The sequence below is a fragment of the Misgurnus anguillicaudatus genome, chromosome 3 (genome assembly GCF_027580225.2).
Source record: "Misgurnus anguillicaudatus chromosome 3, ASM2758022v2, whole genome shotgun sequence".
Lineage (NCBI taxonomy): Eukaryota > Metazoa > Chordata > Actinopteri > Cypriniformes > Cobitidae > Misgurnus > Misgurnus anguillicaudatus.
The window spans coordinates 17,870,845-17,942,933 of NC_073339.2; the positions used below are offsets into that span (position 1 = coordinate 17,870,845).

General features: G+C 40.9%; 1 protein-coding gene across 2 annotated transcripts; it reads right to left on the reverse strand.

The window, feature by feature from the left end:
* Positions 1-1,281: 1,281 nt before the first annotated feature.
* Positions 1,282-30,108, reverse strand: LOC129444360 (von Willebrand factor A domain-containing protein 7-like). 2 transcript variants are annotated; one of them, XM_055204985.2, is made up of 16 exons: positions 29,833-30,108; positions 23,408-23,623; positions 16,475-16,756; positions 14,016-14,109; positions 13,586-13,714; positions 13,256-13,442; positions 12,773-12,942; positions 10,778-10,890; positions 10,396-10,512; positions 10,098-10,304; positions 4,062-4,194; positions 3,499-3,651; positions 3,194-3,283; positions 2,677-2,948; positions 2,259-2,552; positions 1,282-2,077 (listed from the first exon to the last, which is right to left on the reverse strand). In XM_055204985.2, the coding sequence occupies exons 2-16, from the start codon at positions 23,600-23,602 to the stop codon at positions 1,649-1,651; spliced, it is 2,865 nt and encodes a 954-aa protein (XP_055060960.2). In that variant the 5' UTR covers positions 23,603-23,623; positions 29,833-30,108; the 3' UTR covers positions 1,282-1,648. The 2 variants fall into 2 exon arrangements, with proteins under 2 accessions (XP_055060960.2, XP_055060961.2); XM_055204986.2 differs by lacking the exon at positions 16,475-16,756.
* Positions 30,109-72,089: the final 41,981 nt, after the last annotated feature.

The following is a 72,089-nucleotide window of genomic DNA, read 5'->3' on the forward strand; positions in this document are numbered from 1 at the left end:
CAAACTTATAAAAGGATTTATTATTTTTTTCAAGGTCGTCTGTTGACTGCTGAATATAAAACCCCTTCAATATAGGAGTCGAGTCAGCAAAAAAAATAAATAAAAAAATAAAAAATAAATAAAAAATAGAGTACCGGCACCTCTTTTGGGCCACTTAAAGCACTGAACATAACACAGGTAAATCTTATAGGCATATGGAGAAATAGGCCCACATGTTAACAACGAATGCTAAAACACCTGTTGGAAAGCATCTTTTGCAGCGATTTTTGTGTGAGCATACCAGTGAACACCCCTGACCAATCGGTGAGTTTCACGTCTTTGTAAACGAAAGTTTAATGCATTTTAGGAAGGATTGTTACAGTACACCTATAAACCCATTGTAGAGGTGGGAGGTGAAACACAAACACCCGAAAATTCTCGGGGCAGCCGAATATGTCAAAATTTCAGTCAAAACCGTTCTATTTCATCATAAACAATCTGAAAACAGGGCTTTAAGTGTAAAATACCAAACTTGTCCTTTAAAGGATTTAGAACCTCTTAATTTTTATCTTGACAGAAATCTTGACAGAAATGCAAAATAATATACAAAAACTATATTATATGGGGTGTATAAAGACCTTTCATAATGAACCGTTATGTGTTTATTACCTTAGAATGAGACATTTTATCTACATACACAGAGGGTCCCCTTACATGGAAGTCGCCATTTTGTGCAGCCATGTTTCTACAGAAGCCAACGATCACATGTTTGTTCGGTGGTCGCTACCATAGTTTCTCTATGTTTTTCAAAAGCAAGAGGTGAGCATTGGACTGAGCTGTTGGTCGCAATTCGCAACCTTACCACTAGATGCCGCTAAACACACTGCACCTTTAAGCAAGAATAATTATTGGGCGTGAATGCATGAGAGAAAATACGTTTCCTAAATAACCATCATGCCAATGTTTCTTATGTTAACATAGTCCATGTGTGCTTTAAAAATGAAATATATTACATGGGAAACACTCTAAAATCCTTTAAATGTGATGAATTATTTTCCTCTGTAAATTGGTTGTGACTGTGCATGGTAAAATGACTTGTAGAGTCTTTTGAAACTGAAAAGTGCTTTAAAAAACTTTACTATAGTTACTGAGTTTTTTGCAACTACTACAAATGTTTTGAAAACGATATATATATATATAAGCAAGTAACATTGTTGAGCTAAAGGATAGTGTATATATAATAAAAATATCTAGGACAGTGTAGTTGGGTTTATATGGCAACATTTTCACAAATGTACAAGCTAGCGTTTAAGTACCTGAACATTATATTTATTAATCATTGTTATCAAAATTTTTTTTCTACTCATTCTACTTTACATAGCCTACTGTACATCATTTTTATTTCATATACAAATATTCATTAGAAAAAAACAGAGAAGATCATCTTTTGAATAACCCCCCCCCCCAAAAAAAAGAGTGATTATTGTACATATTAGATGCATGGGTAAAATTTCAAACACAGAATTAAAGTCATAACAGCCGGTGCTCTTACATTTAAGCGTGACAGACAGTTTGGCAGTTTGTAAGAAAAAAACATATACAGTATGTTTAATCAGCATGCTAAACTTGATATCGTATCTTAATGTCCAGTATGGCCCTAAGTTTCCCTTTACCACATAAAGAAAACAACTAAGATGAAAAGAAAAATATACTTAGAGAATGACACAAAACCTCCGCTCGATGTGGCGGCCACTGAGGGCTTTACTGTAGTGTTTGTGGTGATGGTATTTACAGATATCTTCTTAATAGAAGTGAAACATTTACCCACATTTCCCACCCCATCAACAGCCACTACCTGCACCTCTGGAGAACAGCAGGAAGCATTGTAGAAAGCTACGGTCACATTAGTGCCATCCTCACTCATTAGTTGACTTGTACTGAGAGAGCCGTTGCCGATGTTTATGAACACTTTGGCTATGCCTGTACCATTACCATCATTCAGGTTTGCAGAAAGTTCCCATGATGCATTGCTGCACACCACAGGGCAGTCAGCTTTAATGCTCACTTTTTCACACACAGGTTTAGAGACATCAGTTATCTGTCGCAAAACAAGAATAATTGAAGTGAATAAGTGTGTAGCAGTTGTGTTTGTTATGGTTTTAAAAAAATGACATGGTTAATATTGTTTACAAACAAACAAGGAAAAATAGTGTCAGAAGATACAGTAAAAAATTACTGTAGATATACAGTAGCAGTGGTAAATGTTTTTTAGGTTTTACCTCAGCCATGACGGTGAGTTGCAGTTTCACGTAATTCAGGTCAGTGGACCCTGGATCTTCTGCCTCAATGGTGAGAGTGACATCAGTCCCGGACTCTGTGTTGGAGGGAGGGGTCAGCGTTGCGGTTCCCTGAGTGCTTCCTCCTGCCTTTACACTCAGGGAACTGGGGACAGAGACGTTGAAACCACGGTCATTCCTGGCTCGGATGATATAGCTGCCTTTTGTTTGCTTACTGGTCACTGTAAAGTTGACATTCAGAGGGATTCCAGGCTTTAAAGTGCTCTGTGAATCGGCCTGATAAAGGAAAGAATGGATTCTGTAAGCTTCATACTGGTAAATGGCCCCTTAATTTCTTATTTGTTGTAAATTGGCTGTAAAGTCAAACAGCACAGTCGACAAACATTGTCTTTAAGCTCACCGTGATTTTAATGCTAGAGGCTCTTTGTTGAGTGGATGACTGTCTCTGGAATTGGCCAAGAGATGATCGAGTTAGGCCATTCAACAGGCCTTTCAGTTGGACTACAAATGGCCATTCTGGGATTCTTTGTAAGTGTATCAGGTAGTCTGACCCACCCAATGATTGTATGGTTCCATTAACAGTATTCGACCCTGAAGCTTCAACTAGAAGTACGTCAGTGACTGTGATAAATTCACCTCCAGTCACAGAGAGAAACAAGGTGCCATTTCCACCTGTGATGACAGAAACAAAACATTTTCAAATACATTTTTACATCAATCATTGTTTATTTTTATGACTGATGATGTTACATTTTTTAAATGCTTTTCAGGTTTCATGAATTGATAAACTTACAGTATGCACAACATAAAACTGTATAATAGTCACAGATAAACTCAGTACTCTGTATTTTAAATTAAATTTGACTTTTAGTAATAAGAAATGTTATATTTGGCAAAGATGTTAGCGAGATCATTACCACTGATAGGGCGATTGTCTTTTGGCACAAAGTCCCCATGAAGTCCTTCAGACTCCACAAAGTTAAAGATAAAGTCGAAAGAACTCTGACCTGTGTTGAAGTGTATAATGCAGATAAATAATGTGTCACATACTGATGAACAGGCAATAATTCATTTTTATTGGGAAAACAGACATTTTATGGCACTTAAAAAGCAGTATTATTGCTAAAACTAATTGTCCTGAACCAAATTTAGGCACAGAAAAAAATTCAAGATTTATTTTTTTTCAAATGACATCTAAAAACAAAACATAAATCTCTCTTACCCCTGATTTTAATGGTGTAGGGACTTGCAGAGTTAATACTGATGCTCCATACCCCATTCTGATTCTTTAAGTTGAGTTGAATTCTCCATAGATTCCCCACAGTCTGAATGCTACCTAGAGGACCATCTTTCACTGATCCTGACTGAGACACACCTGAAAGAGACAACAGGTACAAATCAGCTCTTTGATACATGCCACATGGTTTACACTTGTGCCATATTTACTAAATTAGCGTGAGAGCGCAATTCAAAAATGCACTGACATAACAACCACAGCAATTTAAGACATGCTTTCTTGGAAATTAAATAATGGCACAAATACCACTAATTTGAAAAACGCAAACCTTAGTTAACCACAGTGCAAGAATCAATTACTCTCCTCCCATAAAGTTTGCATCTCCTACAATATATGCAAGAAGGTCACGAGCAAAAATAACTATGTCCACACATTTTTAGCCCCAATTCTTTAGTGCTTCATTTTCAAGGAAAGATTTTCTTTAGAATTGCACCCAATAATGTGCAGTTAGTGTCATATTGTCAGTATATACAGTATGTCTAGCTCACCTGTTGGGTTGTAGAGGGTAAAGACTGGAGAGACACCTGTGATATACATAGTCACACTGGACAGAGATGAATCCAACACAAAAGAAAATTTTTCTGCCTTGGCTGGATTTCTCACTACCTGAAGGACAGTCACCTTCAAAAAATATATGTAGGTATAAATCAAATTAATGGGTACTACATGTTTACATAATGTAAAATGCAATATTTAAAGTTAATTTATTTACATTTACATTTAGTCATTTAGGAGACGCTTTTGTCCAAAGCGACTTACACATGAGGTAAACAATAGAAGCAATTATAGCAACACAAGAACAGCAATACAAAAGTGCACTGGAAGTCTCATCAAGTCTAACACAGTAAACATAGTCAAGGGTTAGGGTTATTTAAAAAAAAAAAATGTATAGACAGAGATAAAGAACAAAAAAAAATAGAGAAAGATACTAAGTAATATATTAGGAAGTGAGGTAATGGCGGAAGAGATGGGTTTTTAGCCGATTCCTAAAGACAGCTACAGAGTCAGCAGATCGTGTTGCAATCGGCAGATCATTTCACAGTTGTGGAACAGCTCCAGAGAAGGTACGCGATAATGTGTTTTTTTCCTTTTTGAGATGGCATCTGTCACAGGTTAACTGGACTTAAAAACATACCACCATATCACTTGTACTGTGCATTGCCGGCAACTTAACATCTGTGTACACATCAGGAAGGTGTTATGGAGTTTTTGTTTTGATAAGACTAAGTTTGTTACTGCTGTGTTTTGTTCTAGTTTTTAAGTCTTCTAGTTTATTTGCTTAAAGTTTGACATATTTTTTTCTAAAAGAACAAAATGACACAATGTCACACCCCGGGGCTGGCTACTGTTAGGCTAAAGCCACGCCCCTTTTTAACTTCCACCTCGAGGAGGTCAACAAAGCCAACCCAATGACCAGACAACACGAGTGCACGTAAGTGTAAAACAATAACTTTATTTATTTAAATATTTAAAATGAATTTGGGAAATGGGAAAGGGGGCTATTAAAACTAATACTCTCGGCTCTGCCCTCCAGGTAGGCCACGGCCAGGAAGAGTAACAAGAAGAAGGGGGGGGGGGGGCAGCAGGAGTCCAGAGCACTGCAGACCGGGGGGTGTGGGACTCGGCTCCCGCCTAGTCTTTACTACCCGTGGTGCCCTCCTCTTCCTCCTGGAGGCAGAAATAAAACAAGATGAGTTTTGGGCCTGATGTATTCCTATTGTGTACCTGTCTCTCCTTGCTGGGTTTCTTCCGTACGTGATCTGGGGGATGGTTGTAACAACGTTCTTTTGTCTCACGTGTATCTCTTTCCTCTCCTTTTCCTACAGGCTGCTGCAGGACACAGGGGATCGGTTACTACCAGCTGCGAGGGACCTCCCCTCGCCTTCGCTTGGAACGAGGCCGGGTAAGTATAGGGTTCTTTCCTTTTTTCTCTCTCCTTCTTTCCACAGGCGGCGATTTCCTCTTCCTCACTCTGCCGACTACAGGCTGGGGCACAAAGACACAGTTATTCGGAAATGGTATATTCTCACCTCTCCGCTGGATACAACATGCAGTAAGTACGGGGTGAACACGGTTTCTTCTCGTGTCGCTCACTCTCTCTCTCTTTCTCCACAGGCAGCAGTTGGGACAAAGTGACACAGTTATTCGGGGCTGATGTGCTCTCACCTCTCCGCTGGATATAACGTACAGTAAGTACGGAATGCACACAGTTTCTTCTCGTGTCGCTCACTCTCTCTCTCTTTCTCCACAGGCAGCAGCTAGGACACACAGACACAGTTATTCGGGGCAGATGTGCTCTCACTTCTCGCTGGATATAACGTACAGTAAGTACGGGATGCACACAGTTTCTTCTCGTGTCGCTCACTCTCTCTCTCTTTCTCCACAGGCAGCAGCTGGGACAAAGAGACACAGTTATTCGGGGCAGATGTGCTCTCACCTCTCCGCTGGATATAACGTACAGTAAGTACGGGATACACACAGTTTCTTCTCGTGCTGCTCACTCTCTCTCTCTTTCTCCACAGGCAGCAGCTGGGACACAGAGACACAGTTATTCGGGGCGGATGTGCTCTCACCTCTCCGCTGGATATAAAGTACAGTAAGTACGGAATGCACACCGTTTCTTCTCGTGTCGCTCACTCTCTCTCTCTCTCTTTCTCTACAGGTGGTGGCTGGGACACAGAGACACAATTACTTGGGACTGATTTACTCTCACCTCTCCGCTGGATGCAACGTACAGTAAGTACGGGATGAACACAGTTTCCTCTCGTGGCGCTCCACTCGTTCCAATTCTACACAGCACGTTCTTTGTTCCTGACAATCACATTCCTCGGATATATTAATTCGGTTAAACAGGGTGGCGGACTTACGACAACTGATTTTGCTCGATGTGTCAGATGGAGTAAACGATTCCAATGTGGTGTCGGGGGCGGACCCTCTCCACGAGCTCGGCGGTTGCAGAGGGGGGAAAACGTTGCACTGTCTCACTGGGCCGAGCGCTGCCCTCTCCTCGCTACTCGTTAGGCGATCGAACACCGGACAGGGGCGCCGCTTTGAAGAGACCTCGGGACAGACGGGGTTTACTACACCTCCCTCTCTGCAACGGTAAGTATTACACAGGTGAAGGTATCAACAACAGTGACCCCTGGTCGTACTCACACAACCGCTAATACTCCAGCTCTTCACCGCCACTCCACCCGGATGTCAAGAAGGGAATCGTTCTGGGCACCACACCGTTACTATATGCCTGAGGCGTGCTCACAACATATACTTGACTGATTACACTGGGACCGGCAGCCTCTTTGTCCTCCCTCGACGAGGTGTGTGAAGGCGGGGGTTTTGTCTGACGAGACACACAGCAATGCACAGCAATACACAGCAATACACAGCACCACGTCAAAGTGAAAGTTCCACAGCACAAAGACTCACCCACCGCACTCAAGTGTACACTTAGGACGCCCGCCTTCCTCCACTTCGCCGGGGTCTGGTTGGCGATGGATAATACGGCCCAGTCGGTAGTTGCGTCGCTGTGACTAGCCCCAGCCAATATTCCTTCGGCTCACCCACCACGCTAGCTTAGGGGTAGGGCCGTCCTCCTTCTCTTGGAGGTATTCGCTATCAAGACAGGTTAGTATGCAGTGCGTCTTCAAACTCAGTATTATACTCATGGGTGTTGTAAGCTTTGTCCCACTATCCTCTGTTTTGGTTCACACTGCAATCGACTCCAGCCACACAAACGGGGCGTCTCTTCCCCCAACAGGGTTACACAGCAACTTTGTGTATCTCAATAACTTCCATGCATGTATACACTCACGCTAACTCCGTTTCCTCTCCTTTGTTTTGTTTCAGTTTCCAGCGTTTCCGTTCGTTCTTCAACCCTTAAGGTTCGCAATGTCCACACAGCCCCGCAAGCTTCAGCCTGAGAGAGAGATAAACAACCCACAACAAGCGCACCAGACGAGTACAACACAGCACCTCAACACTGCACACAACAACCACCAAACTGTGATTTTAGCTGTTCTTAAATACTGCCCTACTCAGCGTGTCCTCCAATCATCAGCAGCTCCGGTTAACTACACACACCTGCATTCAATTCGCTGATTTTCCTCCGTCGCGGCGCTACCGGAAGTTCCGGTGTCCATCTTCTCGGGTCCGGGCGGAAACCTTCCACGCGGAACTAAACTTCCCTAATTTTGGTTCCGCCCCTCAAAAGATCGTCACCGTGTGACAATAACACCATACTCAAACTTACTGTTACCTTCATATTATTTAGTTGAAGTGCTTTTTGGCTATTTGATCTACCATCTCATTGTCCTGAATCCCAACATGGGCTGGCACCCAAACAAACCTCACCAACATTCCAACAATCTTTAGTCTATATAAACTAATCAGAATTTCGGTCAATATATAATTTCTGCATGATTGAAAAGTTTGAAGACTTAAGAGAGACGCCATTGAGTCTGAACATATTAACCCCTCCATTCAGGGGTGGAGTGGGAAATTTCGTAAACCACCTGCCCTTTATAGCCATATATCGCCATATGGAGATAAACCTTTGCAAATCTGCAGATTTGATCCATCCATGTCCTGACCACCATGCTAGAGATTTGACACATCCTTAATCCACACAAGTCTATCAATAGACGGATCCGATCGCAAACGTTCTGCAATAAATAGGCGTTCAGGCGGCTTTTTACATCAAAGGCCGACAGGCTATGCCATTTGGGGAGGGGCCGCTCACTTATCACCCTATATTTAAAAAAAACCTTGACATGGTTGGACCAGCTAAACAGGTTGAGCATTTTAATATACTGTGTTGAGCAAAGAGGCTGCACAGTTTGACCAGCGAGAGGTAGGAAGCGTTGTATTGCCACAACGCTACTGCCTCCATTACTGATATTGTATTCCTCAATCCATTGAAGAGATATTTGTATAGCCGCTAGCTCTGCAGTGTACACTAACGTTCCATTAGTTAATCTCTCTTTGTTTCCATACTCAAACTCTGGGACATAAAAGGCCAAACCCATAGTCTTCTTTTTCTTCTTGTATTTATGGCAGTTGGCAAACAACGTCTGGTTGCATCACTGCCACCTTCTGAAATGTGTGGATCTGAGTACTAATGTTCCCTGTACTTTTTTCAAAAAAAAAAAAAAAACAATTTTCCAAAGTTACTTTCCTATCAAAATGTATCGGAGATTCTTTCTGTTTTTGTGACTGTGGAATTTCTTTGAATTGCCATGAATTTAATTCCACTTCCTGTCATTCCAATTCCATTTCAACTTCCTGTAGGGTGTCAATTCAATTCAAATTCCAATTCATGAATTGAATGGAGGCCAATTCTGAAATTCTGAATTGTGCACAAGCCTGGTGAGTTAGAGTGAATGTGTTAAAGGTAGGGTAACACATTTTGAGAAATGCTAACGGTAGCCGCCTAGCAATGAAATAACGATCCCACCCTCAAGTCAAATCGCCATCCAAAGTCACGCCTCTTTCAAAACACACGAACACGCACAGATCAGACGATCACATCTCATGTCTCATTCACCAGTGAGAAACTTTGTCGTACAAAGTGAATAACATTTACAAAATAACCAACATAAGCAACGTGTTTACATCAGAATTAGTTTAAGCACACTTTCAGTTGTGTAGACGTAGTAACTATATTGTTACGCTAATCCGTAAACGAACACAAATTTCATAAGCAACACAATGTTTCATCAAAGTAGAATATCTGAATCCACCTCAATACAAACATATTGCGCAACTACCTTACCAAAATAAACAGTGCAACGACCCTTTCAGACCCTTTGACTCCTGCAGCTGTTTCATCTCGTGGTAAAGCAGTAAAGTTACCGATGTTCATTTGGGTTTTTGCTCTTGCTGATTCAGGCAGTTTTTGCTGTTGTTGTTATAAAAGATGTCTTTCGTTTTGTTGCTCCTGTACAGGTTGTCAATTCAGCAGAAAAGTTTGCCATTCTCGCTGTTTACAGACAGGAGGTGAGGGCACGTGAACGTGCCGATGATGTATGGTGTCTGCGTGGACTTGCTGTGCGGTGGGCATTCAAATTACGCTTACGGATGAGGGACAAACAAGGCAACGTCCGTTCGGACCGAAATCTATGATTGGTTGAATATTTTTTGGTCCTACGCCTTTCACAGATGACATAAATTTCTACAAATACATTTAAACATCTTAACACAGTGATCAGGATGTGAGGAGACTTTTAACCAGCATAACTAATGTTTCAGGATCAAATGTGTTACCCTGCCTTTAATTTACCACACTTATTTTTACTGGTTCTAACTGTTTTTTTGGACATTTTCTTGTATTTACTGTTTTTTTACTTTTTTATTCTTAACTGTTAAAAGCCCTTCTAGGGACAGGTGTTGGGAATTAGACATGGCTATAAACACTGTGCTACAGACATCGGATTGTTCTTTGTGTAATAATCTGTGTTTTTCTTTGTATCTGTCCCTATTCAAATAAAGAATAAATAAAAATAAATAAATAAATTATTTTAACATACCAGAGCAGATGCAGATGAATCAGTAATAACTGTCGTGGCCTGAGACAGTGTACTCTTAGTGACCTCTATTGCCTGTCCACCAGAAACATCTGCCAAGTCTCTGTACAGCTGCATTCCTGACCGAGACATTCTTGTTGAGGAACGCTGAGAACGTGAAACGTACCTTCTTTTGCGGAATGAAAAGGCTTTTGTCAACATGAAATTAACCTGGGTTTTGGGAGCACACAAAGCAAAGAGTGAGACAGAGATGCAAACAAATAGGGCAGTGGTAACGGGTGAAGAAACTGCAGGCACTTACTCTTGACTTGGTGTTTTCTATCCTGGCTCGAATTGTGCTTTCTAATTCTAAGTCTTTGGCTCCAGCATCAGTAAACACATAAATGTCTGAATATGGAGGAGCTCCGCCCAGTGCCAGCTGAAGAACAAACAACAAAAACAGAAAGTACGGGAATTTGGGCATTTCTAACTTTAAGACTTCAAAACACATTCTTGTAAAGTTAATTATTAGGCAGTTAAAATGCAGTCTTATAGTGCTTTCACATTGAGCACCATAAAGCAATGTGAAATGCAATGATGTGCTGGAATACCTGCTGGGTTATTGTTACTCAACCATGAGTTAAAACAACCCAGCACTTTTTAGAGTTTATATACAGTACATACATATACATGGAAATGCCCACCTGAAGTCCTGATAAGCACATTTCTGGTTCATCGTCTCCACCATTAGCTTTGAGCAAATTGATTTTTTCTTTGAAATGCTCTGCATTCCGAGTTTTTATTAATGGTCCAAAATCTGTATTTAATAAACATATACAATATCTCACAAAAGTGAATACATCCCTCACATCTTCTCAAGGTATACTATGGCAATTAAATTATTTTAGTCATTGTGTGTAGTTGTATTGCAATATTGATTTACTGTCCTCTGAAAATATCTTAACATACAGCCATTATTGTCAAAATAGCTGGCAACAAAAGTTAGTACACCCTTGATTAAAGTTATTAACAGATGTACAGTATAAAGTTCAACCATGCAAAATCACATAAACGGGTGTTTCTTCTATAAGAGCTGTTCAAATTTAGTGCTTTCAGTACAATTATTTTATACTGACCACTGGATGTTGAACATGGGACCTAAAGGGAGATTTATAGTCGTGCGTAGGTTCTACGCCGTAGCTACGGCGTAGGCTATCCGTAGCCTGTGCGTAGCTCTGCGTAGCCTGATGCGCACCTCGCAAAATTTTTAACAGGGCGTCAGTTCTACGCTGACCGCAAGCGCTGTGATTGGTCCACCAGAGCCCCTCCCGTCAGGTAAAAAAAACTGCGTCATAGGTATTTCCGTTTGTGATGGTGAAAACAAAGATGAGCCAAGTTGAGGAGTGATTTAACTTAAACTGCATCAAAAGTCGCTGTTTATTTACTTCCATCATTGCTGGTCTTCTCAAAACATACACAACAAGTTGCTGTTTCTTCTTCATTTGTGGGTTAATTTGCCCGGTTTCTTCTTCTCTGACGGTCGCGCTGCTACTGTGGTTACACGTGTGGATACTGCCCACCAGCGGTCGCGCGTGTGTTTGCACGTCGACGCGGACGACGACGCAAAAGTATAAATGAAAACCAACGCGGAACCTACGCCGTCGCTGCTACGCCGTAGGACCTACGCACGACTATAACGAGCCCTTTAGGTCAAAGAACTCTCATGGCCTAGGCTGTGAGAAGGTCAGTAACATCCTGAAACTGAGTTACAGTACAGTGGCCAAGGTCATATAAATGGTTTTCCTGAACGGTTTCCACTCGGAACAGGACTTGCAAGGGTCGATTAAAGAAGTTGAGTACTCGTGCTATATGCTTCAGGTGCAGAAGCTGGCTTCAAAAAACAGACGCATGAGTCTGGCAGCACATTGCTTTACAGGTTGCAGAACCTGTAATTCGTTTACCCAACTTGCCAAATTGAGTAATCTGAACAAGCAATTTAAAAAAACAATGGTCTGAATGGTTCCCAGCATGCATTGCGACATGTTCACTTCTTTGGTTAATATTTACTAAAAAAGATTACTGTTTTAATGTTTTCTGGCTTTATTTATGTTGATATGTTGTTAATGTTAGTTATATGTTGTATTAAGAGTTATTTTGAAAGAATGAAGTTTGTTTATTGTTACCATGATTGAGAGGTGTGTGCGCAGTGTAGAGGGCAACAGTGGGTTAGCGCGCATTATTGTTACCTCACAGCAAAAATGCTGGATTTACTTAAAATATATATGCACCATTTTTGCATCACACCCTTCAAGCAATCCCAACCTGGAATAATTTTAATTAAAATTAACAAGAAAATATGTGTTATATGAACTTAAATATATGATGTAACATTCTTTACTTATAAATTTAAGTACATAAAACACAGGTCCTCCTGCTAATTCCGAGTAAAATTATCCAAGTTGGGATTACTCAAAAAGTGTAATGCAAAAATGGCGCATATAAACCCCAACTAAATCCAACACATCTTTTTTAGAGTGTAGGAGTAAAACAGTATTATTATATAACTGTGATAACTTCAACACAGTGTGAACTTTATATGTACATTTACACAACACATGACTAGACACCACCAAAGCACCACCGCCACCACACATTTTTGAAGTAGCCAGGTCATATATAAAGTAGTTTAACAGGTCTACCTGGGTCATTAAATGGAACTAGAATATATTCTGAAGGTTTCTCTGCTGATTCTATCCTGCTGTCAATAATGTTAAAGGACACTCTCTTTGCCTCTTCGATGTCATCAGACATACTGCCTGTGGTGTCAATAACAAAAGCCAGAACTGACGTCTTGTTCATCCCCACCAACCTGAGAGAAATAAAGTAGAAAGTCAATTTGATTTTCTGAGAAAAGGTTTTGTCCTTTACAGTTGATATACTTCTATTTTGAATATTTTTGTTATAGGCTCTTAATTCTAAATTCTGTTTATTTAAATTGAGAATTTCAGAATCACTGTCAATCTGTCTTGCGCATTTATTTGTGTATTTGCTGTATGCTAACCACATAATTCCACCACTACTGAAAAGATTAAAAGTTCAGAAATCAGCCGATTTCATTAATTTCATTAAAAAAATCATTATGGTTTATTAAAAATGAACATCTCTGAATAAGGGTCCCATACTGAAGAAATGCCTGGTTGCCTTTGGCCAGTCGAATGTCTTCCAGCAATTCCATGGTAGCACTGATGGCCAGATCTGCAGCACGCTTGTGATAGATGCCATGACTTGAGGTGATCTCATCTTTATTGATACCTCCAGTAGGTTCTTCAAAACTGGTCACGTCATTTTTGCCACCATGGCTACACTTACCTGAAAAGAAATAGAAGGTTAAGTTAAGTCTGTTCATCCTGAAATGTATTGGTGTCATGAATGTATTAAAGAATTTTATTGGCTGATGATATCCAAAGCAGCTCTAAACCCATACTACTGTGTTGGAGGGAAAGCTTCCTTACCGTTAGGTTTGGATGAGGGAAACACACCGAAATATCCTGAGGTTAGGAGGTTCTTCTCTTTTAATTCTGGAAGAATATTATCATTGCAATTATCTCCGTTGCAGTTTCTGCATGTTTTTGTGTTGGCATCTAGAAATGAACACACAGTGAAAAATCATTGAGATGTCACCTTTGTTGATTTTAAAAGATGTACAATAATATTTGTTAACAACTTTTGTGGTACATTTTGTGGTCAATTATTTTAAAGTCCCACTGTGGTCCGAGCTGTGCGATTGAGTAGAGGCGGGGAATAATTTGCATATTTATAGATCCACATATATTTAACGAGGAAAGGCTGTAGAGTTACATCAGGAAAAGGGTGAAATCTGGAGCTTCAAAATGTGGAAAATATGAAAAAAAAAGGTTCATGTGATTAAAATTGCCAGTGTACCTGCTATGTTGTCAATTATTTCGTCCCTGTTGATGAGTTTGCTAAAAGGAACACGTTTATCCAGTTCCACCCAGTTACTGTGGCTGTAGAAATCCTGTACATAAAAACACATCCATTTGCATTTCCTGTCGCATTTTCAGAAACAACAAACAGACATTATGTATTCATTTATAGGGACTGGTCTGACATACATAGTTAAAGGTATTTAAGTAATGCACTTAGTGTTTTTAAAACAAATTTGCAAATTGTGTAAATGCAATTGCTGGAGTTGCACTTAGACAAAAAACAATTAAAAAAACGGATTATAATATTTCCACAATTTCTATTGCTTACATATTTTTGTGGTCTGTACTGTGCGTTGAAAATAACCCAGAATTTTTAGGGTTTTGTACCAAATATATTTTACTGAATTTATTAGGACATTGACCAAATTGTTGAGCATTTTTACTTTATTCAGAAAAGAAAGTGAAGAGTGACTAGAGACTTTTTTAGAAGTGAAGATTTTTGCATGCACTTAGTAGGTATTGAACAAAGTACAATTTGTTCAATACCAATGAAATGACTAAAGTAAATTTTTTGAAAATAAGGTATTTCAATTACTAATAACTAATTCCTAATAACCTTTCCATTGTCATTAAAGTGAACTTGCTGAACCTACACTCAACTAAAGGATTATTAGGAACACCATACTAATACTGTGTTTGACTCCCTTTGGCCTTCAGAACTGCCTTTAATTTAAAGGCGGAGTGCACAATGTTTGAAAAACGCTTTGGAAAAGTAGACGGGCCGACCACCAAAACACACTTATAGACAATCATGCACATCTAGGGCACAAAGCTCCCGTTCCACCACATCCCAAACATGCTCTATTGGGTTGAGATCTGGTGACTGTGGGGGCCATTTTAGTACAGTGAAGTCATTGTCATGTTTAAAGGGGGGGTTCAATGGTATTTCAAGCATTCTGACTTATTAACACGGTTATAGAGTTGTTTCCTCATGCTAAACGTAGGCAAAGTGTCAAAAAAGCAGTTGGGCATGTTACAGAGTATTTCTGTGCCGAATGCACTTCGCCAGGGTTCGTACAAGTTTCGGAACGGTTTTTTTTCGATTACAGGTCCAACTGACATTTCAGGGGTTTTCTATACGTATCACTTCTTTATATGGGCACTTCCCCCGGAAATCCCCCGCCCACCCGTCAATCAGCGGGAGACGCTACAACTTCACGACAAAGCTTAATTTCAAAACTCAACAATGGCACGAAATAAGAAGTGTGTTTTTGGATGTAAGGAGAAGAAAGCCAACCTTATGAAAACAATGGATATAGTTTATCATCCGGGGTAGCAGCGGAGTTTTGCGTGTGTGTTTGATGCGCTGGATTTTTCAAACCGGCTCACGAGTTGCATGCGGTAAGACTTTTGTCTTGTGTTGGAAATAGGCGCGTGCATATTATATAAATGACATGAACATGTAGTGAATCATAAGTTAAAAAGTGTTGCTTGATTCGTACTCGCTCCACCCGCGGTAGTAACTCCTCCTTCTTCATTTTTTCGTACGTTATCGGAAAGATTCGGTAAAGCTAATCTTTCTTTTATAAATCTGATTAAACTAAAGACTCTTCGGAGACATAAAGGGTGTCATACTACTCTATAGGTACTCCAGATTAACATCAGACGTGAGCTTTAAGAAAACAATTTGAAATGATTCAAGCTTTGTGACATGGTGCATTATCCTGCTGGAAGTAGCCATCATAGGATGGGTACATGGTGGTCATAAAGGGATGGACATGGTCAGAAAAAAGCTCAGGTAGGACATGGCATTTAAACGATGCCTAATTGGCACTAAGGGGCCTAAAGTATGCCAAGAAAACATTCCCCACACCATTACACCACCACCACCACCAGCCTGCACAGTTGTAACAAGGCATGATGGATCCATGTTCTCATTCTGTTTACGCCAAATTCTGACTCTACCATCTGAATGTCTCAACAGAAATCGAGACTCATCAGACCAGGCAACATTTTTCCAGTCTTTAACTGTCCAATTTTGGTGAGCTCGCATACTGGATGTTTTTACCTTTTCACACCATTCTTTGTAAACCCTAGAAATGGTTGTGCGTGGAAATCCCAGTAACTGAGCAGATTGTAAAATACTCAGACTGGCCCGTCTGGCAACCATGTCATGCTCAAAATAGCTTAAATCACCTTTCCTTTCAATTCTGACATTTAGTTTGGAGTTCAGGAGATTGTCTTGACCAGGACCACACCCCTAAATGCATTAAAGCAACTACCATGTGATTGGTTGATTAGATAATTACATTAACGAGAAATTAAACAGGTGTTCCTTATAATCCTTTAGGTGAGTGAACATAAGAGCTTGATTAAAAAATGCTAATTTACGAGAAAACATTCACACAGGGTTTTGCATCTGAGGTTTTCATATATTCTGACACACTACCATACCTGTAAAGTATGACATATTTTCCCCAAACTGTTGCGGGCGAAAACATAGCTTTCCTTATCTATGTTGGTTTTCACTGATTTCAAGCCATCAGTAATAAGCTGCTGCGCTTCCCTGATTTTTTCAGCATCACAGTGCCGTTCAGGACGGATATGATCTACGTCCACAGCAGCATTAGAATAATAAACACTGGCAATAGCTGATTGAAAGCCATGTGTGGATTGGAGAAAATGTAATTTTGAGCAGGCTTTTTGGACAGCAAATACAGTCAGTGTGTTGTCGATCTGAAAATGAAGAGTGAAAACAACTGTAAAAATGTAAAATAGTGTAATAAATGTTTTCGAATTTAGTAGTTCCCTAAACATCTCACTTATGCTTATAATCACTTATAACTATAATATTTAAATGAATATTTATTACAAGATCATTGCATTAGGACATTGTTAATTAGAGAAAATAAACAGATACAATGTTTCCCACACATTCACATTAAATTACATTTACAAAAATTTAGGAGACACTTATATTCAAAGTGACTTACAATGCATTGAAAGGTATACATTTTATCAGTAGATGTGTTCCCTGGGCTCAAACTCAGTGCTTTTAGTGGGCCGGAATGCGCCGGTACTCAGTACGGCCACTTCTAAATATAGCTCTTGAGCGTACCACCACCTCTCCCTGAGCCCAGAACGTGCTTTTAGTGTACCGGAACGCTCATTTGCACATCTGTTTAAATCAGAGGTTTAATTTAATCCTTTGGCTGCACTGCCGCGTTTCAAATCACCCTTTACAATGTACACTTCCTAATTCGTCCCACCGAGAGCAGAGACTACATTACCCATACACCCTTGAGTTTACAAGTTAAAAGCGCATGCATCGCCTTTGCTGTCAGTCAGCCTCAACGTGGTGTGGAGAGGTGTGTGTTTGTGTGTGAAACGCGCAACCATAGCTGCTCGGTTAAAATGAAAATACAATGAACACTTAATATGCCCTCCTTGTTTTAGACTCTGAGTAGTAAAAGAACAAGGTCAGAATCAGAGGACTCGCTGGCTCACATCCCACCAAGCCAGAATGATATCGCTGCAGGTCAGACGCAAGCTTTTTCCAATACTCTTTTGTATGTACGTGATAATCTCCGCTGTCGCGGCTGTCAGTTTGGTTCCCCTCGACGCAACTTCTGATTTCCTCGGGTGATGTGCAGAGTAAAAACATTCTTGAAGTTGTAATAGACATTTAGTTTAATTGCTAAACTACAAGTGAACGAAATTTTAATGAATTTGAACGGCGCGCACAGTAGTTTTACCACCCGCAAAATGGAAAACAATGGGAAAAAATAAAGTGATGACTTTCTAGTTTCAAATGGCCAGTATTTTGTTATTCTTGAACCCATAGGCATGGTCTTGGTGTCATTTTAAAGTTTTTGTTTTTAAGCTCTTTCTATCTGAATAACTAGTTTTAGCATTTGACCATGCTGAAAATTGTACTTACATATCTACCTTTTGCACATTTTATGTATGTTCAATAGCTATTTCTAGCTCAAGCAAATCCACAAACTTATATAAGGATTTGTTATTTTTTACAATGTCGTCTGTTGACTGCTGAATATAAAACCCCTTCAATATAGAAGTCCAGTCAGCAAAAAAAACCAAAACTGATTTGATAAAAAGCCATTGACGCTGACACTATGTGATGCTCCTTTTTTCTCAGAAATCCTAAAATCTAATGGAATAACTCCAGTTAATATAAACTGGCCGCCGGTAACACAGGATAACAAGGATTTATATATCCAACAAATGCTCTGAAGCACCCCACCAACTACATTGTGCAGAGGCTTTTCCTGAAATTCCAAGCGCCTGAAATTAGACATTTTTTGTAAAGTAAATGAGATTTTTGAATGTTGGGGTTTGATGGTGTAACCTGTGTCTAAGATTAGTGTAACTTAGAACTTATTTAAGGAGTAGGAAATGAAAGATGGGGTAGTATCAGAAGTTGAGAAGCTTTAATATACATAACTGGACTAGTTTAGCCTTAGTTGCATTTCAGTTTTATCACAACCAACTCGATTCACAACTACATAAAAATACTTCCTTGGCGTAATGCGTTACAAAACTAGTGTGTAACGGATCGCATTTCTAGTTTATGTTAATTAGCTTATATGGGCTTCGTTAATTAAAACAGCTTATAAGGGCATAACATAAAACAGGGAACGTAAATCCCCTTGTGTTTTTTTAACCTGGGGTGAACAGAGCGAAGACTTTACAGTGGAAAGAAAAACTGCATTGTATTGCTCCAGCGTCACATTGTGTAAACTGCATTTATAGTAAGGAATGCACATATGCAGATATCATAGCAAATAGCAGTAAATACACACACCTTGCTCTCTTCTGAAGTTCACGGGCACTGTGAGACCTTGGATTGAAGACAGCGCTAAAATGCAGAGTAAAGACGGGGCGGAACTAAGAGGGCTCAGCTTAAGGGGGTTGCGTGTGCGGCACAGTCCTTGGCTGGGGCCCTCAAAAGTTCATGGGCCCTTAGAATCGTCCTAACTTCCCCCCCTTATGGCGCCCCTGGGCGTCAGGTGAGCTGTGACATGCAGCGTGAGCGTATGCCACCCTGATGATTTATATACGCCACTACCGCAGTGTTGTCTAACCAGACCTGCACATGTTCGTCCTGCAAGATGGGAAGAAAACATCTCATCGCTAGCAGGACAGCCAACAGCTCTAGGCAATTGATGTGCCAATGCAGGTAAGGGCCCGTCCACCGCCCTGACACTCCATGCCCATTGCATACCGCACCTCAGCCCAGTTTCGAGGCATCTGTGGTGACTACCATATGCCTTGAAACCCATCCTATAGGCACACCGGCTGTGAGGAATAAAAGATTTTGCCAAGGGCTGAGAGTGCGTCAGCCCTGTGGTGTTAAAAGAACATGACGGGTGCCAGTGTGTCATGCCCACCTGGGGACTCGGGCATATAGCCAATGTTGAAGCGGTCTCTTGTGCATCAACTCAAGGCAGACAATCGCCGCCGAAGATGCCATGTGACCTAGGAGCCTCTGAAATTTTCAGTGGCACCGCTGTGCTGCATCTGAGAGATCTCAGACACATCAATCTTGACTGAGCACACTTGTTGGTGAGACGTGCTTTCATCGACACCGTGTCCAATTCGACTTGGTTTGCAATAGGTGAAAGCTTGCTCTTTTCCCAGTTGACCCAAAGACCCAGACGGTTTAGATGGTGTAACAGTAGGTCTCTGTGGACATAAATCAGTTCTCACAAGTGAGCAGGGTGAGCTAACCTGACTGCTTCAGACTTTGCACTTCCGTTAAATTTCATTACGCTTCTGTACAAAATCTGAGATATCTCCAATTATAACCATTTTCCTCCAGCCTCAAAACAGCCGGCCCAATCAGCAAACAGAGGGTGTTCTGAGAGACGTGACGTAGACATTAAGTGCAGAATGTAAGATTGTAGTTTACAGTGGACATGGAGGCACAGAATGCTATTCGCTCTGTTGTGAAGAATAATCCCGGCATTTGACAACTGAAGCCCGAACAAAAAGAGTGTTTGTTAACAGATGTTGTTGCCCTACTCCCGACAGGTTTTGGGAGATGTTTGCTTAATCAACTATTACCAATCATCAGCCAGAAACTGGCAAGGCAATAGTTGTGATTGTGTCCCCCTTGGTTGCTCTCATGGAGGATCAGGTTAAAGAGGCAGCAAAACTCAGTCTGTGGTCTGTACAGCTTGTCGTGCGCAATGATCGAGAAATCATGAAGGGGAATTTCATATTTCATTGTTCACAGTTAATGGTGGAGGACACATGCGCAATCATTCTTTGCTGATGTTCCTGATTAACCAGAAAATAAGGTAGGAAGAATTCATTTAACTTACATTGTGGTTAGGGCTGTCTGGTGGAGTCTGCAAGGAGTGACAGGGTTCCTCCACTTAGACGTGAGTGGAATTACACTGTAAGGGTAGTGTTCAACTAGCTCTAGCCCGATTCACTGCACATAATCTGAAAAAGTCAGTCACAGCCATGTTCACTCCGGTATTTTGCTCGGTGGATTTGTTACAAAGTTCGATGCAGCTGAGCCAGCGCATAACACACGTTATAACCAAATGTTATGTGATTGGCTTACATTTACACCAATGATTTTAAACTTCAGACAAGCCCCCCATGAGAAGGGTAAATGCTTATTAATTATGCCCAGCCAGAGGATGGTATTACCAGGCTAAGGATAAGTCGTTGAGGTAATTGAGAATGCAAATCCCCTGCTGCCTGAGAGGCACTAGGGCTCCCATTGCGACCTTTGTATACACACAGGGGGACATGAACCGAACAAAAGGGAGGACCCTGTACTGATATGCCTTCCCCTTGAAAGCAAACTGTATAAACGGTCTGTGTCGAGGAAGAATAGAGACATGGAGTTTCCTCCTTGGGCTTGGACCATCAGGGCCCCTTGGAAGGTGGGGCCAGCACATCAGGAGGTTTTGTCTGCTTGGGAGCATACACCAGAAAAGGCGTCTGGGTCACGCTGGGGGAAGATGTGCTTAATGGCCTTTGTCTGCATCTTCAACAAGGAGAACTGAAGAGCAAAAGCCTCCATAGTATCCTCAAACAGCCCTGCTTGCGAGATGGGAGCATCAAGAAAGCGAACCTTCTTGACAGCCTTCATATATACAAGATTGAGCCAGAGATGTTTTTCTTAGACATCAAATGACCCAGAGCTTGTGGCATCACCTTTGTTGCCCAAAAAGCGAGGTCAGTGCGGAGTTCCTGCATCGTCTCTAGGTCCGACCTACCCTCATGCAGTACTTTCAGTGCCTTGGCCTGGTGGACCTGCAGGATGCCCATAGCATGCAGGGCAGAGGCAGCTTGACCCACCGCCGTGTTATCTCTTGACACGAGTGTCAAAGAAAACTTAGAAGCTTTAGAAGGGAGCCTTTATCTGTCCCGCCAAGTGGCAGTCTGCCAGCATGAATGCATTGTGATGTCACGCTCTACCTGGGGTACCTCGACATAGCCCTTAGCTGCCCCACCAACGAGGTAGGTGTTGACGACTGAGCCCCCAGCGAGAATGATGCTTTCAAATGCGTGTACCACAGAAAAGAATGGCACTGAGGCGGAGTGTTACTAAGGTTCACGGCCGGAGCCTAGAAACCATTCATCCAACCTTGAGCGCTTAGGCAAAGGGGGTGCACTGAGCGAGCACGGCTGCCATCTGAGCTCCATGGGCTTGTCCTCCACATCAGAAAACAGAAGATCGCCCTCTGATGCTGCAACAGACAACTCATTTTCTGCTCTGCCCGGAATAGTGACAGTGAGACTGTCTGAAGGCTGCAACACTGCCTCTTGTTCCCGAGCTGACGGCGAAGACGGGCGTAGTGGGGGCGAGTGGGTTGCAGGTATCTATCTGGCAACAAATCGCTCGCACTGGTCCCCATATCACCTGCACCGCTCGCCAAACTGACAGACCCTGATTTAACAGCTGATCTGCCAGCATGGGAGGCAAACACGATTACTGTCGACTTCACATAGAAAGATGACAGCCATGACGGCAACGTCTTCATAGACATGTCCTTGCAATGAGAACATGTCCCCTCAACGAACGCCGCCTCAGCACTCAAAGATAGCCAAGACAGTGCCCATCAGCAGGAGAGAGAAACCTGCCACATCCAAGAACACAGAGACAAAAAGCCATCCTTGAAAGGATGCTCACTCTGTATGGAAAATCACTTTTTTAGACAAACTCTGACTATAATGCTGAAGCAGCCAGGGGATGGTGTTACAAGACGAATCCCCTGCCACGCCGTCAATACAACAGTGAAACAGAAACTTCGATTTCAGCTGGAGAAAAGAGAGATCCGACCAGCGAGCTCTGAAGAACAAGAGCATCTGAATGGTGCACACATCTCCTTTTATACACGTAAGTGTGGTATGCAAATACCATTCGCACAATTTCATTGCAATTTCATTGATGTTTTACACACAAGTCAAACCAGACTGGCTCTTAAGAGCACACCCCATACTGTCTTCATCGACAGAACGTCGAGTGGACGAAAGAAAGGGAACCTGTCGATTGATCACATGGAACGAGAAATACAACTTTTTGACTTTAAGTGCAAATGTGATGTAATGGCGTCATAAATATGCTAATTAGTATGTAGAGAATAAATTTGGAATTGAATGGTTACCCTTAGAATCAAATCTGAAATAAAAAAGGAGGGTCCAAACGATTCCAACCTCTAGCAGTGACGTGATGTCTTGTGCAAGCAAGCTATAGAATTCAGGCTTGACTTTGGTTGCACATTTATACATAAGAACTGTGAAAATCATCTGCTGTGTGAAAATGTCCATGGGCATGTTACAGTATTGAGGCAAGAGCGAAGAAGAAGCAAACTATGTACATTATTTGAAAATCATCAGCAGTGATCAAGGTAAATATAATTTTTTGTTGCAACCTAAGTTGTTAAATATCGCTCCTTGGCATTTTTTTAATCGCTGACGAGAAAGAGTTAAAGAGCTCTCTAATTATTTTTTTACTTGCAACAGTTACCATTTGAGAGCTCTTTAATCTAAGTCTTATTAGTAAAAATAAAATTACAACGAATAAGGTTGAAAACATTTCTGACATACACAAACTTGCAAGGCAACAGTATTGTGCTGTTTTGTCAACCAGGACAAATGTGTTAGCTTACTGTGCAGGAGAAGCTTGTGCAGTGCGCACCCCACACATTGAAAACCACAATCCAGCAGACTGTTTTTCTGAGAGTGTGCACTGTATAAACTATTGAATTTTTATTTTCATACAATTATTTCACAAAATTAGTTATTAACACACATGGCTTGCTGTCAAGCTCAATCCCTGAGTTTTAAAATATCCAAAACCCCTTACACCTCAAAGATCACTCTCCTAAGTTCTGCTCTCACAGTTAGATTGAAGTCTTGCCCCTCAGCAATAGCTACGTCACGGCACACTTCTGCAGTCTTGCGGAGAATGGCCATCTCAGTGATTTGTCGATGGGTGAGGGAGCCTTGGGAAAATAAGGGTTTGAAAGCTGTTGCCCAGGGGGGCTGAAAGGCCCCCTTGATGAGAAATACAGCCACTACTATCAGCAACATCATGACTGTCCACAAGCACAGGTCCTATGGGAAAATTCACAATTAAAAATTGTAGCATTTTTTGCATTCAGTTTCTATAAATCTACCAAGGAAGCAGCTTTAAATATATATCCACAGTGGTTTTGCTGCAATATTATTAGAGGATTAATTAAACAACAGCAAGTTTACAAACAGCATTAGGTTACTTACATAATTTACCATCCTTGGTAAATTAAGTAGTGTAAACAAGACATAACCTGATGATAGAACATATCAAAAATGGGGCCAAAGGTCTAATACATGGCAAACGAATCCCTTTCATTTCTTTACACATTCAAATAAACATTCATTCACAGTCAAATAAACAGCTCATCACTGCTTGAGTTGTAAGTAAACATGCTGCACAGTGTTTTTTATATGTGTATGAGCTCTCTATGATATTTCAGTGCAGTTGATGAAATAATCTCGCGCAACTTCCACATGCTCGCAAAATGAAACTAATGAAAGTGGCAGAGATCAGCTGCTTTAGTTTTATTTAGTTTTAGTTTTAAAAGCCAAAAGATGTTGTACAACTTGGTGGCGCCAGTGCAACCTCTCTCAAATGTTAGTCTGGAGCCCTTCCTTATGTTATGTTGGGGATGTTTTGTCCACTTTGGGGTGCTGTTGAGTCTTAATTTGGCCACAACTTTCTTTGTGTTTCAGCAAATGAATTGATTTTTGGTGAAAAGATCTTATTTTGACACATATTTTTTGGAAAATGCTTTGAACATTTTTCAAAAACTCAACAATACACTGTGGGCAAATTCACAATCCTTTTGTTATGTCCGTGAAGAAAACATCCAAAAAAAGATATTTTCAATATAAAAAGTGATTGTAAACTGGATTTTTTACCTTTTATCACAGTCTTGGGCATGTGAAGATTACTAACAACATTGGCTTTGATGTATTGCTAGTTTTTGTGCAGAATTAAAAAAAATCTCTCTCATTTACTGTTTGTGGCTGTTTTTGCCCCATTGACTTATTCTCTATTGGTTTTTGATCAGTGTATACCACTAGTCAACTAAATGAATATAACGTCTCGGTTACACATGTAACCCTCGTTCCCTGAAGGATGGGAACGGAGACGTCAAGTCGTGACCGACGAATTGTGAACTCGCGTTAGAGACCAATCTAGTTCGAGAACTACTAAAAAGCCAATGAACTTGGCATGCAGGTATTTGCATAATGCCGGCGCCGCCCCGCCAGGTGCATATATAAGCAGCAGGCGCAGAATACCAAAATTAGATATTTCCACTGAGAAAGCCGAGCAACAGTGCCCGGCCGGTAATCAGCAGTGGAACAGCGAACCGTGGCAACGGGACGTGACGTCTCCATTCCCTTTCTTCAGGGAACGAGGGTTATATACGTAACCGAGATGTTCCCTTTCAGTTGAATTGGGAATCCCTACCAAAGCACAACTGAAGCTGACCCTTCCAGTGTCTGTGTAAAACCCTCGGAATCCACTAAGGAGATGGAGAATTAGCTACTGGGAAGCGACCTGACTGAGCAGAGTAGGAACACTGCAGAAGCCACCCCCCGGTGAGGTAATGGATGGTACATGATATGAGTAACCAGTGGTTGACATAATAGACAGTAATAAGACATACTGGGGAGATGCAGAGCAGGCTCTGCTAGAGGGAAAACGTGGGTTGGTAGGATTAACCCCACGGAAAATACTCACAAGGGACCCGGCGTAGGGGACACGATGTGAAGGCCTGAGCCCAGCATATAGGATCACAGAGATGCAGCTAGTGAGAGGCTGACAGCCGATTCTCCGCAACATCAGCTGCCAGGGCAGTGGAGGATGGTCAAAGAAAACATTTGAGCTTTTTAAACATATGACCTTCCATACTGGCGCTACAGTGGCGCTGCAAGATGACATGATGAGGAGAGAACACGAGAGGAGACCGGCTTGACACGAACACTATAAAACCTAGTGAACATGTTAGGTGCCGCCCAACCAGCATCTCTGCAGATGTCTGTCAGTGAGGAGCCATGAGCCATGAGTGGAGTGAGCTCTCAAATTGAAGAGGCATGGGGTGCCCTGCAGTTTATAAGCAAGGGCAATAGTGTCTACAATCCAATGAGACATCCTCTGCTTAGTGACAACTTTTCCTCTCTGCTGACCATCATAACAGACAAAGGGCTGATCTGAGGTCCTAAACTTTGAGTTCTGTCGACATAAAACCGCAATGCATATACGCGACATAACAAAGTTATGGTTGGGTCTGCCGCCTCCGGGGGCAGTGTTTGCAAGCTCACCACCTGATCTCTCAAAGGAGTGGTGGGAACTTTGGGCACATAGCCTGGCCTGGGTCTCCAAACTGAAGGCACGACTCGTTGACTGAAAATGCATGAAGGCCCCCTACCCTCTTAACGGAGGCCAATGCAAGCAGGGTCAGAGTTTTCATAGTGTGAAACTTCAGACTCACAGACTGCAGTGGCTTGAAAGGGGCAGCCTACTAGGCCTTCAGCACCATGGAAAGGTCCCAAGGAGGAATAGAGGAAGGGCACAAAAATTCAGCCTTCCGGCACCTCTTAAAAACCTAATAACCAGGTCGTGCTGACCCACTGATCTACCGTTTATCGTGTATAATGAGCGGATATGGCAATATCAACTTTAATGGTGGAGGGTGACAGCCTACCGTCCAACCGATACTGAAGGTATGAAAGCACAACACTGATGGGGCATTCTCGGGGGTTCTCTCATTTAGAGGAACACCAGTTGACGAATAGGTTCCATTTTTGCGTGTAAGCGTGTCTCGTAGACGGCGCTCTCGCTGCAGCAATACTGTTAGATACCGCCTGTGGCATGTTGAGGGACCATACGTGGAGATTCCACAGGTCGTTATGGCACCCGCGCCCCCTTCTAGAGAAAGAAGGTCCTTCCTCTCTCTCAGGGGTTTTAACGCCGCCTCCACTACTTTCGGGGAAAGAGAGACAGCCTGAATAGTAAAACTTTGTACTGATATGCGCTCTCCTCGAACGCAAAGCGGAGAAATGGCCTGTTGCAAGGGAGGGTCTTCGCCGTTATCATCCTGAAGTGCACGATTCAGTACACGCAAATCCAAGATCGGACATAACCCACCGCTCTTTTTGGGTACTATGAAGTATGGGCTGTAAAACCCTGACATCATCTCGATTGGAGGAACCGGCTCTATTGCGTCCTTCGCCAGTAGGACCACGATCTCCGCACGCAGTACATGTGCGTTGGCATTTTTCACAGTGGTGAAACGGATGCCCGACAATTTGGGGGTATGCCGGTGGAATTGAATTGTGTAAACAAAATGGATCGTGCGTAATAGCCAATGAGATGACCTGGGAAGCTGTTGCCAGGCACCCAGAGAATGCACGAGGGGAATTAAAGGCACTACCGATATACCCATGGTGGGGCAGCCGAGCGTAACGAAAGTTTCTGTCGGTGTGTGCGTTGTAGCAGCACGAACATCGACAGTGTTTTGTGTAACACTGACCTGAGTCCGCTGAAGGGTGGCATGGTCATCTGGCTTCTGAAACGAAGTGACCAGACTTCCAGCAGCACCCGGGTATGGGCCCGCTCACAGCTCTCACGTTTCTCTGGAGACCTGGAGAAGAAAGGGAAATGCATTCTTTGTTGTCACCACCTCCTGAAGAGTGATCACTTCCATCTCCAGGTCGCCCGTCTCAGGGCCGCTTGGACTTCCATTTACCTCCATGAGCGGCGGGCTGAGCGGACGGGGCTGCTGATGACCGGTTCCATTGCACTGCTGAGATGAGGTCCGGGGATGGGGAACAGAGGCAGAGACCGGACGACTACGTACAGGCTTGTGAGGGAAAGGGTCGGCCGGTCCTTTCAGGAGGCAGCAGTTGCCGGACACAGCTGCATCACGACCCCCCCGCTCCACTGTAGGGATCCTGACGTATCCTTTAGCGTCTCCACCGGTGAGAGAGGTGAGGGGTGATGGCTGAAACAGCCACAGGCGATTGGAGAACAGGGCTCTCCAAGATTGAGTCAACTCATCGTGCACCTCGAGAAAGAAAGGTACCGGAGGTGTGGGTTGAGACGCGGGATGGTTCGGGAGGGGGAGGTACAGTCCACTCCAGCCCTATCGCCTCCGCTGCCCGAGAGAGCATGGCCACCATCTCCAGGTCAAACTCCGCCACCACGACCCGACCAGAAGGAGGAAGGACGTCCGAGTTGACTTCGGAGGGAGACGCCCCCCCTCTGATGCAGTGGTAGATGGTGGACCTAGAGGAGGACCAATGGATTCGGTAGACACTACAGAGCACAAGCCTGCCATCTCCATTGGAACCTCTACCGGCTGTGGATCAAGGCACTGAGAGCCGGAGGACGAATCCCCCGAATGACTCAGCATGGTGAGGCGGAGGTTGTCCTTCGAGAGCTTCGCAACTGCGCCGTGGCGGTGTTCAGCACTCGGAGGATGCATGCGCTGCTCCCGAAGGAACGACACCCATCTCTGCAGATCCAAGAGTCCTACTCTCGCAATGAGAGTATGAACCCTCCACAAATGCAGCCTCAGCGTGCTCGAGGCCCATGCACGAGAGACAACGCTTGTGACCGTCCTTAGGACCCAGATACTTCCCACATCCAAGGCTGCACGGACGAAATGCCATCTTTAAAAAGACGCAAATCTCTGCGGGCACAAGAGAGTGGCTGTCTTCAAAAAGCAAAAAATCGAATTTTGGCATTCTGCACCTGCTGCTTATATATGCACCTGGCGGGGCGGCGCCGGCATTATGCAAATACCTGCATGACAAGTTAATTGGCGTTGTAGTAGTTCATACATTTTTTTATGTCATTATAGCCTAAAGATGCTATGTGAAAGTTTGTAACAGAAAATAGTGGTTTCCATCTTCTCACTTTCTTGGTATATGAAAACACATTTTTATCCAAATAAGTCAAAATGGATTTATTGCGTTTGGAACCAAACTCTTCTTATATAGAACCATATTAACCTAAAGTAGGCAATGCTAATAGAGTGTAGAATGAGTGCTATGATCAGTCAAAGATCATAGAAGACATTGTCATATAAAAGATCGGCATAATGGCTAAACAGTAAATAGACATCACCTTGAGCTACATGACAATGGGAAATATATACTTTTAATTTGGTGTGAGATTGCTTAGTTAAGGAAGTTAAGGAAGAGTTAAGGAAGTGTTTGTGCATGTGTTTGTGAATGCGTGTGCATGAACAATAGAACCCTGCCCAAAACACAATGGAAATTTAATGGATTTATTGGTTAAAATGTATTGTATGGCTCAGTGGCGGCCGGTGACTTCTTTTTCATGGACGCTTCATGCAAAGTTTGTCACAACATGTATGTCATGTGTGTGGTTCCTTTTTTCAAAATATGTGTTCTGCGCATCGAGAGATCCTGTGTGCATCACGTGTCTTGTCAAAATAAGAGCCTGCTGCAGATGCGTCTAAAGAGCTTATGATAAAAGAGACGCTCGCTATATGGTACCTGATTGATTCAAATGGATTCCTATTCAAATAACACCTAAGAAACCCACTACAAAAAAGTAATTGGTAATAGTTTTAATAGGAAAATCTCATTCTATTTCACAAATGCATTATTTTTAAGAAGGGGTGGTATTTAAGGTAAAACTACAGTATCCACAAATACAATTTTCCCTCTATAGTAACTATACTACACTTAAGCTATTAAAAAAACACAGTAACCAAAAATTAAGTAGGTTGCTTCAGAGGCATAAAGTATGGCACAAAAACAATACATCGACACAAAACAAGCTGGTTATCTTAAAAAAAGAACCAAAATTAAATAAAATTTAAACGTAATAAATTTGACTAAAACTAAACTGAAACAATCTCTAATTAGACCCTGCATAGCAAATCAATATACTACAGTAGGTGTTAAAAACCCAGAAGATCTACTGCTTCCACCAAGATTTTAAGTATGTAAATACAAATAAATAACATCATTTCAGTAAATAAAAAAATAAAAGAATTAATATAATCTTTCTCATTTTGTTGATTTTACAATGTATTGTGTCAACCAAGCTTTAAATTTAAGAATGCAAAATTTTTAATTTCTATGTACAATAAGTACATGAGAGATATAAAAAGAATATATTTTTAACTTTTTTATGTTATTTTTTCTATTTGAATCATGTAAAAAAGATCAGATATCAGATATCAGACAAGCAAAAATATATATATTTTATCAGATGAAATGTAATTAGGATACATTACCTTCTGTCAGATGTTATGTGTAGACGTGCAATTGTGGCAGTAGTTCTTGAGTAAAGAGGAGTGGCTGAATGGCAAAATTTGATTACTTTATTTGTGTCCATGGCACGAAATTCTGTTTTTTTTTTCTTGCCTTGAGCATGAATGTGTTGTCGTGTCACTCCCACACTTTCCCACAAAATATTTTTTGTCTGTTGCACAACTTTTTTTTTCATTATGTATTTCATTTTAAACACACTCTATCTCTCTCTCACCCACTCGCTCTCTCTGTTGCACTAAGATTATTCCTTTAGAATGTTATAAGATTGTAGGCTCCTGTTTGTGTTTGAGTGAATACCAACGCGTCGTGCTGTCAGTCATTCTTTCTCTCTGTCTATCACACTCGTGAGGCCGTTCATGGTTGGATAGCGCAGTTGAAGGGGTGGTATCATTATAATAAAAGCCCCTTAATACGTCATGGGGGGAGCGAAATTCGAATGACCTATATATTCACATGCTTGCAGAGAGAGCCATACCAAAACAAAGTTACAGGGTTGCTATTTTTCATGTTTTCTGGGTTGGTAGAAGCACTGGGGACCCGATTATAGCACTTAAACATGGAAAAAGTCTCCCCTTTAAAATAGTTTACTGGCATCTTTATTTCAAACGACCCGACCGACCGTGACCCGAATATCATTAAAAATATTTTTGGATGACTCGTAACCGCAGGTGACCCCAGGCACCCGCTCATTTCGGATCAACCCCCACATCACTGGGGAGAGGATTTGTTTGCAGATCAATGCAGCATTCCCGCTTGTGTGGCGGACCCTGGACGACTGCGAGAGGGGGTGGTATGCATTACAATCGCAGTCGAGGGTTAAGATTGCAGCCTTTAAACAGGCAAACATGGCAACAGGTATGCCTATAATATTAAATATTTAATTTCAGTATTGTTTCATGTAATTCTAAAAAACTTCCTGCTTGTCATGAATGTAATGAATTATGAAACAAATGTCATAAACAATACATTACATTACATACTTACATTACTTACATTAAAGTGTGCTTTTAAGTGTTATGTAGGCAATGCTTTTGAGTTGGTGAAACTGTCAATGTATGTGTTAAGGAGGATCAGACAGCACCTAAGCCATTTTACGATCCTTTGTGAATAGGTCTTAGTGAGTTAGGAATCCTCTCGACTTCTTTTAAGCTGTCCCAGACTTAGGTGGTACTTTTAGGGCTAAAATGCTTTGTGAATTATTCTTAGTGAAAAAAATTAGGAGTCCTACAGTTAGGAGTGACACGCCCCTTATTTTTAGGAGTTGCTCTTAAAATTGCCAGTTAGGAGCTACTTTGAGCCTTAAAATTCTTTGTGAATACGGCCCCTGATCTGGTCATTGAGGGTGAGCAGTTACTTGCAGCCAGCCCTTCTCCACAGTGTCGCATAGCTCATAGCACAGTGGGCACAGCACCTAGCACAGTGAGCACACCCATTACAATGGAAAAGAGAAGCAGAAAGTAGAGATGATGAGTTTAAGGGAGGTAAGACAAATTGCATCCTCACCCTGTCAGGTCTCAAAGATTAGAAAAATCTTAGGAAAACCTCTTGTCAAGTATATAGGATTGCATTGTTGCTGAGAAAATCAACACATGTATGTGTTATTCTGTTCTGTATTTTCAGATATGAAATTAATATTTAGTTTATGAATATTTAACTCTAGGACACTACATAAACACTTGGCAGTAACTAAGACTGAGATTATTTTACTATAGCAGTCATTAAATGATTTTTTAAAACAAACAGTATAATGTAATAATATGTTAACCTGATAAGGAACACTGTGCCGTATACGGTACACCCCCTCCCTTGCACGTGAGGCTGCACGTGAGGCTGCACATCGTTGTAAAACTTAGACTTTCGGGTTTCCATTAAGCGCACACACAAAGCATAATATGATTTTTAGCAGTCATAAAACTGTAATCTAGTTGTTAGTTACCTGAACCGGGCGGCACCAATTTAGGATATTTACTTACCTTCAAAATCTTCCCTTTATCTGTTTCGGTGAAATCGTTCAAAACAAATTGTTCATAAATCCCCAAAATTCCAAGGAAATGGAATATCCAAGCCTTTTAATCCAAAGCGATTTGTTCATCTCACAATCTTGACGTTTCTGACCGAATTACAATATAAATAGTGTATACAATTAGTTCACTAACGGACATTCATTCGAATCTCACTTTTCATTCACGATTTATAATGAATATATTCAGATGTCACATTTATATCCTAGGTCGTGGAGCTGATGCCGTGGCAGGTGAGGTGGTAGCGACGGGCTCTGTGGAGGACCCCTCAGATGTAGACTCTAAAGAAGCCCTTCGCCCTCGCTTCTGAGGAAGGCAGACTGGTGGGGCAGGGCTCTCAGGAGTTGAGGTAGATGGACCAGGATACTTCAGTGATGCAACCGCCAGGATGCAATCCTCCGGGATAGGGGACAATGGAGGTAGGGGTACGGCCTTGGCTGAGGTCCTGGGCTCCGGCCGGTTACTGACGTTAACGCACCATGTCCTTGAAGCCCAGGGACCTCAGCATCCTCTGCTCACTCGGTTCGAGGGGCTCATTGAGGCAACTGCAAAAAATAGTCTTGAGGTCTGCCTTATTGAAACCCAAGCCCCTCACTGCCTGAGCAAAATCACAGGCAAAGGTTTAAACATTGGCCTCCTTCTGACGGAGGCTGAACAACACATGGGCTTGGTGGGCCCATTGGGAGAAAAGGGAAGTGTCCATCCTGGCCTGCTGGGTTCTTGGGTTGCTGATTTGTTCTGTAATGGTTATCCAAAAAGGAGAGAGGAAGAGAACCCAGGTGCAGGCGTAGATGAACACAAAGGGGCTTTATTTTAACAAACAAGACACCAAACAAAGACCCAAGAGGGTCAAAACAAAGCAATGCTTAAACAGATGTGAACATGACTACACTAAACTAAGACATGAACAGGACTAGGATACTAAACATTAAACTAGAACAATATACTGACAAACTTACTTGATTTTGGATAACACAGGTAAGTACAGAAGTAGGAACAAATGGGACAAAGTCACAAAACGAATCAGCACATGTCAGCAAACACTAGGGCATTAAATAGGGGAACAAATCAAGACAACGAGGGAAGGACAGGTGAGGGGAGTTAACCCTCTGGGGCCTAAGGGGTTTTAGGGCCCTGAGGAAGTTTTGACATGCACTGACATTTATGTTTTTTCAGTTGCTTACTTGGCTACAATATTATATGAGCAACATGTACGTACATGCTTGTATTTTTGAGAGAGAAATGTTTATGCATGGTTTTGAATTGCAAAATTTAAGCTTGCCCAATATAGGCACTATCCCCGAGCAAACTAAACGTCTCTTTATTTTACAAAAAATTTGATTTCCTCAGAAGTCATGCACTTTGCCAGGTGCACCCACACATATGTTGCAAAACCTCCCAGTCTCATACACCATATATAGCCATAACCTACTATATCACTTGTTTTTACATATGTTCTGTGAATCCCTTAGCCTATACTTTTTTTGGACATCTTATGTGTTAACCTGTTTTTTAAAACAAATGAATAGTCATAGCCTACTATACCATTTGCATGAAATATAACCTTTTGTGTTACGTGTTAACCTGTTTGGTTGAATGAAATGCATTGTCATGGCCTACTATATAATTTGTGTAAAAATATGATGTATTTTTTGTAGTACCAGTCAGGGGTCTTAATTAATAAAAACTTACTAGCCAGTTTTGCCAGTGATGCATGAGGTCAGGGGCGGAGCCAGACATTGTAGACATTGGGGGCTTAGCCCAACTCTAGGGGTTTCAAAGCTTTGTCCCCTGCTGATATTTTTCTCCATTTACGGCATGTTTATAAACTATTTTTTAATCTAAGTGTTCTCTGTATTGTCATTTTGAAACTGTAACATAACAAAGTTTGACAATAATACTTTAACTTCTCTTATCCAAAAATAGGCAAAATATGTTTGCTGTAGGCTAATTCAGTAACTATAAAGCTACATAAGGAGAATAAGAATTTTGACTTCACTAGCAGTACAATTTCTCACCTGCTTATGGAAGCTCTCTCTCTCTCTCTCTCTCTCTCTCTCTCTCTCTCTCTCTCTCTGTGTGATCTCTCTCTCCACCCTCCTCTCTTCCTATTTGCACTGACAGCTATCACACATAAGGATTTTTTTAATGTAAGAGATTGAGGATTTACATTTTATAACTGTCTTTCAATGTATTTCTGAGGTTAAATCATTGCAAATTTGACAAATCATAAGCTGCCTAACTATATACTTTCTCACCTTAATTCACTGTTATTAAATGTACTTTAAATACAATGTTACCAACGACAGTGTGCAGCAGAGGAGGGAGACTAGATCAGAGCGCAACAGTAAGTTAGACGTTAGCCATGCAGATAATATATCAGTTGACGCTCTTAAACACTATTTAAATCACATAACTATAAATATACACTTACGGTAATAACGGAGGCACTGTAATAATAAAGACACTTTGAAAAATGCGTTTACTGTGGGGAGATTCAGCATATTTATTTGCCTTCAACTCGCATCTCTTATTCATTTTCAGTGGGGTGGGGGACCTGAGCGTTTAAAGCTGGATGCCGCCACCTAGCGTACTGAATGAATTCATTTTACAGATCTGAAAAGATTCGGGGCTTTTGACAAAACATTCGGAGCTTGAGCCCCATAAGCCACCCCCTCGCTCCGCCCATGTGATGCAATCAAAAATAGGGAAAAAGCATTAAAAAATGTAAGAAAACTAAAAACCATGATGATTTTATTTTATATAAGCAAGCAAGAAATAAGACTCAGGAGCTTATTAGAGATGCAAAATCTACCTTTTATAAGAATTATATATTAAATAATAAAGATAACCCCAAAAAGTTGTGGAGGTCTTTAAAGGAATTGGGGACGTTAAGGCAAATACTAATAAACCAAGAAGCATAGGACTAAAAATTAAGGGAGTACTGAATTTTAATAAGAAGGAGGTTGCTATTTATTTTAATACATTTACATTGATAGCAGAACAACTGGTTTCACATCTTCAGCCGTGCTCTGGGATATTTAGTATTGATAGGGTGAAATTATTCTATAACAAATTTGGAGCACGACCCAATTCATTCTCTTTACAGAAGGTCAAGGTTGTGGAGATTGAAAAAAAGCTCTTACAGTTGGACTGTACAAAGAACCCTGGGTTATATGGGTTTTCCCCTAGGTTTGTACGAGATGCTGCTGCCCAAATAGCCCCTTACATCTCCCATATTTTTAACCTGTTAGTTGATTCTGGTATTTTCCCCAATGACCTTAAGAGGGCAAAGGTAGTTCCCATTTTCAAAAAAGGGAACAGCCACGATCCTGGTAATTATAGACAAGTTTCTATTCTGTGTATAGTCTCAAAATTTTTGGAAAAATTAGTTAATGAACAATTGAATGAATACATGAATAAAAATAATTTCATGTATAAATTCCAATCTGGTTTTAGGAAGTCATATTCTACCGAAGCATGCTTACTTTACTTATCAGACACCATACGCAGGGAAATAGATAGTGGAAATCTCTGCGGAATGGTGTTATTGGATTTACAACAGGCTTTTGAAATGGTAAATCATGACAGACTGATAGCCAAACTTGAGGCCTTGGGGGCAGACAACTCAACCAGTAGGTGGTTTAGGTCTTAACTATCAGGGAGAGAACAATTGGTGACCCTGGGAAGAGCGCTGTCTGATCCTAGTGTAGTTGCGGCGTACCACAAGGAAGTATTCTTGGACCATCCTTATTTTTAAACATATAATAACGATATGGCAGATTCCTGTTCATGTATATGTGTGTCTTCCCACAGCTCCACATCTATTATCAAATTTGCAGATGATACTGTGGTTCTGGGCCTCATTTACAACAATGATGAGACCCCATACTTGGATGAGGTAAAGAAACTAACATCATGGTGCCAGGACAATTGTCTCTCTTTGAACGTGAGCTAAACTAAAGAGCTTATTGTTGACTTCAGGAAGAGACAACAGCAGCCCTATACTCCTCTTATGATCAGTGGGTTCCCTGTAGAAAGGGTGAGCAGCTTCAAGTACCTTGGTGTAAACATCTCTGAGAACCTGACTTGGACTGCACACATTCAAACACAATAAAGCCACGCAAACACTGTACCATCAGCGACAGCTGAGAAAATTCAGAGTCTCACCAGCTATCCTGAAAACCTTCTATTCAGGAGGCATAGAAAGTGTATTGGCTCAGTGCATCTCAGTGTGGTACACTCTGAAAAAAAAAACGGTGCTATATAGCACCAAAAGTGGTTTTAGTTTTAGTGCCATATAGCACCGGTGAAGCACCAGTGAAGCACCTGTGTAGAACCATATAGTGCTATGTAGAACCATATGTGGTGCTATATGGCCCCTATTTGGTTCTACACAGGTGTTTTACAGGTGCTTCACCGGTGCTATATGGCACTAAAAATGGTTCTTCTATGATTACAAGCAAATAACCACTTTTGGTGCTATATAGCACCGGTTTTTTTTAGAGTGTATGGAAACTACAGTCAAGGCTGCAAAGCCCTGCAGAGAGTTGTGTGCTTAGCTGAGCGCATCTCTGGGTCTTCTCTCACCTATATGCAGGACATCTACCACAAACGCTGCAAAAGCAGAGCTGCTAAAATCATCAAGGACTCATTCAAGGACCTGATGGCTAAAACTGAGAGACTTAGGAGGAGTTTCTTCCCCCAGGTCATCCGGCTACTTTACTCAAAACCAGACTCTTATCGTCTTCATGTTTACACTTAATACTCACTTTATCAGAAAGTCATTCGCGACCTCACTTTGACATACTGAAAGTGTTAACCTGTTTGCACATTTGCCTCTTGTACATTCCTGTGCAGTGTTGGGGGTAACGCATTACAAGTAACTTGAGTTACGTAATAATATTACTTTTCTGAAGTAACGAGTAAAGTAACGCTTTACTTTTTAAATGTACACATTACTATTTGAGTTACTTTTTCAAAAAAGTAACTCAAGTTACTTTTTTATATTAATTAATTTGATAAAAAAATATGTACTGAATTAAACTAAACGTATGCACTCTCTGTGCCTGTGTGGAAACAGTTTGAGTCAGAAACTGAGATGGCAGGCCAGAGCTAAACATTTTTGTGATGAAATATGCAATTCCTGAAGGCAGAACTTTTCAGTCATAAAAACACCTGCAAGGCCTGAAAGAGATCAAGCTTTAGCCAAGAAAAAGTAACGCAAAAGTAACTAAAAGTAACGTAAGCATTACTTTCCATGAAAAGTAACTAAGTAATGCAATTAGTTACTTTTTTTGGGAGTAACTTAATATTGTAATGCATTACTTTTAAAAGTAACTTTCCCCAACATTGTTCCTGTGTATCTTAATATTTAAGACTACAGTATAATGCACATATGCACATTGCCTTTTGTACACACCTGCGTAGCTTAATGCAGCCACACAGTCACTCATCCGCGCAAGAACATGATCTTGTGAGTGAGTCCCAGACAGAGCCGCTCGCCCGCTCCTGCACGGGTCCTGTGAGTGAACCACTCACGTCACTCTGAGTGACTCAGTCAACAAGAGGAGCCGTGTACGTCCGCCGGTGGCGGATCTTTACAGCAGCACTGCTGCAACAGTCCTCGTATTTAAATTTTTTAAACATTTGCAGCTTCTACCCAAAACATTGTGCCAGTCAAATATTGCAACAGATTAGCCTACAGCACATGAGTCAGTGGGTTAATAACACGAGCAAGGCTCGTCGGATTCAAGCTCTATGAGTTGAGTCACTCTCTGTGTGAATCCCAGAGCCACCGACCAACTCATTGTCGCGCACACGCATCCCTTTGTACTCGGACTCGGAGCTGCAGAAAATTACGAGTGAGCAGTCGACATTTGGTGATGTAAATTAACTCGTTGTTGCAAGTTATAGAACCTATGGCAGCTTATGTAGAGTTATGTGTTGTAATTCTGTTGTAAACATTTGAAGAGCTTTGTGTTTGATCCAATTTCTCATTTTTAAAGCAAAATCTGAGAGCACTCAACTGACTCGGGTTAATGGTCACTAAGGACTCATGGTTCTCGAGTCATTTTAGGGATCTGGTTAAATGATCCGAGTTTCGAGTGACTTGCTCATCACTACTTGATATAGAAAATAAATAATTTGCTTAGCAAGAACTCAAATAGAAAAGTTTAGTAAATGACACATTTGATTTGCAAGCACTCAAAATACACAAGTTTAGTAAATTAAATGTTTGATTTGCAAGAACTCAAAATATAACTGTAGTAATTAAAATGTTTGATATGCAAGAACTCAAAACATAACTGTGTAGTAATTAAAATGTTTGATTTGCAAGAAATCAAAATATAACTGTGTACTAGTAATTAAAATGTTTGATATGCAAGAAATCAAAATACACACGTTTAGTAAATTAAATGTTTGAGTTGCATGAACTCAAAATATAAAAGGTAATAACTAAATATTTTGTTTAACTTACTTAGTACTTTCAGTTAGGTCCAATTAATTAATCTAATATTTAGATTTGAGGCAACTGATTACCTAATTTTTTTTGAGTTTTCCAAACTTATTCGGGTTTACAGTGAGGATGGGTACATGGTGGTCATAAAAGGATGGGCATGGTCAGAAACAATGCTCAGGTGCATGCCCAATTGGCACTAAGTGGCCTAAAGTGTGTCAAGAAAACATCCCCCACACCATTACACCACCACCAGCAGCCTGCACAGTGGTAACAAGGCATGATGGATCCATGTTCTCATTCTGTTTACACCAAATTCTGACTCTACCATCTGAATGTCTCAACAGAAATCGAGACTCATCAGACCAGCCAACATTTTTCCCGTCTTCAACTGTCCAATTTTGGTGAGCTCGTGCAAATTCTAGCCTCTTTTTTTTCTGGTACCCTGTGGGGTCTTCTGCTGTTGTAGCCCATCCTCCTCAAGGTTGTGTGTGTTGTGGCTTTGGTTGTAACAAGTGGTTATTTCAGTCAAAGTTGCTCTTCTATCAGTCGGCCCATTCTCCTCTGACCTCTAGCATCAACAAGGCATTTTCGCACACAGGACAGCCGCATACTGGATGTTTTTCCCTTTTCACAAAATTCTTTGTAAACATTAGAAATGGATGTGTGTGAAAATCCCAGTAACTGAGCAGATTGTGAAATACTCAGACCGGCCCGTCTGGCACCAACAACCATGCCACGCTCAAAATTGCTTAAATCACATTTCTTTCCCATTCTGACATTCAGTTTGGAGTTCAGGAGATTTTCTTGTCCAGGACCACACCCCTAAATGCACTTAAGCAACTTCCATGTGATCGGTTGATTAGATAATTGAATTAATTAAATTGAACAGGTGTTCCTAATAATCCTTTAGGTGAGTGTTGTATATATAGGTTAATACTGTATGGTGTTTTTTGTAAGCAAGTAACCTTGTTGAGCTAAAGGATAGTGTATATTTAATTAAAATCTAGGACAATCTAGGAGGGTTAATATGGCAACATTTTCACAATCTTTAGCATTCAAAGGACTAAAGATACTCATATAGGTTTAAAATAATGAGTGAGTAAACGATGACAGTGTGAACTATTCTTTTAACCCATCTTAGTGAGTAGTAAACACACACACACTGAACAGTGGGCAGTTATCACTGCAGCTACAACTGCTCTCAAGTGTTGGGAGAGGTTAAAAGCTAGCTAGCTTTATGTAGCTGATCATGTTTAAGTATCAATAAAATAACATTAATAACTCAATCTGATTGGTTGTCAGTTTAATCTAAAATAAAATTAAATGCACACATCAGATGATCCAGTCCAGACACAGGACGACAGACGATATTAAACTAAGCTTGAACTCTAATGTGGATTAAAGGGTTGACATTTTATTCTACAAATGCTTGCAAATAGGGCTGCAGGATAAATTGCATGAAATTGTCCTGCACATCTCATCAGTGAAGTCAGTTCTTTGATTAGCAGTAAATCACCATCACCTGTTTTCAGATGGAGCAGCATTTACTACACAAAGCTGTGTTTCTCTGAAAAGCTAGGCAATATCCAGTTCATTGTCACAGGCCATTTGTCAACGATGATAAATGCAATATTGCGTAGCTTGTCAGTGTACTTCGCTTTGTGTGGTAAATGTTGCTCCATCTGAAAGCAGGTGATGGCGATTTACTACTAATCAAGGAACCAGTGTCTGCATCTAGAGACCAAACATTGGCACTGATGTATGTTAAGATATGTCAGTACAAGGTGTTTTTCTAATTAAAACGCTCAAACATGCATTTTACTTTGGGACTAGTATCAACTCTGACCAGGAAACCACCCCTAAAGGTGATAACACTGGTCCTATCAGAGTAACTTTACAATTGCATATTATTTTATCATTTGTTTATAACATTAACTATCACATTGAATTGGTAGACACTGTAAATAGTAAATATGAATATTGTAGTTATACAATTTCAGTATACCAGTAGAACAAGTGGCACAATTGGTCAACATCCAGACTATCAAACATCCATCACATTTCTATTTTAAATTATTACTGTTTGGTAGAACAATAAGCACTTTTAACATTTGTAAGGTCTACATCTCTTGTTACTACTGTGGCTGCAATTTATTATGATTATTTTTATTGTCGTTTTTCTCTTAAAATAATTGTTTAGGTGTTTGGTCTATAAAATTGTTAAAACGGTTGATCAGTGTTTTCTAAATAATTCTGTATTTCGAAAATGTAGGCGGGACCTCACAAGGTGTTGCAGAACAAGTCAATAAAACCTCATCAGCCCGATTGAATGCCCAACTGGACCACAAATGGCCCAACCTTATCTCCAGGTACCAGTGGCCCTGCCTCATACCAGAGCAGCTCCAACTGGACCACCAGCAGCCCTTATTGGACCACCAAAGTCCCCAATTTGACAGCCAGTATCCCTTTTAGGACCCTCAGGACACCATGCAACCCCACTGCAGCAATCTGAGAAAAGAAACCCATTACCCAGATGGACCCCCAAGAGCCTCCCCAGTTTCTCTTGGAAAAGGTAAGCAAAAAGGAGCTTTATGAAGTGAATTGAAAATAAATTCTAAGCTTTATAAAAAACCATACTCTTACTTTGTGTAATGTGAAACTGTAATCAAATTAAGAGTCCTGGGATCCCTGCATTCAAAGCATTTGGAATAGGAGTTGCAGAAATTGATATTTATATACAGTGGTGGTCAAAATTATTCGAACACCTGACAGATCTGAAGTATTGATTTTTTTTTGTTTCCAAAACATGATTACTTTTCATAACAATGGTTGCTTTCAGCACAACAAATATCAGATGAGGTGAGTTGTACTGTTTTTATCCACTTTTAACTTTATTATTTGGTATGTTCCCCTTTTGCAGCAATTACAGCAGCACATCTCTCTGGCATAGTGTCAATATATTTCCTCAGAACTTTATCGGTAATGTTATCTCATAGCCCATGTGGCTTTAATAATCTGTCAGGTGTTCTAATCATTTTGGCCACCACTTTAAGTAATGAAAACAGCATTTCATGAATTTTGACGAGAGGTACCATCAATCAAATAACAGTTTTGTGTGTGTTTGGCAAATTCCATGAAATGCTGTTGTCATAACTTAAATCATGCCTGTGTTTGCCTATATCTAAGACATCGTTTTGGTGGGCTCCAATTAGGGGTGCAAAATATATTGACTCTGTACCTTTATCACAATATTTCATTGCATAATATCATAAAGAAAAACGGCATACTTTCTGTTGACTGTGTGGCTTAGTTGCGTTAGATTTAGAGCCCACTTGGAACTGCTAATGATCATGTTTCATTGGCCAGTTGCCCAGTCACGTGCAAGTGTCCATGCAAGTATAAACTCTCTATTTGAGATTATAAAGCTGTGGAATAATAGGTTATTTTCTGTTGTGATTACTTTACTGTGATGGCGTTATTTATTACTGACTGTAAAAGACCTTTTGCGTCCAGTGCTCACCGTGTGCAGCCTTTATGAAAATAAGTTTTTATTATAAACTGGACTAATTTTCATAATAATTTCTACATTTTAAATGTTTCTCTGTTGTTAACAGATGGTGTGAAAGAAGGCTTTCCAGCTCTGACTACAGTGCGGCCAGACCAAAGGAAAGGTGTGTTGACAACGGACAGTTAAATGACTTTTAAGCTAAATTTGAATTGGTTGGGGAAAAAGATCACAATCTAAGTAGATTAATCAGCAATGGCCTTTAAATTCAGGAGGGGATATTTATGTAGTAGATGAATCGCGTGCGATTATTAATGCAATATTTCCCCTCTTGTCAGTGAACTACGGCTCTGTGTAGTAAATGCGCTCCATCTGAAAGCAGCTGATGACCATTTACTACTAAACAAGGACGAGATTTATGGATGAGATTTACTGACAAGATGCGCATTACAATCACATGCGATTAATTGTGCAGCACTAGTATGTAGTGTATTACAGCCTGTTGTGAATTAATGAACAGTACTTATCTGCAGTGTGGAAACTGTTGTACATGGTGGTTCTTGCACTCTATGGGAGAGTACGGATTTGATTTAAGGAGTGTATATAAAAAAAATTCAGACTATTTCTCCCATTCCATTTTCTAAAATGTATTATTCAGAAATTCTGAATGCCCACACAATGTGACAGTGCCCACTGCGCAAAGTGACGTCAGAATGACGTCTTTTTCATGGAATTTTTGGACGTCCGAATTCGGTACATAAAAGGGGTTGTTTTGTAACGCCAGGCGACGTCTTTTTTGCGACGTCTTCTGCACGTCTAAATGTTTACATCCGTAGGACCTCCGTGTAAGGAAAAAATACATGAAAAAAATGAAAAGAAATTATTGTCTCTGCACTTCAACCATCCATTGCAACACCGAACGCTTCAGTCATTTCCTGCCTGGATTACAAGCCAATCTCGCTAACCACTCAGCCACAAGGCCATATGTTAATTTTGTATATAAGGCACAATTATTGCATTCATAACACGAACGCAACATTATGAGAACAGGTGAGAATATTTTCATGTTAAATTGTTAGTATGATCATACATTGTAAATATAACGAACTACGCATTTAATTACAGATTTTTTATTGTACATTTAGATGAATTTGTATATAAATAAAGAAAGCAGAAAACACAGTACTGTATAAAATAATATAGACTATTCGTAAGTATTAATCATGTTGGTACAATAATGCTGATATTTGTAAATACATTTTTTTTTATAGGCCTAATCATGTAATACAGACATAGGCCTGTCATAGACGTCCAAATGACCTCCAAAGAATTACCCAGTTCAAACGTCAAATGTTGCCCGTAAATATGACGTCCAAATGACGTCCAAAAAATTACCCAGTTTAAACGTCAAATGTTGCCCGTAAATATGACGTCCAAATGACGTCCAAAAAATTACCCAGTTTAAACGTCAAATGTTGCCCGTAAATATGACGTCCAAGTAGGGTCATGGTTGGACGTCCAAATAGTGGACCTAGTTTGGACGTCGAATAGATGTCCAGAATTGGTCATGGACCGACGGACCCAATATAGACACGATCTGCACGTCTATTCGACGTCCTGTGTTTAGTGGGTGAGACAGGATTTTTACCCTGTGAAGAGTGTTGCCAAATCCAGAGTTATTAAGGTTAAATGTAATACAACTCAAACAATACACAGGTTATATAATGTTCCAGTTGAAAAAGGATGATATAGTTTTTTTTTGTTTTGTTATTGATGTAATGGTCTTAAACGTATTGGTAAACACAGTAAAATATTTGAAACTAAAAAAAGTCCCACTATTTTTTAGGGCCAGAAATGGAAGCAGGTGGAGTGGGAGCCGTGCAAACTTTGGTATGTACAACGTCTCAGTGTTAAAACGCATGCCAATGAGAAGTGGCATGTTCACTGTTAATTTTAATCTGTTGTCAGTATATCTAATTGCCACTAACACCTACTGTCCACAATTAACATGCAAAACAATTTAGGCAAATAATGAAATTAAGGTAGTATGCCCAAACTAAATGGCCTGCGTGAAGTTATAGTTCTGAGGATTTGTCAACCCATTAAACTCCTTGTAGAAGATAAGGTCGAGACAAAAATTTACGATTTTGGCATCATTGCAAAATGTGCTTTCTCTCGGTATTTATATAGAATTCCCTGTTACCTTGCTCTTGTGCTTTTCTTTAAAGTCTCATTCTAGTCAAGAATTGTATCAGTTAAAATGCATCTTTGAACATCATAATAAAAAAATAATATAATATAATAATAATATAAAAAAAGTTTTGCTTGTCACATTGTATGCGCAGATCTATGAATATGCTAATCTACTTAATTGCACAGCTAAAACATCTGTATGTAGCATCTACTTACATGTATATGGTCTAAGACCAGTGGTCACCAATCCTGGTCCTGAAGGGACAGTGTCTCTGCAGATTTTAGCTCCAACCCTAATCAAACACACCTGAAGGACCAGAATTGGTGACCACTGTCTAGACGCATAACTGCTGAGCTTAGACTATACAGTGTAGCAAATGGCTCAGAGTCAGATTGAGGCCATTTGGCGTCTGGATCGTAAACAGCCCTAAATTGTGACTAGATAACCCTGTGTCCTGATAACACAATCACCCAGATATCTACCACCTATCAAGGCTGTAAAGTGGGCGACAATTAAAACAAATGCAGTCTTCAAAGGAGGTTCAAAGGAATCCCACCAGAGAAACCTGAGAGCCGTTCGTTCGACGATCGCCAGAGACACAGCAGGGGGCACAGACTATACGTCTGTGATGAAACCACATTCAAAGATCACAATGAGCTGTTTAAATGTATATATATGTTATATCCCTTTACTGCATGATCATGTATGTGTGATGTAACTGTGTGTTAACACTTTAGTTAGATTTTATTCACTGTAGCATGGTTCATATCTTAGGTATGAAATTATTATTCAACGTGATCTTAAACCCATGTCTTGTCTAGTATCAAATTAATCTACTCTTTATTTCCCAATCATTTCTATGTATCATATTACCATAAGCCGCATCAATGTCATTTAATATCGATTTGAAGAGTTATGAAAACAAACTTTTATCATTATGCAATTACGCAAATGTGATGTCTAAAAGAACAAAGGCTTGTTTCCCCGCGCAATCGAACACTTCACACATTGGTCATACACCCAAAATGGGCTGGGCGTGTGAAAGGTCAAAACGGCCTATCGCCCAAGCCATCATTGCTCATTGCTCATTTGCTCAATCTCTCAATCGCTGAATCGCTCAATATCTCAGTCAGTGGCTTAGTTCACTCATGAGCGCTCAATCGCCCGGTTACTTAGGTAACCCGCCAGCGCAGTTTGGAAACTCGCTGAGACTCAACCAGAGTCCCTCGGATTCATCATCTTTTCTCTGAGCCCTGTCTTTCTTCGGGACAGTCTTCCTGGCTTGCACTTTGCGCTAGAGTTCGGAAAACCACGCGGACCAATCCGCCCTACGAAACAACTTAACGGACTCCTTCATCTTACACGACACACCTGGACTTTCTCTCTCTCTCTCTCTTTGCTCACACCGCGTGCAGCAGAAACTTCGCAACGCAACACAAAGAGCCAAATGCAAGTATAAACTTGTTTTACTCGCTGATGTTTAAGCTTTACCCCTTATGAAAATGAAGGCGCTACTTAGAGATTTTCCGATGGTTTGTGCAGATGTTAAGCAATAGAGCTTTGCCAATCTTTTACTCTCTCTCTCTAGCTTTTTCAATCTTTACTTTCTCATCTATGTTTTATGTTATTGTATGTGTGTATGTTTAGTTAGTCGTTATGTGTACTTCATTTTATAGTTAATAAACCGGTTTGCATTTTCACAATTTAATTGTTTCTGTGTTCAATGCTCATGAAAGTAAAGTCACTATTTCTGCCTTTTGATCCAGCTACACGCTGCGAGTAGCACTGTATATCAGTGAGAAGGTTAATTTTAAAGGCCATGAAATTAACATTTCTTAGACGTTAATATACGATTATGGATATATGTCTTCGGTGGACGAACATATTAATTAATTGTTATTATTAATTCTGCTACGCCAGGTAAAACCTGATAAACTTGTATAATTAATTACAGTTAATTATACATAATATTCCCTTTTGAGCTAAAATCTAAGATTCCCTTGGGAATCCCCGTAGTGTTTCGGTCGGAGGTCCATAGTGTTTTAAATAACGTTATTTCCCTCCTCCCGCTAATTCGCTACATATATATACATACATACATACATACATACATACATACATACATACATACATACATACATACTACTGATGCACGCGTTCAACTGTGTTGATGTGATTGGTTATATTATGTTTGTGACGTTGGAAACACTGGTGATTTTAAACTACGGGAATTAGACTGCGGAATATTTTCTCCATATAATTAAAGACAAAGTTGTTGAATAATGAATTTGCACATGGCTAGTCTTTAATTGTTAAAAACACCAAATTGAGACATAAACAATGTTAACATTGTGATTCATTTATCACATATGTTGTCTTAATGTGTCTACAGTTTATTTGCCTAACCAAACATGTAATTGCATTTTTTCTTTTTGTGTTACAGATAAAAGAAGTGGCCATTGGAGTGGGTGGCGGATGGGGACACTTGTTAGTGCTTCGGCATCTTCTTGGGGACCTGATACAATAAGAAGCACTATTATTTTCTCTGTGTAACTTGTTTTTCTTTTATGTTTTAAACAAACTATTGTTTCCTGGACCCTTTTATTGCTCCTCCTTTCACTTGCTTTTTTGCACTTTTTTGGATATTAATACTGAATACTGTTAAAACTGTTTTGCAACCAAATTATTGTCAATTTAACTGTTTTAATCGATGTTATATCCTACTGTGATGTAATGGTGTTAAGTACAGTGAGTCTATTTACTTTTTTCAATAAACATTGAGGAATTCATTGGTTTCTTTATTTTCACACACACACTATTTATTAAAAAGTCTACTTGGTGAACATTCAAGACAACATAAAATGTATTTGCTCAGAGAATAAAAAACATCCATAGCTGCTGATCCTTGTATTATTTAAAGGAAAACTGTTTAGTTTCTAGAAACAAGATATTTTGTTCTGCCTGTCTTGTGTTGTTAAAAACAAATCAATCATCCATTCTAATTGATCACATATTTTACCTACACATTTTATCTATCAAGCAATGGAAATTATGTGGTTTAGAGCACCTTAATTTTTAATGTTGATAGACAACTCTAAACAAAGCTTTTTTTACTTGAAGATTGATGGTGGGAAATAAGTAATTGTTTATACATTTAATAATTTTGCAGACGCTTTTGTCCAAAGCGACTTACAAATGAGGTAGCATTAAGAGCAACACAAGAACAACAATACATACAGTCTTGTTCAAAATAATAGCAGTACAATGTGACTAACCAGAATAATCAAGGTTTTTAGTATATTTTTTATTGCTACGTGGCAGACAAGTTACCAGTAGGTTCAGTAGATTCTCAGAAAACAAACAAGACCCAGCATTCATGATATGCACGCTCTTAAGGCTGTGCAATTGGGGTATTAGTTGAAAGGGGTGTGTTCAAAAAAATAGCAGTGTCTACCTTTGACTGTACATACTCAAAACTATTTTGTACAAACATTTTTTTTCTGGGATTTAGCAATCCTGTGAATCACTAAACTAATATTTAGTTGTATGACCACAGTTTTTTAAAACTGCTTGACATCTGTGTGGCATGGAGTCAACCAACTTGTGGCACCTCTCAGCTGTTATTCCACTCCATGATTCTTTAACAACATTCCAAAATTCATTCACATTTCTTAGTTTTGCTTCAGAAACAGCATTTTTGATATCAACCCACAAGTTCTCAATTGGATTAAGGTCTGGAGATTGGGCTGGCCACTCCATAACATTAATTTTGTTGGTTTGGAACCAAGACTTTGCCCGTTTACTAGTGTGTTTGGGTCATTGTCTTGTTGAAACAACCATTTCAAGGGCATGTCCTCTTGTCTAGGGCAACATGACCTCTTCAAGTATTTTAACATATGCAAACTGATCCATGATCCATGATTCACTGTCTTCACTGTGTACTGTGGCTTGAATTCAGAGTTTGGGGGTCGTCTCACAAACTGCCTGTGGCCCTTGGACCCAAAAAGAACAATTTTACTCTCATCAGTCAACAAAATGTTCCTCCATTTCTCTTTAGGCCAGTTGATGTGTTCTTTGGCAAATTGTAACCTCTTCTGCACATGCCTTTTTTTAACAGAGGGACTTTGCAAGGGATTCTTGAAAATAGATTAGCTTCACACAGACGTCTTCTAACTGTCACAGTACTTACAGGTAACTCCAGACTGTCTTTGATCATCCTGGAGGTGATCATTGGCTGAGCCTTTGCCATTCTGATTATTCTTCTATCCATTTTGATGGTTGTCTTCCGTTTTCTTCCACGTCTCTCTGGTTTTACTCTCCATTTTAAGGCATTGGAGATCATTTTAGCTGAACAGCCTATCATTTTTTGCACCTCTTTATGGGTTTTCCCCTCTCCAAACAACTTTTTAATCAAAGTACGCTGTTCTTCTGAACAATGTCTTGAACGACCCATTTTCCTCAGCTTTCAAATGCATGTTCAACAAGTGTTGGCTTCATCCTTAAATAGGGGCCACCTGATTCACACCTGTTTCTTCACAAAATTGATGACCTCAGTGATTGACCACACTGCTATTTTTTTGAACACACCCCTTTCAACTAATTGCCCAATTGCACAGCCTTAAGAGCGTGCATATCATGAATGCTGGGTCTCATTTGTTTTCTGAGAATCTACTGAACCTACTGGTAACTTGTTTGCCACGTAGCAATAAAAAATATACTAAAAACCTTGATTATTCTGGTTAGTCACATTGTACTGCTATTATTTTGAACAAGACTGTAAGTGCACCAGAAATAGTCTCAGTATGCAACATATATAAACCAACAATACATAAGGTGTTGAGTAATCACACCATCATTTAAATGTTGCCAAATGCATTGTGAACTTCTGAGCAATAGAAAAGTTTTAAAACATCTGTGTTATATAATAGTTCTTTAAATTAGATGATGATTCTGAAAATAACCACTTACCCATATGTGCACAGCCCAATCAGACAGACATAAAATTAAGAGGATGGACTCTGGAGTTCTGCAGTACATTACTTGAAGCTAATTGGGATGTATGGAAGCCCTATGGAAGCCCATTTCCGCCACATAAGAAAAAAAATCATGCTCTGATAAATCATAATTATGAGTTTAAAAGTCGAAATTATGACTTTATAAGTCATAATTATGAGATAAAAAGTCGAAATTATGAGATAGAAAGTCAAAATCATGACTTTAAAAGTCATAATTATGAGATGATAAAAAGTCGAAATTATGAGTTTAAAAGTCATAATTATGAGATAAAAAGTCAAAATTATGACTTTAAAAGTCAAAATTATGACTTTAAAAGTCAAAATTATGACTTTAAAAGTCAAAAATATGACTTTAAAAGTCATAATTATGAGATAAAAAGTCGAAATTATGACTTTAAATTCATAATTATGAGATAAAAAAAATCAAAATTATGACTTTAAAAGTCATAATTATGAGATAAAAAGTCGAAATTATGACTTTTAAAGTCAAAATTATGACATTTAAAGTCAAAATTATGACTTTTAAAGTCAAAATTATGACTTTTAAAGTCATAATTATGAGATAAAAAGTCAAAATTATGACTTTTAAAGTCATAATTATGAGATAAAAAGTCATAATTATGAGATAAAAAGTCGAAATTATGACTTTTTATCTCATAATTATGACTTTTAAAGTCATAATTTCGACTTTTTATCTCATAATTATGACTTTTTAAAGTCATAATTTTGACTTTTTTGTCACGGTAGGAAATCCACTGTTTCCTCTGTGTCATGTTTGTGTGTGTTTGTTTGTTCACTCACCTCTGCCATGTGCTCATTAGAGTGATTCAGTTCACCTGTGTGTTAATTGTCTCGCTCCAGCTGTTCATCATTACATCTCCTCCATATATACTCACATGACTTTCTGTTCCCTGCCAGATTCTCACTTTGTGTTTGACACCGTGTTGTTTGGTTGTTACGTGTTCTGTTGGATTACGTTTCCAGTTGGATGTTTATTGTCATCGTCGTCTTCGTGTGGATGTTCCCGTGTTCAGCCTGGATTTCACCACTGCTCACCACTCCACCAACGTCGCACTCAAACATCAACTTCCACCGTAGTCTTCGCCACCATTGCCAACAACAACAACACCGGACTGTTACTTCCGCATTGACTCTCTATACTCTCTCTGTGTTTATTTTTAAATACACATTGTTCAATTATTCCCCTGCAGTTGTTTCCACTCCTTACGTGTCATTACAGAAGAATCTGGCCAACATGGAAACAGCGGGGGAACAACCCATTTCCGCGTTGGAGGAGTTTCTCCAGCGATCGGTGGCTAGGATGGATCACGAGAACAAGGCTATCGACGATATGCGGAAGGCAGTCCATGCGATGGTGGTGAAAGTTTCCGAGCTCTCCCAGCGATCTCCACGCTACCCACTGCGCCACCCACGCCGCCCGCATCATCTTCACCTCCAGGGGGTAGTTCTTTTCATGAACCCCGGTTACCGATTCCTGAGAAGTATTCTGGTGAGCCCAATTACTGCCGTACATTTCTCTCACATTGCTTTCTTCATTTTGCCCAACAGCCCCGGTCATTCTTCCTTGAGGAGACTAAGGTCGCCTTCACCCTTTCACTGTTGACCGGCAAGGCTGCCCTCTGGGGGGCGGCGGTGTGGGAGAATAAGGACATCTGCTGCTCCTCGTTCGCCCTGCTATCCCAGGAGATGAAGAGGGTTTTCGATCGCTCCGGCGCCGGGAAGGAGGCCGCCCGTCTCCTCACGGAGCTTTTACAAGGGGAGCGGTTGGTCTCTGACTATGCCATCGAGTTCCGGACCCTGGCGGCGGAGTGCAGGTGGAACGAGGAGGCGCAGTGGGATCATTTCCTGCATGGGTTGGCGGATCGGATCCAGCGAGAGATCGTCACGGCAGAGTTACCCACGACGCTCAACGGACTGGTGGAATTGGCGATCCGGGTCGACGCTCGACTATCCATAGCCGCCCGTAGGAGGTCTCCCGCCATATCCCAGCCACGTACCGAGGTTTCCCATCTGACCAGCGAAGTCTCCGCCGGCGGTCTCTCAGATTCGGAGCCCAGTCAGGTGGGTCGAGCTCGGTTACCCCGGGAGGAGAGGAATCGGCGGAGATCCCTTGGATTATGCATGTACTGTGGTGAGCCGGGTCATCTGTGTCAACAATGCCCGGTAAAAGGACCAAGCCCGGTAGTAAGACGGAGGCTACTATCGGGCAGGATCTCCGCTAGCAAGACCTCGACTACATCTACTCTCCTTCCGGTGAGGCTACGGTGGTCCACCAAATCTCACACCGGGCACGCACTTCTGGATTCGGGGGCAGAGGGCAACTTCATCGACAGCTCCCTTGCACGTAAGCTTCAGTTACCCTTCATTCCACTCACCCACCAGATTGCGCCCTTCGCCCTCAGTGGACAGCCGCTACCCACCATCAAGCACACTACTGCACCCATCACACTCATCACCTCCGGCAACCACACTGAAACTATTACATTCTTCATTACTGACACTGCTCTCTCCCCTATAGTTCTTGGACATCCTTGGCTCCATTCCCATAACCCCAAGATTGACTGGAAACTGGGTTCTGTTACCAGCTGGAGCGAGGAGTGTCATAAGTCCTGTCTTGTCTCTGCCTGTCTATCTGTGTCTGAGTCTGTGTTTCAGGGGGAAGCAGTGGATTTGTCTAACGTGCCCGCGGAGTACCACGACCTGAAGGAGGTGTTCAGTAAGTCTCGGGCTGATTCTCTACCTCCGCATCGTCCCTATGACTGTGCAATAGAGTTATTGCCAGGTACGTTTCCGCCTAAGGGCAAGTTATACTCTCTATCGGTTCCGGAGATGGAGGCCATGGAGAAATATATTTCTGATTCTCTGGCAACGGGGTTCATTCGTCCTTCCTCTTCTCCAGCGGGGGCGGGGTTCTTTTTTGTGGGGAAGAAGGACGGATCTTTGCGACCTTGTATTGATTACCGAGGGTTGAATAACATTACGGTAAAGAATACCTATCCTTTGCCGTTAATGTCTTCTGCCTTCGAGAGGTTGCAGGGAGCGTCCGTCTTCACTAACTTGGACTTACGTAATGCATATCATTTGGTCCGTATTAGGAAGGGGGATGAATGGAAGACTGCATTTAACACCCCTAGAGGCCATTTTGAGTATTGCGTCATGCCTTTCGGGCTAACGAACTCACCGGCAGTCTTCCAAGCACTCGTTAATGACGTGTTGCGAGACATGGTAGATCAGTTCATATATGTTTACCTGGATGACATATTGATTTTTTCTTCGTCTCTCCAGGAACATTTGCAACACGTACGACGAGTGCTTCTGCGGTTGCTAGAGAATGGGCTTTTTGTCAAGGCGGAGAAATGCGTTTTTCATGCACAGTCTGTTTCTTTCCTAGGACACATCATTTCGACTGAGGGTGTTCGCATGGATCCTGAGAAGGTTAAGGCTGTGGTAGATTGGCCATCCCCAGAGTCTCGCAAGGCCCTGCAGAGATTTCTGGGGTTCGCCAATTTTTACCGCCGTTTCATTCGCAATTTCAGCCAACTAGCCGCACCTCTGACCGCCTTGACTTCCCCTAGTTTGACGTTCAGGTGGTCAGACGCAGCCGAGGCTGCGTTTGCCAAACTGAAAAGCTGCTTTGTTTCAGCTCCAATTCTTGTCACCCCTGATCGCTCACGTCAATTCATAGTGGAGGTCGATGCGTCAGAGGTGGGGGAAGGAGCAGTGCTTTCCCAGGGCGCATCCTCAGACGAAAAGGTTCATCCTTGCGCGTATTTTTCTCACCGTTTATCTCCTGCGGAAGTTAATTATGACATTGGCAATCGAGAGTTGTTGGCAGTCAAGCTAGTACTAGAGGAATGGCGTCACTGGCTTGAAGGGTCGGGTGTACCTTTCATTGTTTGCACGGACCATAAGAATCTCGAGTACATTAGAACCGCCAAAAGACTTAACTCCAGGCAGGCTCGGTGGGCACTTTTTTTCGGACGTTTCGATTTCACATTATCTTACCGGCCGGGTTCCAAAAACATCAAACCCGATGCTTTATCCCGTCTTTTTGAGCGTTCCAATCGCACTGCTACTCCCGAGCCCATTTTACCAGAGACCATCATTGTCTCTGCGCTCAGATGGGAGGTCGAATCGAAGGTTTTGACAGCCTTAGAAGGGGTAACGCCCCCGGCTCGTTGCCCACCGAATCGATTGTTTGTGCCGGAGAAGTTACGGTCTGACGTCCTCCAGTGGGGTCTTTCTTCCAGTGTTGCTTGTCACCCAGGGGTTAGTAGAACTAGATTCCTAGTCAAGCAACGATTTTTGTGGCCTGGTATGGCTCGTGACGTTCACGACTTCGTCTTGGCTTGTTCGGTTTGTGCCACTGGTAAGACTTCCAATCGACCTCCAGATGGGTTACTCTTACCGCTGTCTGTCCCTTCGAGACCCTGGTCCCACATATCGCTAGATTTCATTACCGCCCTCCCACCCTCTAAGGGTAATACGGTGATTTTAACCGTAGTGGACCGGTTCTCGAAGGCGACTCATTTCATCCCCTTGCCCAAATTACTATCAGCCAAGGAAACAGCGGTAGCTGTCATTGATCACGTCTTCCGAATACATGGCCTCCCGACAGACGTGGTTTCTGACAGGGGTCCCCAATTTGTGTCCAAATTTTGGCGAGAGTTTTGTAAATTGTTAGGAGCGACTGTTAGTCTTTCATCCGGGTTTTATCCCCAGAGCAATGGTCAAACCGAACGAGCCAATCAGGATGTCGAAAGGGTGTTACGATGTTTGGTTTCCAAGAATCCTTCGTCCTGGTGTCAGCAACTCTCAATTGTGGAGTACGCACAAAATTTTCTGCCAGTGTCATCTATGGGCATGTCTCCATTTAAGTGTAGTTTAGGGTACCAACCACCTAATTTTATCAGTACGGAATCCGAGGTGTCGGTCCCCTCCGCACACGCACTAGTCCAGAGGTGTCACCGTACCTGGACCAGAGCTCGTAGAGCTTTGCTCCAGGCAAGGTCGCGCACCAAGGCCAAGGCCGATCGCCACCGGTCGAAGCCTCCCCGTTACGTCGTCGGTCAAAGAGTGTGGCTTTCAACCCAGAATATTCCGATGCGTTCCTTCTCGAATAAACTTGCTCCCAAATTTATTGGCCCATTTTCTGTTACCAAAATCATTAATCCGGTAACAGTGCGTCTTAGCCTTCCACCGGCGTACAGGAGGGTTCACCCCGTCTTTCATGTTTCCAAAATTAAACCGGTGATTTCATCCCGTCTTAATCCGCCTGCCCCGGTTCCCCCCTCGCCTCGTATCGTTAATGGGGAAACCACGTATTCGGTTAACCGTATTCTGGACTCTAGACGGAGGGGACGCGGATTTCAGTACTTGGTGGATTGGGAAGGTTACGGTCCGGAGGAGAGAAGATGGGTTCCTGCTGGAGACATACTGGATCACCGCCTTATTGATGATTACATTTGACAGGTAAAGCAGGCTGGGAACGTCAAGGGGCGTTCCTAGGGGAGGGGGTACTGTCACGGTAGGAAATCCACTGTTTCCTCCGTGTCATGTTTGTGTGTGTTTGTTTGTTCACTCACCTCTGCCATGTGCTCATTAGAGTGATTCAGTTCACCTGTGTGTTAATTGTCTCGCTCCAGCTGTTCTTCATTACATCTCCTCCATATATACTCGCATGACTTTCTGTTCCCTGCCAGATTCTCACTTTGTGTTTGACACCGTGTTGTTTGGTTGTTACGTGTTCTGTTGGATTACATTTCCAGTTGGATGTTTATTGTCGTCGTCTTCTTTGTGTGGATGTTCCCGTGTTCAGCCTGGATTTCACCACTGCTCACCACTCCACCAACGTTGCACTCAAACATCAACTTCCACCGTAGTCTTCGCCACCATTGCCAACAACAACAACACCGGACTGTTACTTCCGCATTGACTCTCTATACTCTCTCTCTGTTTATTTTTAAATAAACATTGTTCAATTATTCCCCTGCAGTTGTTTCCACTCCTTACGTGTCATTACATTTTTATCTCATAATTATGACTTTTTATCTCATAATTTCGACTTTTTATCTCATAATTTTGACTTTTAAACTCATAATTATGACTTTTAAACTCATAATTATAATTTATCAGAGCATGATTTTTTTTCTTATGTGGCGGAAATGGGCTTCCATAGGGATGTGATCAGACCCCCTCAACTGTTGCTGCTTTGAGGGCCATCTATAATGACACTGTTATGAGGCCCACAGTAGTGTTTGATTCAAATAAGAAAAAAAATCATTAAGGAATTGAATACTATGTCTGACAAATGCACTGGAACAGCATGCTATATGTTGTGTTTTGGTGATGGTATGCTGGTGACCAGCTAAACAAGCACCAAACCAGCATGGGAATTATGCCGGTCTATGCTGTTTTTTCCATTAGGGTTTAATATTCCAGACATGAAAAACACTATACAAATAATTTCCCTGTTGCAGTGTATTATAGACTGTTAATGTAGTTCTTAGGTTTGCAAACTAGGGTTGTAAATAGACCATTTCAAAAGATGTAAACAACACTGATCCAGAAGCACTTCCTGTTTCAGTTTTTTAACACTAGATAAATGTTGGGATAAATTACAACCAACAGAACATAAAGAACTGAGTCAAAAAGTTAAACAAACATCTTAAAGATAATGATAGCCTATGTGTGAAATAACAGTCACAAACTGAAACAGGAAGTGCCTCTGGACCATGTTTACATCTTTTCAAAAGAACTATAGTATAAAGTGAGTTTCTAACAGACATGCTATTGCCAAACAATAAAACATATTGTAAGAATTCAAACGAGTTCATGCTAGTTGCTAAGCTAAAAGCCTGACCACAGACACATAGGCCTAAGTAAGGTAAACGTTTTGGGGGAAAAAGATACTGATATTGCTAAGAAATCATTTAAAATGTCATTATTTATAATTGCGTTTCAGATTGAAATATAGGCACTAAATGTTAGGGGCTGGCTATTTATTTCTATCCATCCATTGCTTATCCGTTTGGCTGGGCTATGCGGTGTTTACTAATAGAAACAACACTGAGAAATTTTAGGGTCTCCAATTATCCTATTGTATTCGTTTTCTTTGGGTTAAGTTTAGTATGTCTAACTTTTAGGTTTTAATGGACTAGTTGCACGGGATGACGTTTTTCTATTTCCGCTTTCTTGAGTGTACGCGTGTAAGCTTCCGGTTTCGCGATATGAATAGGCGCTGTTTTAAACACAATAGCCGTTTCTCAATACCAAGTACGCCAAACTCGGACTTGTGTCCTTCGTAGTTCGAACTTGCAAGTTCAGACTCGGAAGAACGAACTTCTGACGTGAAATGCATTCTGGGAAACTTCGCGTCATAAGTCCACACAAGTCTCCTCTGATGCATCCTCGATAAAATGGGCGGATCAAGAACACATCCGGGGATTTTATGTGAACTTGGGCTTGATGCGAACTTTGAATTGGAACAGTACTTGGGCTGCGACTGATGACGTTCCACAAGTCCACAAGAACGCATTTACAGACAAGAACGCATATTGAGAAACGGCTAATGTCTGCAAGATCTATGAAAGTAACAATCACCGATGTCCATCGGCTAGGGGCGTGTGGTGGCAGACGGGAGGACACGTGGACGCTGGTTTGTTGGCGATCAACTGTTCTGAGCGGCATTTCGAAAATTCAGTCAATAGTATCTGTAGGCGGTTGGGCACAACTGTTCCGTGAATGGTTCAGAAATAGGTAGGTGGGGAAGAATGGATTATAATGAAGAGGAAGAAGGTGAATGGGATGATGAGAGGGCTCAGACGAGTAGTAAAAAAGATAAAGGGAAAAAGAGAGTCAGAAATGAAACTGATGATAGCTCTGGGAGTGAAAAAGAATTAGAGACAGTCCAGAAAGAAAGAAATAAAGAATATGTTGTAATAATACGATTTAATGAGAAGGATCAGGAAAACATGAAGAAAGTTAACCCTTTTATGTTAACTACAATTTTGTCTAAGAAGATAGGGGACATACAATATGCAAAGGTCCTTAATGATGGAAATCTGATGGTGAAATGTGCTGATGAAAAGCAATTGGAGAGAGCATTAAGTATTAAAGAGATGGGAAAATGTAAAGTGGAATATGTAGGGAGGGTGGGAGAAGTGAGAAAAGTAGGATGCACAGGAGTGATCACGGGAATACCAACAAATGTTAGCATTGAGGAATTAAAAAAGAAGATTAAGGGGGGTAATGTAATGAAAGTCCAAAGATTGAAGTCAAATAAAGAAGGAGTACTAAGAGATAGTGAATCAGTGGCAATAGAATTTGAGGGAGAAAATACTCCAAAGAAGGTATTTTTGGGATTCATGAGCTATCCAGTGAGGATGTACGTGCCAAAGCCTTTGAGATGTTATAGATGCCAGAGGTTTGGACACACTGCAAAAAATTGCAATAGACAGAGAAGATGTGCTAGGTGCGGTGGTGATCATGAATATGGAAATTGTGGAACAGGGACTCCACCAAAATGTTGTAGCTGTGGAGGAGATCATAGTGTGGCTTATGGTGGATGTGAAATAATGAGGAAAGAGACAAAAATACAAAAGATAAGAGTGGAAAGAAGGATATCTTATGCAGATGCAGTTAAAGTGGTTAAGAAGGGGGAAGTTAATACAAGTGAGATAGAAAATGTGGGAATAATGAAACCTATACAACGGTCGGAAGATGTGTTGTATGTGAAAAAACGAGACCTGGTAACATTCATAGCAGGAGTAATAAATAGTACAGCAGAAGTGAAGTCTAAGAATGATAAAATTCAGTTGGTGGTAAAAGCTGCAATTAATCACCTGGGAGTAGTAGGACTGACATGGGAGGAAGTAAGGGAGAACCTTGCTATTCAGTCAAGCCAAGAAGTGTCATGGGTTGGTTAATTCTAATGGTTATTCTTTTACAATGGAATGCTAGAAGTTTAATGGCAAATGGCCAGGAATTTAAACATTTCATAAATGAGTTAGAAGTAAAACCAGATGTAATATGTATTCAAGAAACATGGTTGAAACCACATCTAGAATTTGTTATTCATGGCTATTTGGATTAAGAAATGATAGGATTACAAGAGGGGGTGGAGGATGTGCTACATTTATAAAGATTGGAATCCCATATCAGTTAAAGAACAAGGAAATAGATCAGGAGTACTTGGTGGTGGACATGTGGGACAGAGTGGGAGGGTTAAGAATAATTAATTATTATAACCCATGTGGAAGGCTATCTTTAGATAATTTATTGAAGATACAAGGTCAAGATAGGATAAGAGTAATTTGGTGTGCAGATTTCAATGCCCATAGCTCATTGTGGGGCGGTGAACAGACAGATGAAAATAATTGAAGAGTTGATAGATGAAAAGGACCTGGTGTGTCTGAATGATGGGAGAGGAACTAGGATTAATCTACTAACGGGGAAAGAATCAGTACTGGATTTGACTTTAGTGTCTAATACTTTATCTGGGGATAGTTTTTGGGAAGTTAGATCAGCATCAACGGTGGGGAGTGATCATTATCCAGTATTATGCACAGTGGGTGGGAGAATGGAAGATGTGGTAGAGAAAAGGATCCCTAAGTATATATTTGGAAAAGCTAACTGGGAAGAATTTCAGAATTTGGGTGATGAATTAGTTACTAGGATAGATATGACTGGGAACATAGAAGAAGTGAATAAGCAATTTACTTCAGCAATTAACAGGGCAGCAGAGGAAGCCATTCCAAAAACGAAAGGTAAAGGTACTAGAAGACTTGTGCCATGGTGGAATGAGGATTGTCAGCAGGCGGTGAGGTCAAGAAATAAAGCATTTAGACTGGTTAAAAGAACACTCAATTATCAATATTTAATTGAATATAAGAAAGCTCAAGCAGTGGTTAGAAGAACTATAAGACAGGCTAAGAGGTCAAGTTGGAGAAAATATTGTGATGAGATTGGTAGGTCTACTTCTGTGGGTGAAGTATGGGGTATGATAAAGAGAATGGGTGGAGAAAGGAGGCAATGGGATTATCCCGTACTAACATTTGAGGAGAATATAGCAATATCTGATAAAGAAAAGGTGGAGGTCATGGTCAAATCATTCTCTAAGATTCATAGTTCGGAAAACTTGTCAGAAGAGGAGAGAAGGAGGAGGGCAATAACTATGAATCAGAATTTGCAAATGTTAGACAAAAAAGAGGAGTCAGGAAAGGTTATTGATGAGCCATTCACAATGGCAGAGATGGTGAGAGCGATTAAAAGAGCTAAGTAAACATCTCTAGGGAAAGATAGAATATGTTATGTGATGTTAAAACATCTAGGAGAAAGATCACTGTTAAAGTTGCTTGAGTTATATAATAAAGTGTGGAAGGAGGGAAAATTACCAAGTGAATGGAAAGAAGCAGTAGTGATTCCTATCAGGAAGTCTGGCAAAGATCCTACTAACCCCAATAGTTATAGACCTATAGCTCTTACGTCAAATTTATGTAAGATTATGGAAAGAATGATAACGGAGAGACTGTCATATGAACTGGAGTCAAGAGGGGTCTTAAATAGATGTCAGAGTGGGTTTAGGAAGGGAAGGAATACGCTGGACTCTGTTTTAAGATTAGAGACTGAGATAAGAAAAGCTCAAGCTAATAAAGAGAGCGTAGTTGCTGTATTTTTCGATATAGAGAAGGCCTATGATATGATGTGGAAGGAGGGTTTGCTAATCAAGTTAAATAGGTTGGAGGTAGAAGGGAGGGTGTTTAACTGGATTAAAGTTTTTTTTGTTTGAAAGGAAAATTCAGGTGAAAATAGGGGTAGAGATGTCAAGTCAGTATACGATTGAAAATGGTGCGCCTCAAGGTAGTGTTATAAGTCCATTGTTGTTTATCATAATGATTAATGATGTATTTGTACAGGGACAAGAAGATATTGGTAGATCTCTATTTGCTGATGATGGGGCAGTGTGGAAAAGGGGAAGGAATGTAGAGTATGTTATAAGAAAGGTGCAGGGTGAGATTGATAAAGTTGCAGAGTGGGGATATGATTGGGGTTTAGATTTTCAATAGATAAGACAAAAACAGTATTTTTCACCAGGCAAAGAATACAAGAAGACAAGAAGTTACGGTTATATGGTAGAGAGATAGAACGGTTAAGCTCATTTAAATTTTTGGGGGTGACATTTGATTCAAGATTAACATTTGCGGAGCACATTAGGAGAGTGGAGGGAAAGTGCAAGAAGGTAGTAAACGTGATGAGATGTTTAACAGGAAGAGAATGGGGAGCTAGTTGCTCTTCTCTTAAAAGTATTTATGTGGCTTTAATAAGATCAGTGTTGGACTATGGTAGTATAGTAGTGGGATCAGCGGCCAAATCCCTGATCAAGAAATTGGAGGTGGTATAGACTCAAGCACTGAGAGTATGTTGCGGAGCTTTCAAGACATCACCAGCTCCAGCCTTACAAGTAGAAATGGGTGAAATGCCGTTGGATTTAAGAAGGGTACATTTGATGGCTAATTATTGGGTTAGTCTGAATGGGCACAATGATCCCACAAAAGCAGTATTGAAGGAGTGCTGGGAGAATGATCGAAATGTAAGGGAAAACTTTGGGAGGATTGGAAATAAAATAGCTGAAGATTTAGGTATACTTAATGTGAGACTAAGTCCTACAGTAGTTTTCCCAGCATTAGCTCCATGGAAGATGATGTGGCCAGAGGTAGACTGGTTTGATTTAGAAGAAAAAAGGAAAGCGAGGGAGGAAATTAATTTAGTGAGTGTATTTAAGAATCGAGTAGGAGACGAATATGGTAATTTTATTCAGATCTATACAGATGGGGCAAAGGATCCTGAGACAGGAGTTACAGGATTTGGAGTAGCAATACCAGGGCAACAGATTGAAATCAGTAGAAGAACATCGGACAAGTTAGGGGTTTACACTGTAGAAATGTTGGCAATATTGGAGGCATTACGGTGGATGGAGAAGAAGGAACAGGTAAAGGCGTTGATTTGCTCGGACTCGTCTTCAGTTTAAGGAAGCTTAAGATCGTTTCTATCAAAAAGTAGACAAGATATTCTGTAAGATGTTTTGCAGCTAAGCACAAATATAGTCAGTAAGGGCAGTCAGGTCAAGTTTATGTGGGTTCCAGCTCATGTGGGGATTAGGGGTAATGAGAGGGCAGATAAACTAGCAAAAATGGCATTATTGAAAGAAAATATAGAAATGTAAATTAGCCTTAGTAAATCAGAGGTTAAGAGCATAGTATGGGAGAAAATAAATCAAATGTGGCAGGTAAGGTGGGATAGAGAGGAGAGGGGGAGACAGTTATATCAAATTCAGAATAGTGTCAAAGGAAATAGGTTGGTAGGTGGTAATCGAAGAGAGGAAATAGTGATAACAAGGTTAAGGGCTACAATGCTAAAGGGGGAGAACCCTCACGACCCTGGCCTGGAGTGGGAGTAAAAAATTAGAAGTGTTTATCAGCTCAAAGCCTCAATCAGGTTTATTATTTGTGGTTTTGATATGCCTGTGTTGCAAAATGACGAATAAAGGATCTTAACATACACCAAGCTTTCATGGAAACCACAGAAACTGGTTCTGATGGCTTGTGTTTTTTACTGTATGTTAGTTATCTTTAAGGTTCATTGGCAAGTGATATTTAAGTACTGATTTTGTACCCTGTACCAATCTTATGCTTTAAACTTTCACTGTTTTTATAAAACTCTATATGAAAGTGAGTAAATTGAGACAGGTGATCTATCGGGATGTCCTTAGATTACAGTATTGTGTATAGTGTTATGCATTTGATAACCTGACATGGTTAAGCCTATTTTCATAACTTACCTGACCAGCCTGCTCTCAGCTTTGTCATTTTCTGTGTTGTATTGAATTTGTGTCCTGATTCTGAATGTGAAATAACATACTGTATATTTTGTTTTAATGTGTAGATTGTCTTTGACGACTCCTCACCAGTTGACATTTCAGTGGCAGACTGTTCTGTGTGGCTGAAAGAGCACTCTGCAACCACTATGTTGTGTTTGACCCAGCTGAGAGCCCACCCTTCGGACTGCTGGAAATTAAATGTCCCAATTTAATGACTGTAGCTACTTGAAAATACAGAGTGCAATGCTGAAATTAAAGCAGACTCACAGAAAGAACCAGGATGCCAGCTACTTCTTATAGGGATGTAGTTGTGTGATTTTTGGTGTTTTTACAGAGGAGGGTATTCCCATACAATGCATCTACAGAGACTGTGAGGTGGCTAAAACTATAAGGGAGATTATTTTTATTTTTACATGAATGAATGTTTGAAGAGGGTTCGCATCACTTATGGGATTTAATTTGAATAATATGCACTACATTATTTCCTCTTTAAAATCCACTGTACATATAACATTGATTCTTTATTAATAATATTGGTAATAATGATACAGTATTAAAATAAATATATTACTTTTAATGTGCTCCTATGTGTGGCCTCCTCTTAATGCTGTCATGCTGTGAGTCAGGTGTATAAAGCAACCGCAATGCCTTTCCTTAGTGGTAACGTGTAACTGTCCATCTCATAAGTTGTGGAGAATGGAACCTGATCTCACAGAAATGCGTGAAATGAACACGACCTCTTAACCGCGAATTACGTCGTGGTGGCACGGAATGTGTTGAAATTGCGGTGTGTCACGTGACAATCATGACCCGTCGCCATGGACACAAGGGGTCGGATATTTAAAGTTAAATATTTTTTAACTTACGCGTGAAATGGTTAATTTTAAAAATATATATATTCTAAGTAAACAACAACAGCCCAAGTTTAGTAAACATTTTTTTTTATTGAAACTATAAATAAATATTCTGCATCCATTTTAGGTGTGCCACTGTGGGTGGCTCCCGCACACCCGTGGCTACGCCCCTGCCGTGACTCAAATCTCGTTCGCACCAGAGCCATAGAGAAACAGATGCTGCGTCCGAAACCACCTACTACATACTATATAGTACGCGAAAAGCAGTAGGCGAAGCGAGTAGTATGTCCGAATACATAGTATTCGAAAATCAGTATGCGAAAAGTACCCGGATGACCTACTACTTCCGGTTAGATTTTGCTGTGTGCATACGATGGACGCTACACTATGCCATGATGCCCCGGACGAGGAGTTATCCAACGAAGAAGAAGAGGCACGCGGCCGTTTTCGCGCTGAAATGACACGACGTGATGACGACGTATGTCACGTGATGTAGCAACATGGCGGATGTAGTACGTCCGAATCTCATTCATACTACCAGGATTCATACTATAAAGTACCTACTGTTTTAACGCCAAGTAAGTAGGTACTTCATCTAATTCAGTACCTACTATACAGTATGCGGTTTCGGACGCAGCCAGAGTTGTGCCAACGGAAGTCCAGAAGCTCGGCCGTCACGTGATTCACGGAGACTTCGAGAGGCATCCAGCTGCAGCCCCGCAGACCCACTTCTTGCTAGACACCAGTGGCTGGACACCAGTGGATGGACAGCCAACGTCATCTCCGTATCGTCATTCACTTTTCAAATTTGACGCGCCATGCACATGTCAGCGGTAAGAAAAAACAATAAACTGTCGATGATTTATCGGTCATGTCAGAATTCAAATGCACAAACTAGCTAGACAGTTTTAGGGGGCAGGAATGAGGTGTGGTGTGCACAGTGTGCACAGTGTGGAATAGTTTATTTGGAACTGTTCATGTTTTATTTTCTCTTGAAATCGGACCCCACGGGCCTGACTGTTGCATCTTCATTCTGATGGTCAGATTTGTCTAATTTTACTAAGATGTGTGTAATTTCCAATAAATATTGCAAAACCACGAAGTGTTAATTTGATCTGGATTGTTTGGTAAATTGTCTGATCATACGTGAATCTACGTATATTTTAAAAACAGTTACATTAAAAAAAACTGTGGTCAATTAACATGTACAAGTCTGTTGTAATGACAAAACGTTATAGTCCATTGATCTAGGCTGATTTAAGTCACAAAAAATAATGATCTGAACAAAGGTGGCTCTTGTGAATGCAGTTTGCATGAATTATTGATGTTATAATATTAAGCATATGAGAATTGTTTTATGTAAAGAGATATGATAAAGATCATATTTTAATTTGCACACAGATTTTATATTATATATTTTAAGTCATTCATTAAAGTAAAATGACAATACGGAAAAGAAGTGTGCAATTAAGCCTGCAAAGAATGTCTATCCAAAGGTGAAAACCGAAAATAAATATGCTGTCTATCCAGAGATGAAAAAGTAAAATAAATATGCTGTCTATCCAGACGTGAAAAAATAAAATAAATATGCTGTCTATCCAGAGGTGAAAATATAAAATAAATGCTGTCTGAAAATATAAAATAAAATTGCTGTTCATCCAGCGGTGGAAACGGAAATTAGCGGCGAAACGGAAATGACGTAGGCTGTCTATCCACTGGTGTCCAGCCACTGGTGTCTAGTCGGAGGTAAGTCTCCGCATAGATATGTATATAAAGGCTAGATGGCTCGTCCGCGCTGCTGGCCAATTGAGTGCAACGTCCGCATTTTGGCGGCCATCTTACGACAGGGCGCTCGCTCACTCGTAGCATTGAGTTTTAATGATGCAGGTACTTTTAAATGACCATAACTTGCTTAATTTTTTTACCGATTTTCAAATGGTTTGGTTTGCTATAAACGTCAAAGATGTACCTATGACACTGCATACCTATACTAAAAATAAAAATAAATTCATGAAACATGTTAAAGCATCCAGAATTATAGCCACGTTATAGCGTTTGTAAAAACCCAAACCGTTTGAAAATCGGTAGAAAATTGAGCAAGTTATGGTCATTTAAAAGTACCTGCACCATTAAACTGAACGCTACGAGTGAGCAACCGCCCTGTCGTAAGATGGCCGCCAGGTGATGCCGTTAGGGACTCCGCCTTGAGCCATCTAGCCTTTATATACATAGTGAGCCATTGAAATACATTGAGTTAAAGGCAAAGAGCTGTGATTTTTCTTAATTTATAGTCAAGAAACGCATTTTTTGTACAATATTTATATATCACATCAAAATGTGAATGTAGTATTGTTATGTAGTTATATAAACAATGTTTTTGACAAATTAAATCCACCAATATAGGAACATTTGTATGGTCATCTGCTGGTATGTGGCTTGTTAACATGTTTTACGCTGCCTTTAGCCACTTTAAAATCACACTGTACTAATGTAAATTTATAATGTTATGCTTGTTTATAATGTACAAAGTGAATGTGCTGTGAATGTAACTCATACTGGATTAATTTATAAATATACAAAGCACAACATAAAAAAATACTTACAAAGCACTTTGTTTAATTTATTTTGAATTATAATAATATTTCTGGCTTAGTGTAGTTTTCTTTTTGTTGTTAAACATCTGATGGGACATAACATCATCTTCACTTTAAATTATTACTAATTTCTTAACTATGTAAGTATACATTTGACAAGTTATTAATAAATACATTTATTTTATTTATTAACCAGCAAAACCACAGTGTTAAAAACATTCCACCCATACGTTGATGCATAAATATGCACTTTATACCACCATCACTTTATTTAGCCTCTCTAATTACACAATATTTACAATAATGGATGAATCTGCATTAAGAAAACAAAATTTACCAATAAAAGGCTGTTAGTGGTTTGTTGTATGTTGCTAAAGTTATCCACAGCTTGTCCTAGCCTGACCCGTTTTCTACTAACACCCCCTAAATGTACTAATTAAATGAGAAATAATGTATGGAAGCCCATTTCACCCACATAAGAAAAAAAAATCATGCTCTGATAAATCATAATTATGAGTTTAAAAGTCATAATTATGAGATAAAAAGTCGAAATTATGAGATAAAAAGTCAAAATTATGAGATAAAAAGTCATAATTATGAGATAAAAAGTCAAAATTATGAGATAAAAAGTCATAATTATGAGATAAAAAGTCGAAATTATGACTTCAAAAGTCATAATTATGAGATAAAAAGTCGAAATTATGAGATAAAAATGTAATGACACGTAAGGAGTGGAAACAACTGCAGGGGAATAATTGAACAATGTTTATTTAAAAATAAACACAGAGAGAGTATAGAGAGTCAATGCGGAAGTAACAGTCCGGTGTTGTTGTTGTTGGCAATGGTGGCGAAGACTACTGTGGAAGTTGATGTTTGAGTGCCCGTAGACGACACTGGCAGAAAATTGTGTGCGTACTCCACAATTGAGAGTTGCTGACACCAGGACGAAGGATTCTTGGAAACCAAACATCGTAACACCCTTTCGACATCCTGATTGGCTCGTTCGGTTTGACCATTGCTCTGGGGATAAAACCCGGATGAAAGACTAACAGTCGCTCCTAACAATTTACAAAACTCTCGCCAAAATTTGGACACAAATTGGGGACCCCTGTCAGAAACCACGTCTGTCGGGAGGCCATGTATTCGGAAGACGTGATCAATGACAGCTACCGCTGTTTCCTTGGCTGATAGTAATTTGGGCAAGGGGATGAAATGAGTCGCCTTCGAGAACCGGTCCACTACGGTTAAAATCACCGTATTACCCTTAGAGGGTGGGAGGGCGGTAATGAAATCTAGCGATATGTGGGACCAGGGTCTCGAAGGGACAGACAGCGGTAAGAGTAACCCATCTGGAGGTCGATTGGAAGTCTTACCAGTGGCACAAACCGAACAAGCCAAGACGAAGTCGTGAACGTCACGAGCCATACCAGGCCACAAAAATCGTTGCTTGACTAGGAATCTAGTTCTACTAACCCCTGGGTGACAAGCAACACTGGAAGAATGACCCCACTGGAGGACGTCAGACCGTAACTTCTCCGGCACAAACAATCGATTCGGTGGGCACCGAGCCGGGGGCGTTACCCCTTCTAAGGCTGTCAAAACCTTCGATTCGACCTCCCATCTGAGCGCAGAGACAATGATGGTCTCTGGTAAAATGGGCTCGGGAGTAGCAGTGCGATCGGAACGCTCAAAAAGACGGGATAAAGCATCGGGTTTGATGTTTTTGGAACCCGGCCGGTAAGATAATGTGAAATCGAAACGTCCGAAAAAAAGTGCCCACCGAGGCTGCCTGGAGTTAAGTCTTTTGGCGGTTCTAATGTACTCAAGATTCTTATGGTCCGTCCAAACAATGAAAGGTACACCCGACCCTTCAAGCCAGTGACGCCATTCCTCTAGTACTAGCTTGACTGCCAACAACTCTCGATTGCCAATGTCATAATTAACTTCCGCAGGAGATAAACAGTGAGAAAAATACGCGCAAGGATGAACCTTTTCGTCTGAGGATGCGCGCTGGGAAAGCACTGCTCCTACCCCCACCTCTGACGCATCGACCTCCACTATGAATTGACGTGAGCGATCAGGGGTGACAAGAATTGGAGCTGAAACAAAGCAGCTTTTCAGTTTGGCAAACGCAGCCTCGGCTGCGTCTGACCACCTGAACGTCAAACTAGGGGAAGTCAAGGCGGTCAGAGGTGCGGCTAGTTGGCTGAAATTGCGAATGAAACGCCGGTAAAAATTGGCGAACCCCAGAAATCTCTGCAGGGCCTTGCGAGACTCTGGGGATGGCCAATCTACCACAGCCTTAACCTTCTCAGGATCCATGCGAACACCCTCAGTCGAAATGATGTGTCCTAGGAAAGAAACAGACTGTGCATGAAAAACGCATTTCTCCGCCTTGACAAAAAGCCCATTCTCTAGCAACCACAGAAGCACTCGTCGTACGTGTTGCAAATGTTCCTGGAGAGACGAAGAAAAAATCAATATGTCATCCAGGTAAACATATATGAACTGATCTACCATGTCTCGCAACACGTCATTAACGAGTGCTTGGAAGACTGCCGGCGAGTTCGTTAGCCCGAAAGGCATGACGCAATACTCAAAATGGCCTCTAGGGGTGTTAAATGCAGTCTTCCATTCATCCCCCTTCCTAATACGGACCAAATGAAATGCATTACATAAGTCCAATTTAGTGAAGACGGACGCTCCCTGCAACCTCTCGAAGGCAGAAGACATTAACGGCAAAGGATAGGTATTCTTTACCGTAATGTTATTTAACCCTCGGTAATCAATACAAGGTCGCAAAGATCCGTCCTTCTTCCCCACAAAAAAGAACCCCGCCCCCGCTGGAGAAGAGGAAGGACGAATGAACCCCGTTGCCAGAGAATCAGAAATATATTTCTCCATGGCCTCCATCTCCGGAACAGATAGAGAGTATAACTTGCCCTTAGGCGGAAACGTACCTGGCAATAACTCTATTGCACAGTCATAGGGACGATGCGGAGGTAGAGAATCAGCCCGAGACTTACTGAACACCTCCTTCAGGTCGTGGTACTCCGCGGGCACGTTAGACAAATCCACTGCTTCCCCCTGAAACACAGACTCAGACACAGATAGACAGGCAGAGACAAGACAGGACTTATGACACTCCTCGCTCCAGCTGGTAACAGAACCCAGTTTCCAATCAATCTTGGGGTTATGGGAATGGAGCCAAGGATGTCCAAGAACTATAGGGGAGAGAGCAGTGTCAGTAATGAAGAATGTAATAGTTTCAGTGTGGTTGCCGGAGGTGATGAGTGTGATGGGTGCAGTAGTGTGCTTGATGGTGGGTAGCGGCTGTCCACTGAGGGCGAAGGGCGCAATCTGGTGGGTGAGTGGAATGAAGGGTAACTGAAGCTTACGTGCAAGGGAGCTGTCGATGAAGTTGCCCTCTGCCCCCGAATCCAGAAGTGCGTGCCCGGTGTGAGATTTGGTGGACCACCGTAGCCTCACCGGAAGGAGAGTAGATGTAGTCGAGGTCTTGCTAGCGGAGATCCTGCCCGATAGTAGCCTCTGTCTTACTACCGGGCTTGGTCCTTTTACCGGGCATTGTTGACACAGATGACCCGGCTCACCACAGTACATGCATAATCCAAGGGATCTCCGCCGATTCCTCTCCTCCCGGGGTAACCGAGCTCGACCCACCTGACTGGGCTCCGAATCTGAGAGACCGCCGGCGAAGACTTCGCTGGTCAGATGGGAAACCTCGGTACGTGGCTGGGATATGGCGGGAGACCTCCTACGGGCGGCTATGGATAGTCGAGCGTCGACCCGGATCGCCAATTCCACCAGTCCGTTGAGCGTCGTGGGTAACTCTGCCGTGACGATCTCTCGCTGGATCCGATCCGCCAACCCATGCAGGAAATGATCCCACTGCGCCTCCTCGTTCCACCTGCACTCCGCCGCCAGGGTCCGGAACTCGATGGCATAGTCAGAGACCGACCGCTCCCCTTGTAAAAGCTCCGTGAGGAGACGGGCGGCCTCCTTCCCGGCGCCGGAGCGATCGAAAACCCTCTTCATCTCCTGGGATAGCAGGGCGAACGAGGAGCAGCAGATGTCCTTATTCTCCCACACCGCCGCCCCCCAGAGGGCAGCCTTGCCGGTCAACAGTGAAAGGGTGAAGGCGACCTTAGTCTCCTCAAGGAAGAATGACCGGGGCTGTTGGGCAAAATGAAGAAAGCAATGTGAGAGAAATGTACGGCATGTAATTGGGCTCACCAGAATACTTCTCAGGAATCGGTAACCGGGGTTCATGAAAAGAACTACCCCCTGGAGGTGAAGATGATGCGGGCGGCGTGGGTGGCGCAGTGGGTAGCGTGGAGATCGCTGGGAGAGCTCGGAAACTTTCACCACCATCGCATGGACTGCCTTCCGCATATCGTCGATAGCTTTGTCCTCGTGATCCATCCTAGCCACCGATCGCTGGAGAAACTCCTCCAACGCGGAAATGGGTTGTTCCCCCGCTGTTTCCATGTTGGCCAGATTCTTCTGTAATGACACGTAAGGAGTGGAAACAACTGCAGGGGAATAATTGAACAATGTTTATTTAAAAATAAACACAGAGAGAGTATAGAGAGTCAATGCGGAAGTAACAGTCCGGTGTTGTTGTTGTTGGCAATGGTGGCGAAGACTACGGTGGAAGTTGATGTTTGAGTGCGACGTTGGTGGAGTGGTGAGCAGTGGTGAAATCCAGGCTGAACACGGGAACATCCACACGAAGACGACGATGACAATAAACATCCAACTGGAAACGTAATCCAACAGAACACGTAACAACCAAACAACACGGTGTCAAACACAAAGTGAGAATCTGGCAGGGAACAGAAAGTCATGTGAGTATATATGGAGGAGATGTAATGATGAACAGCTGGAGCGAGACAATTAACACACAGGTGAACTGAATCACTCTAATGAGCACATGGCAGAGGTGAGTGAACAAACAAACACACACAAACATGACACAGAGGAAACAGTGGATTTCCTACCGTGACAAAAAAGTCAAAATTATGACTTTAAAAAGTCATAATTATGAGATAAAAAGTCAAAATTATGACTTTAAAAGTCATAATTATTAGATAAAAGTCTAAATTATGACCTTTTAAGTCACAATTATGAGATAAAAAGTCGAAATTATGACTTTAAAATTCATAATTATGAGATAAAAAGTCATAATTTCTTTTTATCTCATAATTATGACTTTTTATCTCATAATTATGACTTTAAAAGTCATAATTTCGACTTTTTATCTCATAATTATGACTTTAAATAATTTCGACTTTTTATCTCATAATTATGACTTTTAAAGTCATAATTTTGATTTTTTTTATCTTATAATTATGAATTTAAAGTCATAATTTTGACTTTTTATCTCATAATTATGACTTTTAAACTCATAATTTCGACTTTTTATCATCTCATAATTATGACTTTTTATCTCATAATTATGACTTTTAAAGTCATGATTTTGACTTTCTATCTCATAATTTCGACTTTTTATCTCATAATTATGACTTTTAAAGTCATAATTTCGACTTTTTATCTTATAATTATGACTTATCAGAGCATGATTTTTTTCTTATGTGGCGGAAATGGGCTTCCATATTTATCTCATAATTTTGACTTTTTTTTCTCGTAATTATTAATTTTAAAGTCATAATTTTGACTTTTTATCTCATAATTATGACTTTTTATCTCATAATTTTGACTTTTTATCTCATAATTATGACTTTTGAAGTCATAATTTTGACTTTTTATCTTATAATTTTGACTTTTAAAGTTATAATTTCGACTTTTTATCTCATAATTATGACTTTTTAATCTCATAATTATGACTTTAAAAGTCATAATTTCGACTTTTTATCTCATAATTATGACTTTAAAAGTCATAATTTCGACTTTTAAAGTCATAATTATGATTTATCAGAACGTGATTTTTTTTCTTATGTGGCGGAAATGGGCTTCCATACATACAAAACGCTTACCTTTCAGCCAAAGAACAATGTGATCAAACGGAGGTCATTTATCAGAACCCAAACGTTGTTGGTGGACAAGATAGTCTCTTTTACACACCAGTAAAGATTGGGGAGTCAGTGATATTGAGTGCAATGCTGGACAGTGGCTCGATGCCGTGCACTATCAGGGATGGGCAGTATTTCAAATACATGTATTTAAAATACGTATTTGAAATACAAAATAGTATTTTGTATTTTGTATTTTAAAGCCTTTGAAAAAAATGAAATGTAATTTGTATTTAAATTAGGGCTGTCAATAGATTAAAATATTTAATCGCAGTTAATCGCATGATTTCATGAGTTAAAGCAACACTATGTAGTTTTTTACCTTTAAATAATGTCTCTAAAATTATTTCATTGATAGAACAACTTTTAACTGGACAAATTGTACTGTTGCTGCAACCTGAGCAGCCTCATAACTGCTACAAGCACACTCTGAAAGTGTCGGTGGAGGGTAGGAAACACAGCCCCGCCCCTCCCCCTGCCTGCAGAAGAGTATCTGATACCAGGCACTGTTGTGCTTTTCAACCACATGGGGGAGCTGTAAGTCATTTTTACATGGAAACTACATAGTGTTGCTTTAACTCGCGATTAATCGCAAATTAATCGCACATTTTTATCTGTTCTTA

Bases quoted from the DNA above. Each gene is read 5' to 3' on its own strand.
- LOC129444360 (XM_055204985.2), bottom strand. From the start codon at position 23,602: ATGATGTTGCTGATAGTAGTGGCTGTATTTCTCATCAAGGGGGCCTTT. The intron at 3,284-3,498 runs GTAAGAGAGATT...ACTTCAACACAG, and splicing joins CTACACCATTAAAATCAGGG to GTCAGAGTTCTTTCGACTTT. The intron at 2,553-2,676 runs GTGAGCTTAAAG...TTCCTTTATCAG, and splicing joins CCTCTAGCATTAAAATCACG to GCCGATTCACAGAGCACTTT.